Source organism: Bombus affinis, chromosome 2 (genome assembly GCF_024516045.1).
Source record: "Bombus affinis isolate iyBomAffi1 chromosome 2, iyBomAffi1.2, whole genome shotgun sequence".
Taxonomy (NCBI): Eukaryota; Metazoa; Arthropoda; class Insecta; order Hymenoptera; family Apidae; genus Bombus; species Bombus affinis.
In genome coordinates, this window is record NC_066345.1 from 7,576,944 (window position 1) to 7,649,032 (window position 72,089).

Below are 72,089 nucleotides of genomic sequence, written 5' to 3' on the forward strand. Positions count from 1 at the left end.
ACTATAACGTTATAACGTATGACGTTATATATTGTAGCGTTACAACGTATATCGTTATATACTATTAGGTAGTAGCGTGGAACGTTATATAGTGTTACGTTATAACGTATAACGTTATATACTATTACGTTATAACGTATAACGTTATATACTAGTAGGTAGTAGCGTAGAACGTTATATAGTGTTACGTTATAGCGTATAACGTTATATACTATTAGGTAGTAGCGTATAACGTTATATAGTGTTACGTTATAACGTAACACGTTATATACTATAACGTTATAACATATGACGTTATATACTGTAACGTTGTTACGTATAACGTTATATACTATTAGGTAGTAGCGTAGAACGTTATATAGTGTTACGTTATAACGTATAACGTTATATACTATTACGTTATAACGTATAACGTTATATACTATTACGTTATAACGTATAGCGTTATATACTATTACGTTATAACGTATAACGTTATATACTATTAGGTAGTAGCGTATAACGTTATATAGTGTTACGTTATAACGTATAACCTTATATACTGTAACGTTATAACGTATAACGTTATATACTATTAGGTAGTAGCGTATAAGGTTATATAGTGTTACGTTATAACGCAAAACGTTATATACAATAACTTTATAACGTATGACGTTATATACTATAACGTTATAACGTATGACGTTAGATGCTACAACGTTATAACGTATAGCGTTATATACTATTACGTTATAACGTATAACGTTATATACTATTACGTTATAACGTATAACGTTATATGCTATTACGTTATAACGTATAACGTTATATACTATTACGTTATAACGTATAACGTTATATACTATTAGGTAGTAGCGTATAACGTAATATAGTGATACATTACAACGTATAACGTTGTATACTAATATGTTATAACGAATAACGGTATATACTATGACGCTATAACGTATAACGTTATATAGTGTTGCGTTATAACGTATAACGTTATATACAATAACGATTTAACGTATGACGTTATATGCTATAACGTTATAACGTATAACGTTGTATATTATTACGTTATAACGTATAACGTTATATACTATTAGGTAGTAGCGTATAAGGTTATATAGTGTTACGTTATAACGTATAACGTTATATACAATAACGTTATAACGCATGACGTTATATGCTATAACGTTATAACGTATAACGTTGTATATTATTACGTTATAACGTATAACGTTATATACTATTAGGTAGTAGCGTATAACCTTATATAGTGATACGTTATAACTATAACGTTATATACTATTAGGTAGTAGCGTAGAACGTTATATAGTGTTACGTTATAACGTATAACGTTATATACTAATATGATATAACCTATAACGTTATATAGTGTTACGTTATAACGTATAACGTTATATACTATTAGGTAGTAGCGTATAACGTTATATAGTGTTACGTTATAACGTATAACGTTACATGATATTACGTTATAACGTATAACGTTCAATATTGTTACATTATAACGTATAACGTCATGTACTATTATGTTATAACGCAGGACGTTATATACTTTAACGTTATAACGTATGACGTTATATACTGTAACGATATAACGTATAACATTATATACTATTAGGTAGTAGCGTATAACGTTATATAGTGTTACGTTATAACGTATAACGTTATATACTATAACGTTATAACGTATGACGTTATATACTGTAACGTTATAACGTATAAAGTTATATACTATTAGGTAGTAGCGTAGAACGTTATATAGTGTTACGTTATAACGTATAACGTTATATACTAATACGTTATAACGTATAACGTTATATACTATTAGGTAGTAGCGTATAACGTTATATAGTGTTACGTTATAACGTATAACGTTACATGATATTGCGTTATAACGTATAACGTTAAATAGTGTTACATTATAACGTATAACGTTATGTACTATTATGTTATAACGCAGGACGTGATATACTTTAACGTTATAACGTATGACGTTATATACTGTAACGATATAACGTATAACGTTATATACTATTAGGTAGTAGCGTAGAACGTTATATAGTGTTACGTTATAACGTATAACGTTATATACTAATATGATATAACGTATAACGTTATATACTAATATGTTGTAACGTATAACGTTATATACTATAACGCTATAACGTATAACGTTATATAGTGTTACGTTATGACGTATAACGTTATATACTATTACGTTATAACGTATAACGTTATATACTATTAGGTAGTAGCGTATAACGTTATATAGTGTTACGTTATAACGTACAACGTTACATGATATTACGTTATAACGTATAACGTTAAATAGTGTTACATTATAACGTATAACGTTATGTGCTATTATGTTATAACGCAGGACGTTATATACTTTAACGTTATAACGTATGACGTTATGTACTGTAACGATATAACGTATAACGTTATATACTATTAGGTAGTAGCGTATAACGTTATATAGTGTTACGTTATAATGTATAACGTTATATACTATAACGTTATAACGTATGACGTTATATACTGTAACGTTATAACGTATAACGTTATATACTATTAGGTAGTAGCGGAGAACGTTATATAGTGTTACGTTATAACGTATAACGTTATATACTATTACGTTATAACGTATAACGTTATATACTATTAGGTAGTAGCGTATAACGTTATATAGTGTTACGTTATAACGTATAACGTTATATACTATTACGTTATAACGTATAACGTTTTATACTGTTAGGTACTAATCTATAACTTTAAATAGTGTTACATTACAACGTATAACGTTATAAACTATTACGTTATAACGTATAACGATATATACTATAACGTTATAACGTATGACGTTATATATTGTTGCGTTATAACGTATAACGTTATATACTGTAACGTTATAACGTATAACGTTATATACTATTAGGTAGTAGCGTATAAGGTTATATAGTGTTAAGTTATAACGCATAACGTTATATAGTATTACGTTATAACGCATGCCGTTATATACAAAAACTTTATAACGTATGACGTTATATACTATAACGTTATAACGTATGACGTTAGATGCTACAACGTTATAACGTATAGCGTTATATACTATTACGTTATAACGTATAACGTTATATACAATAACGTTTTAACGTATGACGTTATATACTGTAACGTTATAACGTATAACGTTATATACTATTAGGTAGTAGCGTAGAACGTTATATAGTGTTACGTTATAACGTATAACGTTATATATAATTACGTTATAACGTATAACGTTATATACTATTACGTTATAACGTATAACGATATATACTATTAAGTAGTAGCGTATAACGTTATATAGGGATACGTTATAACGCATAACGATATATACTATAACGTTATAACGTATAACGATATATACTATTAGGTAGTAGCGTAGAACGTTATATAGTGTTACGTTATAACGTATAACGTTATATACTATTACGTTATAACGTAAAACGTTATATACTATTAGGTAGTAGCGTATAACGTTATATAGTGTTACGTTATAACGTATAACGTTATATACTATTACGTTATAACGTATAACGTTTTATACTGTTAGGTACTAATCTATAACGTTAAATAGTGTTACATTACAACGTATAACGTTATATACTATTACGTTATAACGTATAACGTTATATACTATAACGTTATAACGTATGACGTTATTTATTGTAGCGTTATAACGTATAACGTTATATACTCTTAGGTAGTAGCGTAGAACGTTATATAGTGATACGTTATAACGTATAACGTTATATACTATTAGGTAGTAGCGTAGAACGTTATATAGTGTTACGTTATAACGTAAAACGTTATATACTTATATGATATAACGTATAACGTTATATACTAATATGTTGTAACGTATAACGTTATATACTATAACGCTATAACGTATAACGTTATATAGTGTTACGTTATAACGTATAACGTTATATACTATTACGTTATAACGTATAACGTTATATACTATTAGGTAGTAGCGTATAACGTTATATAGTGTTACGTTATAACGTATAACGTTACATGATATTACGTTATAACGTATAACGTTAAATAGTGTTACATTATAACGTATAACGTTATGTACTATTATGTTATAACGCAGGACGTTATATACTTTAACGTTATAACGTATGACGTTATATACTGTAACGATATAACGTATAACGTTATATACTATTAGGTAGTAGCGTATAACGTTATATAGTGTTACGTTATAACGTATAACGTTATATACTATAACGTTATAACGTATAACGTTATGTACTGTTAGGTACTAACGTATAACGTTAAATAGTGTTACATTATAACGTATAACGTTATGTACTATTACGTTATAACGCATGACGGTATATACTTTAACGTTATAACGTATGACGTTATATACTATAACGTTATAACGTATGACGTTATATGCCATAACGTTATAAAGTATAACGTTACATACTATTACGTTATAACGTATAACGTTATATACTATTAGGTAGTAGCGTATAACCTTATATAGTGATACGTTATAACGTATAACGTTATATACTATTAGGTAGTAGCGTAGAACGTTATATAGTGTTACGTTATAACGTATAACGTTATATACTAATATGATATAACGTATAACGTTATATACTAATATGTTGTAACGTATAACGTTATATACTATAACGCTATAACGTATAACGTTATATAGTGTTACGTTATAACGTATAACGTTATATACTATTACGTTATAACGTATAACGTTATATACTATTAGGTAGTAGCGTATAACGTTATATAGTGTTACGTTATAACGTATAACGTTACATGATATTACGTTATAACGTATAACGTTACATGATATTATGTTATAACGTATAACGTTAAATAGTGTTACATTATAACGTATAACGTTATGTACTATTATGTTATAACGCAGGACGTTATATACTTTATCGTTATAACGTATGACGTTATATACTGTAACGTTATAACGTATAACGTTATATACTATTAGGTAGTAGCGTAGAACGTTATATAGTGTTACGTTATAACGTATAACGTTATATACCATTACGTTATAACGTATAACGTTATATACTATTAGGTAGTAGCGTATAACGTTATATAGTGTTACGTTATAACGTATAACGTTATATACTATTACGTTATAACGTATAACGTTTTATACTGTTAGGTACTAATCTATAACGTTAAATAGTGTTACATTACAACATATAACGTTATATACTATTCCGTTATAACGTATAACGTTATATACTATAACGTTATAACGTATGACGTTATATATTGTAGCGTTACAACGTATATCGTTATATACTATTAGGTAGTGGCGTGGAACGTTATATAGTGTTACGTTATAACGTATAACGTTATATACTATTACGTTATAACGTATAACGTTATATACTAGTAGGTAGTAGCGTAGAACGTTATATAGTGTTACGTTATAACGTAACACGTTATATACTATAACGTTATAACATATGACGTTATATACTGTAACGTTGTTACGTATAACGTTATATACTATTAGGTAGTAGCGTAGAACGTTATATAGTGTTACGTTATAACGTATAACGTTATATACTATTACGTTATAACGTATAACGTTATATACTATTACGTTATAACGTATAGCGTTATATACTATTACGTTATAACGTATAACGTTATATACTATTAGGTAGTAGCGTATAACGTTATATAGTGTTACGTTATAACGTATAACCTTATATACTGTAACGTTATAACGTATAACGTTATATACTATTAGGTAGTAGCGTATAAGGTTATATAGTGTTACGTTATAACGCAAAACGTTATATACAATAACTTTATAACGTATGACGTTATATACTATAACGTTATAACGTATGACGTTAGATGCTACAACGTTATAACGTATAGCGTTATATACTATTACGTTATAACGTATAACGTTATATACTATTACGTTATAACGTATAACGTTATATACTATTACGTTATAACGTATAACGTTATATACTATTAGGTAGTAGCGTATAACGTAATATAGTGATACATTACAACGTATAACGTTGTATACTAATATGTTATAACGAATAACGGTATATACTATGACGCTATAACGTATAACGTTATATAGTGTTGCGTTATAACGTATAACGTTATATACAATAACGATTTAACGTATGACGTTATATGCTATAACGTTATAACGTATAACGTTGTATATTATTACGTTATAACGTATAACGTTATATACTATTAGGTAGTAGCGTATAAGGTTATATAGTGTTACGTTATAACGTATAACGTTATATACAATAACGTTATAACGCATGACGTTATATGCTATAACGTTATAACGTATAACGTTGTATATTATTACGTTATAACGTATAACGTTATATACTATTAGGTAGTAGCGTATAACCTTATATAGTGATACGTTATAACTATAACGTTATATACTATTAGGTAGTAGCGTAGAACGTTATATAGTGTTACGTTATAACGTATAACGTTATATACTAATATGATATAACCTATAACGTTATATAGTGTTACGTTATAACGTATAACGTTATATACTATTAGGTAGTAGCGTATAACGTTATATAGTGTTACGTTATAACGTATAACGTTACATGATATTACGTTATAACGTATAACGTTCAATATTGTTACATTATAACGTATAACGTCATGTACTATTATGTTATAACGCAGGACGTTATATACTTTAACGTTATAACGTATGACGTTATATACTGTAACGATATAACGTATAACATTATATACTATTAGGTAGTAGCGTATAACGTTATATAGTGTTACGTTATAACGTATAACGTTATATACTATAACGTTATAACGTATGACGTTATATACTGTAACGTTATAACGTATAAAGTTATATACTATTAGGTAGTAGCGTAGAACGTTATATAGTGTTACGTTATAACGTATAACGTTATATACTAATACGTTATAACGTATAACGTTATATACTATTAGGTAGTAGCGTATAACGTTATATAGTGTTACGTTATAACGTATAACGTTACATGATATTGCGTTATAACGTATAACGTTAAATAGTGTTACATTATAACGTATAACGTTATGTACTATTATGTTATAACGCAGGACGTGATATACTTTAACGTTATAACGTATGACGTTATATACTGTAACGATATAACGTATAACGTTATATACTATTAGGTAGTAGCGTATAACGTTATATAGTGTTACGTTATAACGTATAACGTTATATACTATAACGTTATAACGTATAACGTTATATACTGTTATGTACTAACGTATAACGTTAAATAGTGTTACATTATAACGTATAACGTTATGTACTATTACGTTATAACGCATGACGGTATATACTATTAGGTAGTAGCGTATAACGTTATACACTATTACGTTATAACGCATGACGGTATATACTTTAACGTTATAACGTATGACGTTATATACTATAACGTTATAACGTATGACGTTATATGCCATAACGTTATAAAGTATAACGTTACATACTATTACGTTATAACGTATAACGTTATATACTATTAGGTAGTAGCGTATAACCTTATATAGTGATACGTTATAACGTATAACGTTATATACTATTAGGTAGTAGCGTAGAACGTTATATAGTGTTACGTTATAACGTATAACGTTATATACTAATATGATATAACGTATAACGTTATATACTAATATGTTGTAACGTATAACGTTATATACTATAACGCTATAACGTATAACGTTATATAGTGTTACGTTATAACGTATAACGTTATATACTATTACGTTATAACGTATAACGTTATATACTATTAGGTAGTAGCGTATAACGTTATATAGTGTTACGTTATAACGTATAACGTTACATGATATTACGTTATAACGTATAACGTTACATGATATTATGTTATAACGTATAACGTTAAATAGTGTTACATTATAACGTATAACGTTATGTACTATTATGTTATAACGCAGGACGTTATATACTTTAACGTTATAACGTATGACGTTATATACTGTAACGATATAACGTATAACGTTATATACTATTAGGTAGTAGCGTATAACGTTATATAGTGTTACGTTATAACGTATAACGTTATATACTATAACGTTATAACGTATGACGTTATATACTGTAACGTTATAACGTATAACGTTATATACTATTAGGTAGTAGCGTAGAACGTTATATAGTGTTACGTTATAACGTATAACGTTATATACCATTACGTTATAACGTATAACGTTATATACTATTAGGTAGTAGCGTATAAGGTTATATAGTGTTACGTTATAACGCAAAACGTTATATAGTATTACGTTATAACGCATGACGTTATATACAATAACTTTATAACGTATGACGTTATATACTATAACGTTATAACGTATGACGTTAGATGCTACAACGTTATAACGTATAGCGTTATATACTATTACGTTATAACGTATAACGTTATATACTATTACGTTATAACGTATACGTTATATACTATTACGTTATAACGTATAACGTTATATACTATTAGGTAGTAGCGTATAACGTTATATAGTGTTACGTTATAACGTATAACGTTATATACTATTACGTTATAACGTATAACGTTTTATACTGTTAGGTACTAACGTATAACGTTAAATAGTGTTACATTATAACGTATAACGTTATGTACTATTATGTTATAACGCAGGACGTGATATACTTTAACGTTATAACGTATGACGTTATATACTGTAACGATATAACGTATAACGTTATATACTATTAGGTAGTAGCGTATAACGTTATATAGTGTTACGTTATAACGTATAACGTTATATACTATAACGTTATAACGTATAACGTTATATACTGTTATGTACTAACGTATAACGTTAAATAGTGTTACATTATAACGTATAACGTTATGTACTATTACGTTATAACGCATGACGGTATATACTATTAGGTAGTAGCGTATAACGTTATACACTATTACGTTATAACGCATGACGGTATATACTTTAACGTTATAACGTATGACGTTATATACTATAACGTTATAACGTATGACGTTATATGCCATAACGTTATAAAGTATAACGTTACATACTATTACGTTATAACGTATAACGTTATATACTATTAGGTAGTAGCGTATAACCTTATATAGTGATACGTTATAACGTATAACGTTATATACTATTAGGTAGTAGCGTAGAACGTTATATAGTGTTACGTTATAACGTATAACGTTATATACTAATATGATATAACGTATAACGTTATATACTAATATGTTGTAACGTATAACGTTATATACTATAACGCTATAACGTATAACGTTATATAGTGTTACGTTATAACGTATAACGTTATATACTATTACGTTATAACGTATAACGTTATATACTATTAGGTAGTAGCGTATAACGTTATATAGTGTTACGTTATAACGTATAACGTTACATGATATTACGTTATAACGTATAACGTTACATGATATTATGTTATAACGTATAACGTTAAATAGTGTTACATTATAACGTATAACGTTATGTACTATTATGTTATAACGCAGGACGTTATATACTTTAACGTTATAACGTATGACGTTATATACTGTAACGATATAACGTATAACGTTATATACTATTAGGTAGTAGCGTATAACGTTATATAGTGTTACGTTATAACGTATAACGTTATATACTATAACGTTATAACGTATGACGTTATATACTGTAACGTTATAACGTATAACGTTATATACTATTAGGTAGTAGCGTAGAACGTTATATAGTGTTACGTTATAACGTATAACGTTATATACCATTACGTTATAACGTATAACGTTATATACTATTAGGTAGTAGCGTATAACGTTATATAGTGTTACGTTATAACGTATAACGTTATATACTATTACGTTATAACGTATAACGTTTTATACAGTTAGGTACTAATCTATAACGTTAAATAGTGTTACATTACAACATATAACGTTATATACTATTCCGTTATAACGTATAACGTTATATACTATTACGTTATAACGTATAACGTTATATACTATTACGTTATAACGTATAACGTTATATACTATTACGTTATAACGTATACGTTATATACTATTACGTTATAACGTATAACGTTATATACTATTAGGTAGTAGCGTATAACCTTATATAGTGATACGTTATAACGTATAACGTTATATACTATTAGGTAGTAGCGTATAACGTTATATAGTGTTACGTTATAACGTATAACGTTATATACCATTACGTTATAACGTATAACGTTATATACTCTTAGGTAGTAGCGTAGAACGTTATATAGTGTTACGTTATAACGTATAACGTTATATACTGTAACGTTATAACGTATAACGTTATATACTATTAGGTAGTAGCGTATAAGGTTATATAGTGTTACGTTATAACGCAAAACGTTATATAGTATTACGTTATAACGCATGACGTTATATACAATAACTTTATAACGTATGACGTTATATACTATAACGTTATAACGTATGACGTTAGATGCTACAACGTTATAACGTATAGCGTTATATACTATTACGTTATAACGTATAACGTTATATACTATTACGTTATAACGTATAACGTTATATACTATTACGTTATAACGTATAACGTTATATACTATTAGGTAGTAGCGTATAACGTTATATAGTGATACATTACAACGTATAACGTTGTATACTAATATGTTATAACGAATAACGGTATATACTATGACGCTATAACGTATAACGTTATATAGTGTTGCGTTATAACGTATAACGTTATATACAATAACGTTTTAACGTATGACGTTATATGCTATAACGTTATAACGTATAACGTTGTATATTATTACGTTATAACGTATAACGTTATATACTATTAGGTAGTAGCGTATAAGGTTATATAGTGTTACGTTATAACGTATAACGTTATATACAACAACGTTATAACGCATGACGTTATATGCTATAACGTTATAACGTATAACGTTATATACTATTAGGTAGTAGCGTATAACCTTATATAGTGATACGTTATAACGTATAACGTTATATACTATTAGGTAGTAGCGTAGAACGTTATATAGTGTTACGTTATAACGTATAACGTTATATACTAATATGATATAACGTATAACGTTATATAGTGTTACGTTATAACGTATAACGTTATATACTATTAGGTAGTAGCGTATAACGTTATATAGTGTTACGTTATAACGTATAACGTTACTTGATATTACGTTATAACGTATAACGTTCAATATTGTTACATTATAACGTATAACGTTATGTACTATTATGTTATAACGCAGGACGTGATATACTTTAACGTTATAACGTATGACGTTATATACTGTAACGATATAACGTATAACGTTATATACTATTAGGTAGTAGCGTATAACGTTATATAGTGTTACGTTATAACGTATAACGTTATATACTATAACGTTATAACGTATAACGTTATATACTGTTATGTACTAACGTATAACGTTAAATAGTGTTACATTATAACGTATAACGTTATGTACTATTACGTTATAACGCATGACGGTATATACTATTAGGTAGTAGCGTATAACGTTATACACTATTACGTTATAACGCATGACGGTATATACTTTAACGTTATAACGTATGACGTTATATACTATAACGTTATAACGTATGACGTTATATGCCATAACGTTATAAAGTATAACGTTACATACTATTACGTTATAACGTATAACGTTATATACTATTAGGTAGTAGCGTATAACCTTATATAATGATACGTTATAACGTATAACGTTATATACTATTAGGTAGTAGCGTAGAACGTTATATAGTGTTACGTTATAACGTATAACGTTATATACTAATATGATATAACGTATAACGTTATATACTAATATGTTGTAACGTATAACGTTATATACTATAACGCTATAACGTATAACGTTATATAGTGTTACGTTATAACGTATAACGTTATATACTATTACGTTATAACGTATAACGTTATATACTATTAGGTAGTAGCGTATAACGTTATATAGTGTTACGTTATAACGTATAACGTTACATGATATTACGTTATAACGTATAACGTTACATGATATTATGTTATAACGTATAACGTTAAATAGTGTTACATTATAACGTATAACGTTATGTACTATTATGTTATAACGCAGGACGTTATATACTTTAGCGTTATAACGTATGACGTTATATACTGTAACGATATAACGTATAACGTTATATACTATTAGGTAGTAGCGTATAACGTTATATAGTGTTACGTTATAACGTATAACGTTATATACTATAACGTTATAACGTATGACGTTATATACTGTAACGTTATAACGTATAACGTTATATACTATTAGGTAGTAGCGTAGAACGTTATATAGTGTTACGTTATAACGTATAACGTTATATACCATTACGTTATAACGTATAACGTTATATACTATTAGGTAGTAGCGTATAACGTTATATAGTGTTACGTTATAACGTATGACGTTATATACTATTACGTTATAACGTATAACGTTTTATACAGTTAGGTACTAATCTATAACGTTAAATAGTGTTACATTACAACATATAACGTTATATACTATTCCGTTATAACGTATAACGTTATATACTATTACGTTATAACGTATAACGTTATATACTATTACGTTATAACGTATAACGTTATATACTATTAGGTAGTAGCGCATAACGTTATATTGTGTTACGTTATAACGTAACACGTTATATACTATAACGTTATAACGTATGACGTTATATACTGTAACGTTGTTACGTATAACGTTATATACTATTAGGTAGTAGCGTAGAACGTTATATAGTGTTACGTTATAACGTATAACGTTATATACTATTACGTTATAACGTATAACGTTATATACTATTACGTTATAACGTATAACGTTATATACTATTACGTTATAACGTATAACGTTATATACTATTACGTTATAACGTATAACGTTATATACTATTACGTTATAACGTATAACGTTATATACTATTAGGTAGTAGCGTATAACGTTATATAGTGTTACGTTATAACGTATAACGTTATATACTATTACGTTATAACGTATAACGTTTTATACTGTTAGGTACTAATCTATAACGTTAAATAGTGTTACAATACAACGTATAACGTTATATACTATTACGTTATAACGTATAACGTTATCTTCTATAACGTTATAACGTATGACGTTATATATTGTAGCGTTATTACGTATAACGTTAGATACTCTTAGGTAGTAGCGTAGAACGTTATATAGTGTTACGTTATAACGTATAACGTTATATACTGTAACGTTATAACGTATAACGTTATATACTATTAGGTAGTAGCGTATAAGGTTATATAGTGTTACGTTATAACGCAAAACGTTATATAGTATTACGTTATAACGCATGACGTTATATACAATAACTTTATAACGTATGACGTTATATACTATAATGTTATAACGTATGACGTTAGATGCTACAACGTTATAACGTATAGCGTTATATACTATTACGTTATAACGTATAACGTTATATACTATTACGTTATAACGTATAACGTTATATACTATTACGTTATAACGTATAACGTTATATACTATTAGGTAGTAGCGTATAACGTTATATAGTGATACATTACAACGTATAACGTTGTATACTAATATGTTATAACGAATAACGGTATATACTATGACGCTATAACGTATAACGTTATATAGTGTTGCGTTATAACGTATAACGTTATATACAATAACGTTTTAACGTATGACGTTATATGCTATAACGTTATAACGTATAACGTTGTATATTATTACGTTATAACGTATATCGTTATATACTATTAGGTAGTAGCGTATAAGGTTATATAGTGTTACGTTATAACGTATAACGTTATATACAACAACGTTATAACGCATGACGTTATATGCTATAACGTTATAACGTATAACGTTATATACTATTAGGTAGTAGCGTATAACCTTATATAGTGATACGTTATAACGTATAACGTTATATACTATTAGGTAGTAGCGTAGAACGTTATATAGTGTTACGTTATAACGTATAACGTTATATACTAATATGATATAACGTATAACGTTATATAGTGTTACGTTATAACGTATAACGTTATATACTATTAGGTAGTAGCGTATAACGTTATATAGTGTTACGTTATAACGTATAACGTTACATGATATTACGTTATAACGTATAACGTTCAATATTGTTACATTATAACGTATGACGTTATGTACTATTATGTTATAACGCAGGACGTTATATACTTTAACGTTATAACGTATGACGTTATATACTGTAACGATATAACGTATAACATTATATACTATTAGGTAGTAGCGTATAACGTTATATAGTGTTACGTTATAACGTATAACGTTATATACTATAACGTTATAACGTATGACGTTATATACTGTAACGTTATAACGTATAAAGTTATATACTATTAGGTAGTAGCGTAGAACGTTATATAGTGTTACGTTATAACGTATAACGTTATATACTGTTACGTTATAACGTATAACGTTATATACTATTAGGTAGTAGCGTATAACGTTATATAGTGTTACGTTATAACGTATAACGTTACATGATATTACGTTATAACGTATAACGTTCAATATTGTTACATTATAACGTATAACGTTATGTACTATTATGTTATAACGCAGGACGTTATATACTTTAACGTTATAACGTATGACGTTATATACTGTAACGATATAACGTATAACATTATATACTATTAGGTAGTAGCGTATAACGTTATATAGTGTTACGTTATAACGTATAACGTTATATACTATAACGTTATAACGTATGACGTTATATACTGTAACGTTATAACGTATAAAGTTATATACTATTAGGTAGTAGCGTAGAACGTTATATAGTGTTACGTTATAACGTATAACGTTATATACTATTACGTTATAACGTATAACGTTATATACTATTAGGTAGTAGCGTAGAACGTTATATAGTGTTACGTTATAACGTATAACGTTATATACTAATATGATATAACGTATAACGTTATATACTAATATGTTGTAACGTATAACGTTATATACTATAACGCTATAACGTATAACGTTATATAGTGTTACGTTATAACGTATAACGTTATATACTATTACGTTATAACGTATAACGTTATATACTATTAGGTAGTAGCGTATAACGTTATATAGTGTTACGTTATAACGTATAACGTTACATGATATTACGTTATAACGTATAACGTTACATGATATTATGTTATAACGTATAACGTTAAATAGTGTTACATTATAACGTATAACGTTATGTACTATTATGTTATAACGCAGGACGTTATATACTTTAACGTTATAACGTATGACGTTATATACTGTAACGATATAACGTATAACGTTATATACTATTAGGTAGTAGCGTATAACGTTATATAGTGTTACGTTATAACGTATAACGTTATATACTATAACGTTATAACGTATGACGTTATATACTGTAACGTTATAACGTATAACGTTATATACTATTAGGTAGTAGCGTAGAACGTTATATAGTGTTACGTTATAACGTATAACGTTATATACCATTACGTTATAACGTATAACGTTATATACTATTAGGTAGTAGCGTATAACGTTATATTGTGTTACGTTATAACGTATAACGTTATATACTATTACGTTATAACGTATAACGTTTTATACAGTTAGGTACTAATCTATAACGTTAAATAGTGTTACATTACAACATATAACGTTATATACTATTCCGTTATAACGTATAACGTTATATACTATTACGTTATAACGTATAACGTTATATACTATTACGTTATAACGTATAACGTTATATACTATTACGTTATAACGTATACGTTATATACTATTACGTTATAACGTATAACGTTATATACTATTAGGTAGTAGCGTATAACCTTATATAGTGATACGTTATAACGTATAACGTTATATACTATTAGGTAGTAGCGTATAACGTTATATAGTGTTACGTTATAACGTATAACGTTATATACCATTACGTTATAACGTATAACGTTATATACTCTTAGGTAGTAGCGTAGAACGTTATATAGTGTTACGTTATAACGTATAACGTTATATACTGTAACGTTATAACGTATAACGTTATATACTATTAGGTAGTAGCGTATAAGGTTATATAGTGTTACGTTATAACGCAAAACGTTATATAGTATTACGTTATAACGCATGACGTTATATACAATAACTTTATAACGTATGACGTTATATACTATAACGTTATAACGTATGACGTTAGATGCTACAACGTTATAACGTATAGCGTTATATACTATTACGTTATAACGTATAACGTTATATACTATTACGTTATAACGTATAACGTTATATACTATTACGTTATAACGTATAACGTTATATACTATTAGGTAGTAGCGTATAACGTTATATAGTGATACATTACAACGTATAACGTTGTATACTAATATGTTATAACGAATAACGGTATATACTATGACGCTATAACGTATAACGTTATATAGTGTTGCGTTATAACGTATAACGTTATATACAATAACGTTTTAACGTATGACGTTATATGCTATAACGTTATAACGTATAACGTTGTATATTATTACGTTATAACGTATAACGTTATATACTATTAGGTAGTAGCGTATAAGGTTATATAGTGTTACGTTATAACGTATAACGTTATATACAACAACGTTATAACGCATGACGTTATATGCTATAACGTTATAACGTATAACGTTATATACTATTAGGTAGTAGCGTATAACCTTATATAGTGATACGTTATAACGTATAACGTTATATACTATTAGGTAGTAGCGTAGAACGTTATATAGTGTTACGTTATAACGTATAACGTTATATACTAATATGATATAACGTATAACGTTATATAGTGTTACGTTATAACGTATAACGTTATATACTATTAGGTAGTAGCGTATAACGTTATATAGTGTTACGTTATAACGTATAACGTTACTTGATATTACGTTATAACGTATAACGTTCAATATTGTTACATTATAACGTATAACGTTATGTACTATTATGTTATAACGCAGGACGTGATATACTTTAACGTTATAACGTATGACGTTATATACTGTAACGATATAACGTATAACGTTATATACTATTAGGTAGTAGCGTATAACGTTATATAGTGTTACGTTATAACGTATAACGTTATATACTATAACGTTATAACGTATAACGTTATATACTGTTATGTACTAACGTATAACGTTAAATAGTGTTACATTATAACGTATAACGTTATGTACTATTACGTTATAACGCATGACGGTATATACTATTAGGTAGTAGCGTATAACGTTATACACTATTACGTTATAACGCATGACGGTATATACTTTAACGTTATAACGTATGACGTTATATACTATAACGTTATAACGTATGACGTTATATGCCATAACGTTATAAAGTATAACGTTACATACTATTACGTTATAACGTATAACGTTATATACTATTAGGTAGTAGCGTATAACCTTATATAATGATACGTTATAACGTATAACGTTATATACTATTAGGTAGTAGCGTAGAACGTTATATAGTGTTACGTTATAACGTATAACGTTATATACTAATATGATATAACGTATAACGTTATATACTAATATGTTGTAACGTATAACGTTATATACTATAACGCTATAACGTATAACGTTATATAGTGTTACGTTATAACGTATAACGTTATATACTATTACGTTATAACGTATAACGTTATATACTATTAGGTAGTAGCGTATAACGTTATATAGTGTTACGTTATAACGTATAACGTTACATGATATTACGTTATAACGTATAACGTTACATGATATTATGTTATAACGTATAACGTTAAATAGTGTTACATTATAACGTATAACGTTATGTACTATTATGTTATAACGCAGGACGTTATATACTTTAGCGTTATAACGTATGACGTTATATACTGTAACGATATAACGTATAACGTTATATACTATTAGGTAGTAGCGTATAACGTTATATAGTGTTACGTTATAACGTATAACGTTATATACTATAACGTTATAACGTATGACGTTATATACTGTAACGTTATAACGTATAACGTTATATACTATTAGGTAGTAGCGTAGAACGTTATATAGTGTTACGTTATAACGTATAACGTTATATACCATTACGTTATAACGTATAACGTTATATACTATTAGGTAGTAGCGTATAACGTTATATAGTGTTACGTTATAACGTATAACGTTATATACTATTACGTTATAACGTATAACGTTTTATACAGTTAGGTACTAATCTATAACGTTAAATAGTGTTACATTACAACATATAACGTTATATACTATTCCGTTATAACGTATAACGTTATATACTATTACGTTATAACGTATAACGTTATATACTATTACGTTATAACGTATAACGTTATATACTATTAGGTAGTAGCGCATAACGTTATATTGTGTTACGTTATAACGTAACACGTTATATACTATAACGTTATAACGTATGACGTTATATACTGTAACGTTGTTACGTATAACGTTATATACTATTAGGTAGTAGCGTAGAACGTTATATAGTGTTACGTTATAACGTATAACGTTATATACTATTACGTTATAACGTATAACGTTATATACTATTACGTTATAACGTATAACGTTATATACTATTACGTTATAACGTATAACGTTATATACTATTACGTTATAACGTATAACGTTATATACTATTACGTTATAACGTATAACGTTATATACTATTAGGTAGTAGCGTATAACGTTATATAGTGTTACGTTATAACGTATAACGTTATATACTATTACGTTATAACGTATAACGTTTTATACTGTTAGGTACTAATCTATAACGTTAAATAGTGTTACAATACAACGTATAACGTTATATACTATTACGTTATAACGTATAACGTTATCTTCTATAACGTTATAACGTATGACGTTATATATTGTAGCGTTATTACGTATAACGTTAGATACTCTTAGGTAGTAGCGTAGAACGTTATATAGTGTTACGTTATAACGTATAACGTTATATACTGTAACGTTATAACGTATAACGTTATATACTATTAGGTAGTAGCGTATAAGGTTATATAGTGTTACGTTATAACGCAAAACGTTATATAGTATTACGTTATAACGCATGACGTTATATACAATAACTTTATAACGTATGACGTTATATACTATAATGTTATAACGTATGACGTTAGATGCTACAACGTTATAACGTATAGCGTTATATACTATTACGTTATAACGTATAACGTTATATACTATTACGTTATAACGTATAACGTTATATACTATTACGTTATAACGTATAACGTTATATACTATTAGGTAGTAGCGTATAACGTTATATAGTGATACATTACAACGTATAACGTTGTATACTAATATGTTATAACGAATAACGGTATATACTATGACGCTATAACGTATAACGTTATATAGTGTTGCGTTATAACGTATAACGTTATATACAATAACGTTTTAACGTATGACGTTATATGCTATAACGTTATAACGTATAACGTTGTATATTATTACGTTATAACGTATATCGTTATATACTATTAGGTAGTAGCGTATAAGGTTATATAGTGTTACGTTATAACGTATAACGTTATATACAACAACGTTATAACGCATGACGTTATATGCTATAACGTTATAACGTATAACGTTATATACTATTAGGTAGTAGCGTATAACCTTATATAGTGATACGTTATAACGTATAACGTTATATACTATTAGGTAGTAGCGTAGAACGTTATATAGTGTTACGTTATAACGTATAACGTTATATACTAATATGATATAACGTATAACGTTATATAGTGTTACGTTATAACGTATAACGTTATATACTATTAGGTAGTAGCGTATAACGTTATATAGTGTTACGTTATAACGTATAACGTTACATGATATTACGTTATAACGTATAACGTTCAATATTGTTACATTATAACGTATGACGTTATGTACTATTATGTTATAACGCAGGACGTTATATACTTTAACGTTATAACGTATGACGTTATATACTGTAACGATATAACGTATAACATTATATACTATTAGGTAGTAGCGTATAACGTTATATAGTGTTACGTTATAACGTATAACGTTATATACTATAACGTTATAACGTATGACGTTATATACTGTAACGTTATAACGTATAAAGTTATATACTATTAGGTAGTAGCGTAGAACGTTATATAGTGTTACGTTATAACGTATAACGTTATATACTGTTACGTTATAACGTATAACGTTATATACTATTAGGTAGTAGCGTATAACGTTATATAGTGTTACGTTATAACGTATAACGTTACATGATATTACGTTATAACGTATAACGTTCAATATTGTTACATTATAACGTATAACGTTATGTACTATTATGTTATAACGCAGGACGTTATATACTTTAACGTTATAACGTATGACGTTATATACTGTAACGATATAACGTATAACATTATATACTATTAGGTAGTAGCGTATAACGTTATATAGTGTTACGTTATAACGTATAACGTTATATACTATAACGTTATAACGTATGACGTTATATACTGTAACGTTATAACGTATAAAGTTATATACTATTAGGTAGTAGCGTAGAACGTTATATAGTGTTACGTTATAACGTATAACGTTATATACTATTACGTTATAACGTATAACGTTATATACTATTAGGTAGTAGCGTATAACGTTATATAGTGTTACGTTATAACGTATAACGTTACATGATATTGCGTTATAACGTATAACGTTAAATAGTGTTACATTATAACGTATAACGTTATGTACTATTATGTTATAACGCAGGACGTGATATACTTTAACGTTATAACGTATGACGTTATATACTGTAACGATATAACGTATAACGTTATATACTATTAGGTAGTAGCGTATAACGTTATATAGTGTTACGTTATAACGTATAACGTTATATACTATATCGTTATAACGTATAACGTTATATACTCTTAGGTACTAACGTATAACGTTAAATAGTGTTACATTATAACGTATAACGTTATGTACTATTACGTTATAACGCATGACGGTATATACTATTAGGTAGTAGCGTATAACGTTATATGTGTTACGTTATAACGTATAACGTTATATACTATTAGGTAGTAGCGTGGAACGTTATATAGTGTTACGTTATAACGTATAACGTTATATACTAATATGATATAACGTATAACGTTATATACTAGTATGTTGTAACGTATAACGTTATATACTATAACGCTATAACGTATAACGTTATATAGTGTTACGTTATAACGTATAACGTTATATACTATTACGTTATAACGTATAACGTTAAATAATGTTACATTATAACGTATAACGTTATGTACTATTATGTTATAACGCAGGACGTTATATACTTTAACGTCATAACGTATGACGTTATATACTGTAACGATATAACGTATAAAGTTATATACTATTAGGTAGTAGCGTATAACGTTATATAGTGTTATGTTATAACGTATAACGTCATATACAATAACGCTATAACGTATGACGTTATATACTGTAACGTTATAACGTATAACGTTATATACTATTAGGTAGTAGCGTAGAACGTTATATAGTGTTACGTTATAACGTATAACGTTATATACTATTACGTTATAACGTATAACGTTATATAGTGTTACGTTATAACGTATAACGTTATATACTATTACGTTATAACGTATAACGTTGTGCCACTCCTGGGCCCGTGGATCTTGTTCCTCTCGTAGGTCTCTCCGAGCATCTTTATCTTTATGTAAATCGGGATATTCCCGGTCAACACGCAAAGAGCCGCGTGGGAGACGGTACGATATGCCGTCGTTGTTATGCACAGGGCCGTTCGTTGTGCACGTTTCAGCTTTTTCCTGTTCTTATCGGTATTCGCTGCTCTAGCCCACACCGGTGCTCCGTAAGTTACGATGGACTCCCACACATTGTAGTAGAGCCTCCGAGCCAAGCTGGGCGGCCCGTTGATGTTGGGTAGAATTCCCCTAAGTGCTCCTATTAACTTGTCGGCTCTGTTACACGCCATCTCGATGTGCGCACCGAACCTCCGACTGGAGTCAATGACGACTCCGAGATACCTGATGCGATCGACCGTTTCGATGTCCGAGGAGCCCAACCTGAGTTTCACCACTCTCGGCACTCGCAAGCTTGTGATGAACATGACCTCCGTCTTTTCTCTCGCCAGGGTGAGCCCGACACTCGTGCACCAGTCGTTGGCGATCCTTAGCATCGTGTTGACCTTGGCGAAGGCCTCTTCGTTCCTCCCGACGGAGCATGTGATGGCCAGATCATCCGCGAAGGCGGTTGCTCTGACCATTGGCATGTTGTCGAGTCTCTCGAGCAACCGGTCGTATACCAAGTTCCACAGGAATGGTCCGAGGATGGATCCCTGCGGGACTCCCGCCGCCACCTCGTGCTCCACCGTGCCGTGCTGGTTGCTCACGATGATCCTCCTTCCGGATAGGTAACTGCCGATTAGCCTTTTGACCTTCCATGGCAGCTTCCTCTTGTCAAATTCCTCGTATATGCTCTTCCAGCTGAGCGAGTTGAAGGCATTGCTAATATCTAGGGTGATCATCACGCATACTACCTTCTTCTGTCTGCAGATGTTGGCAAACTTCATCACCTGCGTGATGGCGTCTACCGTACTCCTCTTCTTTCTGAAACCATATTGCCTCCGATGGAACGGGTCCATTCCGATGCATCTCTCGATGATCTTCTTAAAGCATTTTTCCCAGATCTTGCTCATGGTTGGGAGTATGCTTATCGGCCGGTACGCGTTAGGGAGACTGGGATCCTTACCCGGTTTCCTTAGCAGTATTACTCTGGCCGTCTTCCAGCAGACTGGGATCCTTCCTGTTTCAGTGATGCCGTTGAACGCCCTTGTCACGAGTTCGCTCCTGCGACTCGCTACCAGCTTCGCGATCTCGCCCGGCACGCCATCGACTCCTGCAGCCTTCTTGGTGTTCATTCTTCCGGCGGCATCGACGACATCGCCTTCGCCGATGGCGACGCTGAGGCTAATATCTCCTTCTTCTTCGGTCTCTGCCTGTTCGCGGCCCTCATAATGGGGGGGTCCGTGTCCCAAGGTGAATAGCCTCTGTAAGACTGCCTTCACCATGTCGATCGGCATGTCGTTGGTTGGTCCCTTGCTTTTACACATCTTCATGACCGTGCGATAGGGTTTGCCCCAAGGGTCGCTCTCCAGTATCTTGCAGTATTCTGCCCAGGCTGTTTTTTTGCTGCGGGCGATCTCCTTTTTTAATTGCCTTCGGATCTCCTTGTAGGCGTTGACGAGGGGCTCGGTGTTGCCGGCGTTCTTCTTCCTTTCTCTCGTCACCCTCCTGAGCGCTTTGTGCGCCTGCGCTCTCAGTTCCGCGATCATCGGGTTCCACCAGTAGTTCGCGTACTTGCGGGTCGCCGCACTGTTCTACTTCCTTAGCATCCCTTCGCACGTACCTTCGATGCTCTTTTGCAGGGGCTCGGCCCCATCCTCTCCGATAGCCGCGTTGAGGTCTTCCTTCTTCAGAGTGTCGTCGAATCTGCTCAGGAACTCCTCCGGCGATATGTCCTTGGTCACGTACCTGAAGAACTTCGATACGGTTCGGGTCTTCCTCGCCTTAAACCTGTGGAGCACGTACAGATGGTCCGAGGCCGAGTATTTGTCCAAGACCGCGCTTCCGGCGTGTATCTCACTGACCTTATTGGATACGCTTATTATGTCAGGGAAGCTCGTCTTCCCGTTCATGAAGAAGGTATACTTTTCCTTGAGCCTCAGTGGAAACACCCGGTGGCTGCTTAGTGCCTCCATTAAGACTCTCCCTCTCTTGTCTGTGGTCGATCCTCCCCAACAGGTTGACTTTGCGTTGAAGTCTCCGGCCACGACGACCTTGTCGTGTCTTCTAGCAGCGCTCTTCGTCATAGTCGACAGCGTGTCTATGTACTCGGAGTATGCTAGCCTATTTATGTTGGGCGAGCAGTATCCGCTGAAGCAGAAGACGTCGCCGACGCGGACGCCCACTATCCCGTCGCTCTTGACCTCTGTTGTTTCATCGGGCAGTTTGCCGTTGAGGAGTGTGACCCATATCGAGGCGTCTCCTTTGGTGTCATTAAACCAGTGCGGTAGCTGCCTGTTCGGCTCGGAAATTATTATTATATCCGGCCTAAGTTCGATCGCGCATTGGTGCATCATGTCCTGCGCCAGCTTGCATCTGTTGAGGTTTATCTGCAGTATCCTCATTTATTCGCTTTCAACCGCCTTCTATACCCTGGACAAGCCAGGGATCCGGTTACGTGGTCAAATTTCACACCTTTCTCCTTGCTGCAGATGGAGCAGCAGGGTGCGTTGGCGCAGGCAGCTATCGTGTGGTCTTTGGCTCCGCACTTCCTGCAAATCTCCTTTCCAGGGCTTATCGCCGTGCATTTGTTCGCGATATGACCGAACATGTGACATCTGTAGCACTTTACTACATTGGGTAGTGCCTTTATCGAGGCTATCGTCAAGCCGGTTCTGATCTTCCGGCTCGCCCCCTCTTTGGCCAGGTAGGCTTTCGGCATCGTCACTATTGCCGATTGGGTGCCCCACGGCGCCATTTTTAGGGTCTTTACTTCGACCTCAGTGATATTGCTTATGCCCAGATGCATTCCTATCACCCTGGCTAGTTCTTCCTTGCCTACGAGCGGGTCTATATCCCTGATCTCTACGGAGGTCTTGTCGCGCATTGGTAGCGCTCTCACCTTGCCTCTTAGCGCCGTGTTCATATCCGCCGCGGTCTTTTTGGCGTTGCTACCTGCTTTCAGCTCGATTAGAATGTCACCTGTTCTGGTCCTCCTAATTCCACAGCTCTCTTTTAGGGTCTCCTTTGCCCCCATCAGGTCTTTGTAGGCCTGGATCCACTCCTTGTCTTGCCCTACTTTGACGAGGATGGCTTCGGGTCTGTTACGAATCCTCTTCGGTCCCTCCGGCCTCTTTGGCTTGTCCAATGCCGCCCTTCCTGCGTTCGCCTTACTGACCACCGTCGGGGTGCCCGTTCTTTTTCCTCTCCTTCCGCGGACAGGGATCCAGTCATCCTTTACATCGCTGTCCGTGTAGTCAGTAGTCGCTTTTGCCGAGCTGTTGCCGGCACAGGCTCCTGCGTAGGAGGCCTCCATGGTCGTTGGTCTCTTTCTCTTGGTGTCGCCCTTCCCCTCGACGGGCGATCTCTCCTTCCTTTTTCCTTCCTTCTCCTCACTCCTCCCCGGAGGGGTGGTCATCCTGGTGGCCGTGGCTGTCCTAGCGTTCCTCTTGAGCCTCATCTCGTCCAACATCGAGTGGAGCTTGGACGCTTTTTTACTGATAGCGTCCCTCCTTTCCTTGATGTCGGTATCCTTTTTGCTCATGAGGTAGAGTCTGCTACCTATGTATTGGATTTCGCGGAAGACTTCTGTGATGATTTCCGTCATCGTCTTCCATTCGCTCATTTTGATGACGATACTGTCCTCGTCATTGCTTTCGGTCTCGGCCGTTGCTCTGTTCGCCATGGCCTTCCTCCTGAGACTTTCCCTTGGCGCCGCCGCTTCGCTGCCGCTGTCCGACATTTCCGCCGGTGTGTCCAGCTCCGAGGTGCTGGCCGCTTCGTCCTTCGGTGCCATCGGCTGGCTTCTGGCCAGGCTTCTCGTTGTCTTGCCCGCCCTCCCCTCCACTGGGGACTTTCTCAAATATCTGGTGATCTTGTCACCTTTCGGGATTTTTTCCTTTGCGAATCGGGTCGCCTTTACGGTGGGAGGTGTCTTATCCTTGAGTGCCTGCATTGGCATCTCGACATCCTCGATGAATCCCGCGATATCTTCATCAAATTCGAGGTATCTTCTTGTGCTTTTTTTGCACATCCTTCCCTCTGTGACATCTGCGGGTGTTTCTTGGTCCCCGGTCGTGTTTACCGAACGAGGGGAGGCCCTGGGATCGACCTTCCCCTCGCCGTTCGTCCAGTCGTTGGGTGACCGTCGGGTCGAGCCTGGGACGCTACTCGAATCCCCGACGGGGCCTGGAAGCTCCGAAACCCCCTGAGCCGTAAGTTTACTTACCTTGTAGTACTTGTCCATATTGTGTTTATGATTTTAATATACATATATATATATGTATTTTTGAGGTGTATCCTTCCGCGTGTATGCGATTCGTGTCCTAAATACTTGCCCATGTCGTCGTAAGGTCGCCAGTCGTCTGTCTGATGACCGGATACTTAAACTCGCAGTGTCCCTATCACTGTTCGACGCGGGGAGTTTTGACTGGCCCTCCACGGGGGCGCTCTCCCACTCTTTGGTTACCCAGGTAGCCCGCCCGGTGGCGCTTCGGTCTCGCGACCCAAGATGGCCTTCGCGCTGCCCCTAACCTCACTTTCCACACGCACTTTCAATCGATTCTCTCGCTTTTATACAAGCGAGCTCCCTTATTTCTTGTATTCCCACTCATTCCGGAGCACTAGAAACTTCACTTTCGTGCACTTTCCGCCCGAGTTCTTTAATTTACCCAGGTATTTCGGTTATGCCTACGGAGCGTCGTGCACGTGTCCGTTCTGCTTGCCGCCATCATCGAGACTCATAACGTTATATACTATAACGTCATAACGTATGACGTTATATACTGTAGCGTTATAACGTATAACGTTATATACTATTAGGTAGTAGCGTAGAACGTTATATAGTGTTACGTTATATACTATAACCTTATAACGTATGACGTTATATACTGTAGCGTTATAACGTATAACGTTATACACTATTAGGTAGCAGCGTAGAACGTTATATAGTGTTACGTTATAACGTATAACGTTATATACTATTAGGTAGTAGCGTATAAGGTTATATAGTGTTACGTTATAACGTATAACGTTATGTACTATTACGATATAACGCATGACGTTATATACAATAACGTTATAACGTATGACGTTATATACTATAACGTTATAACGTATGACGTTAGATGCTACAACGTTATAACGTATAACGTTATATACTATTACGTTATAACGCATGACGGTATATACTATTAGGTAGTAGCGTATAACGTTATATGTGTTACGTTATAACGTATAACGTTATATACTATTAGGTAGCAGCGTGGAACGTTATATAGTGTTACGTTATAACGTATAACGTTATATACTAATATGATATAACGTATAACGTTATATACTAATATGTAGTAACGTATAACGTTATATACTATAACGCTATAACGTATAACGTTATATAGTGTTACGTTATAACGTATAACGTTATATACTATTACGTTATAACGTATAACGTTAAATAATGTTACATTATAACGTATAACGTTATGTACTATTATGTTATAACGCAGGACGTTATATACTTTAACGTTATAACGTATGACGTTATATATTGTAGCGTTACAACGTATAACGTTATATACTATTAGGTAGTAGCGTATAACGTTATATAGTGTTACGTTATAACGTATAACGTTATATACTATTACGTTATAACGTATAACGTTATATACTATTACGTTATAACGTATAACGTTATATACTATTACGTTATAACGTATAACGTTATATACTATTAGGTAGTAGCGTATAAGGTTATATAGTGTTACGTTATAACGCATAACGTTATATAGTATCACGTTATAACGCATGACGTTATATACAATAACTTTATAACGTATGACGTTATATACTATAACGTTATAACGTATGACGTTAGATGCTACAACGTTATAACGTATAGCGTTATATACTATTACGTTATAACGTATAACGTTATATACAATAACGTTTTAACGTATGACGTTATATACTGTAACGTTATAACGTATAACGTTATATACTATTAGGTAGTAGCGTAGAACGTTATATAGTGTTACGTTATAACGTATAACGTTATATATAATTACGTTATAACGTATAACGTTATATACTATTACGTTATAACGTATAACGTTATATACTATTAAGTAGTAGCGTATAACGTTATATAGGGATACGTTATAACGCATAACGATATATACTATAACGTTATAACGTATAACGATATATACTATTAGGTAGTAGCGTAGAACGTTATATAGTGTTACGTTATAACGTATAACGTTATATACTATTACTTTATAACGTATAACGTTTTATACTGTTAGGTACTAATCTATAACTTTAAATAGTGTTACATTACAACGTATAACGTTATAAACTATTACGTTATAACGTATAACGTTATATACAAAAACGTTTTAACTTATGACGTTATATACTGTAACGTTATAACGTATAACGTTATATACTATTAGGTAGTAGCGTAGAACGTTATATAGTGTTACGCTATAACGTATAACGTTATATATAATTACGTTATAACGTATAACGTTATATACTATTACGTTATAACGTATAACGTTATATACTATTAAGTAGTAGCGTATAACGTTATATAGGGATACGTTATAATGCATAACGATATATACTATAACGTTATAACGTATAACGATATATACTATTAGGTAGTAGCGTAGAACGTTATATAGTGTTACGTTATAACGTATAACGTTATATACTATTACGTTATAACGTAAAACGTTATATACTATTAGGTAGTAGCGTATAACGTTATATAGTGTTACGTTATATCTTATAACGTTATATACTATTACGTTATAACGTATAACGTTTTATACTGTTAGGTACTAATCTATAACGTTAAATAGTGTTACATTACAACGTATAACGTTATATACTATTACGTTATAACGTATAACGTTATATACTATAACGTTATAACGTATGACGTTATATATTGTAGCGTTATAACGTATAACGTTATATACTCTTAGGTAGTAGCGTAGAACGTTATATAGTGATTCGTTATAACGTATAACGTTATATACTATTAGGTAGTAGCGTAGAACGTTATATAGTGTTACGTTATAACGTATAACGTTATATACTATTACGTTATAACGTATAACGTTATATACTATTAGGTAGTAGCGTATAACGTTATATAGTGTTACGTTATAACGTATAACGTTATATACTATTACGTTATAACGTATAACGTTTTATACTGTTAGGTACTAATCTATAACTTTAAATAGTGTTACATTACAACGTATAACGTTATAAACTATTACGTTATAACGTATAACGTTATATACTATAACGTCATAACGTATGACGTTATATACTGTAGCGTTATAACGTATAACGTTATATACTAGTAGGTAGTAGCGTAGAACGTTATATAGTGTTACGTTATAACGTATAACGTTATATGCTATTAGGTAGTAGCATATAACGTTATATAGTGTTACGTTATAACGCATGACGTTATATACAATAACGTTATTACGTATGACGTTATATACTATAACGTTATAACGTATAACGTTATATACTATAACGTTATAACGTATGACGTTATATATTGTAGCGTTATAACGTATAACGTTATATACTCTTAGGTAGTAGCGTAGAACGTTATATAGTGTTACGTTATAACGTATAACGTTATATACTGTAACGTTATAACGTATGACGTTATATACTATTAGGTAGTAGCGTATAACGTTATATAGTGTTACGTTATAACGTATAACATTACATGATATTACGTTATAACGTATAACGTTAAATAGTGTTACATTATAACGTATAACGTTATGTGCTATTATGTTATAACGCAGGACGTTATATACTTTAACGTTATAACGTATGACGTTATGTACTGTAACGATATAACGTATAATGTTATATACTATTAGGTAGTAGCGTATAACGTTATATAGTGTTACGTTATAACGTATAACGTTATATACTATTACGTTATAACGTATAACGTTTTATACTGTTAGGTACTAATCTATAACGTTAAATAGTGTTACATTACAACGTATAACGTTATATACTATTCCATTATAACGTATAACGTTATATACTATAACGTTATAACGTATGACGTTATATATTGTAGCGTTACAACGTATAACGTTATATACTATTAGGTAGTAGCGTAGAACGTTATATAGTGTTACGTTATAACGTATAACGTTATATACTATTACGTTATAACGTATAACGTTATATACTATTAGGTAGTAGCGTATAACGTTATATAGTGTTACGTTATAACGTATAACGTTATATACTATTACGTTATAACGTATAACGTTTTATACTGTTAGGTACTAATCTATAACTTTAAATAGTGTTACATTACAACGTATAACGTTATAAACTATTACGTTATAACGTATAACGATATATACTATAACGTTATAACGTATGACGTTATATATTGTAGCGTTATAACGTATAACGTTATATACTCTTAGGTAGTAGCGCAGAACGTTATATAGTGTTACGTTATAACGTATAACGTTATATACTGTAACGTTATAACGTATAACGTTATATACTATTAGGTAGTAGCGAATAAGGTTACATAGTGTTACGTTATAACGCATAACGTTATATAGTATTACGTTATAACGCATGACGTTATATACAATAACTTTATAACGTATGACGTTATATACTATAACGTTATAACGTATGACGTTAGATGCTACAACGTTATAACGTATAGCGTTATATACTATTACGTTATAACGTATAACGTTATATACAATAACGTTTTAACGTATGACGTTATATACTGTAACGTTATAACGTATAACGTTATATACTATTAGGTAGTAGCGTAGAACGTTATATAGTGTTACGTTATAACGTATAACGTTATATATAATTACGTTATAACGTATAACGTTATATACTATTACGTTATAACGTATAACGTTATATACTATTAAGTAGTAGCGTATAACGTTATATAGGGATACGTTATAACGCATAACGATATATACTACAACGTTATAACGTATAACGATATATACTATTAGGTAGTGGCGTAGAACGTTATATAGTGTTACGTTATAACGTATAACGTTATATACTATTAGGTAGTAGCGTAGAACGTTATATAGTGTTACGTTATAACGTATAACGTTATATACTAATATGATATAACGTATAACGTTTTATACTGTTAGGTACTAATCTATAACGTTAAATAGTGTTACATTACAACGTATAACGTTATATACTATTCCATTATAACGTATAACGTTATATACTATAACGTTATAACGTATGACGTTATATATTGTAGCGTTACAACGTATAACGTTATATACTATTAGGTAGTAGCGTATAACGTTATATAGTGTTACGTTATAACGTATAACGTTATATACTATTACGTTATAACGTATAACGTTATATACTATTACGTTATAACGTATAACGTTATATACAATAACGTTTTAACGTATGACGTTATATACTGTAACGTTATAACGTATAACGTTATATACTATTAGGTAGTAGCGTAGAACGTTATATAGTGTTACGTTATAACGTATAACGTTATATATAATTACGTTATAACGTATAACGTTATATACTATTACGTTATAACGTATAACGTTATATACTATTAAGTAGTAGCGTATAACGTTATATAGGGATACGTTATAACGCATAACGATATATACTACAACGTTATAACGTATAACGATATATACTATTAGGTAGTGGCGTAGAACGTTATATAGTGTTACGTTATAACGTATAACGTTATATACTATTAGGTAGTAGCGTAGAACGTTATATAGTGTTACGTTATAACGTATAACGTTATATACTAATATGATATAACGTATAACGTTTTATACTGTTAGGTACTAATCTATAACGTTAAATAGTGTTACATTACAACGTATAACGTTATATACTATTCCATTATAACGTATAACGTTATATACTATAACGTTATAACGTATGACGTTATATATTGTAGCGTTACAACGTATAACGTTATATACTATTAGGTAGTAGCGTATAACGTTATATAGTGTTACGTTATAACGTATAACGTTATATACTATTACGTTATAACGTATAACGTTATATACTATTACGTTATAACGTATAACGTTATATACTATTAGGTAGTAGCGTATAAGGTTATATAGTGTTACGTTATAACGCATAACGTTATATAGTATTACGTTATAACGCATGACGTTATATACAATAACTTTATAACGTATGACGTTATATACTATAACGTTATAACGTATGACGTTAGATGCTACAACGTTATAACGTATAGCGTTATATACTATTACGTTATAACGTATAACGTTATATACAATAACGTTTTAACGTATGACGTTATATACTGTAACGTTATAACGTATAACGTTATATACTATTAGGTAGTAGCGTAGAACGTTATATAGTGTTACGTTATAACGTATAACGTTATATATAATTACGTTATAACGTATAACGTTATATACTATTACGTTATAACGTATAACGTTATATACTATTAAGTAGTAGCGTATAACGTTATATAGGGATACGTTATAACGCATAACGATATATACTATAACGTTATAACGTATAACGATATATACTATTAGGTAGTAGCGTAGAACGTTATATAGTGTTACGTTATAACGTATAACGTTATATACTATTACTTTATAACGTATAACGTTTTATACTGTTAGGTACTAATCTATAACTTTAAATAGTGTTACATTACAACGTATAACGTTATAAACTATTACGTTATAACGTATAACGTTATATACAAAAACGTTTTAACTTATGACGTTATATACTGTAACGTTATAACGTATAACGTTATATACTATTAGGTAGTAGCGTAGAACGTTATATAGTGTTACGCTATAACGTATAACGTTATATATAATTACGTTATAACGTATAACGTTATATACTATTACGTTATAACGTATAACGTTATATACTATTAAGTAGTAGCGTATAACGTTATATAGGGATACGTTATAATGCATAACGATATATACTATAACGTTATAACGTATAACGATATATACTATTAGGTAGTAGCGTAGAACGTTATATAGTGTTACGTTATAACGTATAACGTTATATACTATTACGTTATAACGTAAAACGTTATATACTATTAGGTAGTAGCGTATAACGTTATATAGTGTTACGTTATATCTTATAACGTTATATACTATTACGTTATAACGTATAACGTTTTATACTGTTAGGTACTAATCTATAACGTTAAATAGTGTTACATTACAACGTATAACGTTATATACTATTACGTTATAACGTATAACGTTATATACTATAACGTTATAACGTATGACGTTATATATTGTAGCGTTATAACGTATAACGTTATATACTCTTAGGTAGTAGCGTAGAACGTTATATAGTGATTCGTTATAACGTATAACGTTATATACTATTAGGTAGTAGCGTAGAACGTTATATAGTGTTACGTTATAACGTATAACGTTATATACTATTACGTTATAACGTATAACGTTATATACTATTAGGTAGTAGCGTATAACGTTATATAGTGTTACGTTATAACGTATAACGTTATATACTATTACGTTATAACGTATAACGTTTTATACTGTTAGGTACTAATCTATAACTTTAAATAGTGTTACATTACAACGTATAACGTTATAAACTATTACGTTATAACGTATAACGTTATATACTATAACGTCATAACGTATGACGTTATATACTGTAGCGTTATAACGTATAACGTTATATACTAGTAGGTAGTAGCGTAGAACGTTATATAGTGTTACGTTATAACGTATAACGTTATATGCTATTAGGTAGTAGCATATAACGTTATATAGTGTTACGTTATAACGCATGACGTTATATACAATAACGTTATTACGTATGACGTTATATACTATAACGTTATAACGTATAACGTTATATACTATAACGTTATAACGTATGACGTTATATATTGTAGCGTTATAACGTATAACGTTATATACTCTTAGGTAGTAGCGTAGAACGTTATATAGTGTTACGTTATAACGTATAACGTTATATACTGTAACGTTATAACGTATGACGTTATATACTATTAGGTAGTAGCGTATAACGTTATATAGTGTTACGTTATAACGTATAACATTACATGATATTACGTTATAACGTATAACGTTAAATAGTGTTACATTATAACGTATAACGTTATGTGCTATTATGTTATAACGCAGGACGTTATATACTTTAACGTTATAACGTATGACGTTATGTACTGTAACGATATAACGTATAATGTTATATACTATTAGGTAGTAGCGTATAACGTTATATAGTGTTACGTTATAACGTATAACGTTATATACTATTACGTTATAACGTATAACGTTTTATACTGTTAGGTACTAATCTTTAACGTTAAATAGTGTTACATTACAACGTATAACGTTATATACTATTCCATTATAACGTATAACGTTATATACTATAACGTTATAACGTATGACGTTATATATTGTAGCGTTACAACGTATAACGTTATATACTATTAGGTAGTAGCGTAGAACGTTATATAGTGTTACGTTATAACGTATAACGTTATATACTATTACGTTATAACGTATAACGTTATATACTATTAGGTAGTAGCGTATAACGTTATATAGTGTTACGTTATAACGTATAACGTTATATACTATTACGTTATAACGTATAACGTTTTATACTGTTAGGTACTAATCTATAACTTTAAATAGTGTTACATTACAACGTATAACGTTATAAACTATTACGTTATAACGTATAACGATATATACTATAACGTTATAACGTATGACGTTATATATTGTAGCGTTATAACGTATAACGTTATATACTCTTAGGTAGTAGCGCAGAACGTTATATAGTGTTACGTTATAACGTATAACGTTATATACTGTAACGTTATAACGTATAACGTTATATACTATTAGGTAGTAGCGAATAAGGTTACATAGTGTTACGTTATAACGCATAACGTTATATAGTATTACGTTATAACGCATGACGTTATATACAATAACTTTATAACGTATGACGTTATATACTATAACGTTATAACGTATGACGTTAGATGCTACAACGTTATAACGTATAGCGTTATATACTATTACGTTATAACGTATAACGTTATATACAATAACGTTTTAACGTATGACGTTATATACTGTAACGTTATAACGTATAACGTTATATACTATTAGGTAGTAGCGTAGAACGTTATATAGTGTTACGTTATAACGTATAACGTTATATATAATTACGTTATAACGTATAACGTTATATACTATTACGTTATAACGTATAACGTTATATACTATTAAGTAGTAGCGTATAACGTTATATAGGGATACGTTATAACGCATAACGATATATACTACAACGTTATAACGTATAACGATATATACTATTAGGTAGTGGCGTAGAACGTTATATAGTGTTACGTTATAACGTATAACGTTATATACTATTAGGTAGTAGCGTAGAACGTTATATAGTGTTACGTTATAACGTATAACGTTATATACTAATATGATATAACGTATAACGTTTTATACTGTTAGGTACTAATCTATAACGTTAAATAGTGTTACATTACAACGTATAACGTTATATACTATTCCATTATAACGTATAACGTTATATACTATAACGTTATAACGTATGACGTTATATATTGTAGCGTTACAACGTATAACGTTATATACTATTAGGTAGTAGCGTATAACGTTATATAGTGTTACGTTATAACGTATAACGTTATATACTATTACGTTATAACGTATAACGTTATATACTATTACGTTATAACGTATAACGTTATATACTATTAGGTAGTAGCGTATAAGGTTATATAGTGTTACGTTATAACGCATAACGTTATATAGTATTACGTTATAACGCATGACGTTATATACAATAACTTTATAACGTATGACGTTATATACTATAACGTTATAACGTATGACGTTAGATGCTACAACGTTATAACGTATAGCGTTATATACTATTACGTTATAACGTATAACGTTATATACAATAACGTTTTAACGTATGACGTTATATACTGTAACGTTATAACGTATAACGTTATATACTATTAGGTAGTAGCGTAGAACGTTATATAGTGTTACGTTATAACGTATAACGTTATATATAATTACGTTATAACGTATAACGTTATATACTATTACGTTATAACGTATAACGTTATATACTATTAAGTAGTAGCGTATAACGTTATATAGGGATACGTTATAACGCATAACGATATATACTATAACGTTATAACGTATAACGATATATACTATTAGGTAGTAGCGTAGAACGTTATATAGTGTTACGTTATAACGTATAACGTTATATACTATTACTTTATAACGTATAACGTTTTATACTGTTAGGTACTAATCTATAACTTTAAATAGTGTTACATTACAACGTATAACGTTATAAACTATTACGTTATAACGTATAACGTTATATACAAAAACGTTTTAACTTATGACGTTATATACTGTAACGTTATAACGTATAACGTTATATACTATTAGGTAGTAGCGTAGAACGTTATATAGTGTTACGCTATAACGTATAACGTTATATATAATTACGTTATAACGTATAACGTTATATACTATTACGTTATAACATATAACGTTATATACTATTAAGTAGTAGCGTATAACGTTATATAGGGATACGTTATAATGCATAACGATATATACTATAACGTTATAACGTATAACGATATATACTATTAGGTAGTAGCGTAGAACGTTATATAGTGTTACGTTATAACGTATAACGTTATATACTATTACGTTATAACGTAAAACGTTATATACTATTAGGTAGTAGCGTATAACGTTATATAGTGTTACGTTATATCTTATAACGTTATATACTATTACGTTATAACGTATAACGTTTTATACTGTTAGGTACTAATCTATAACGTTAAATAGTGTTACATTACAACGTATAACGTTATATACTATTACGTTATAACGTATAACGTTATATACTATAACGTTATAACGTATGACGTTATATATTGTAGCGTTATAACGTATAACGTTATATACTCTTAGGTAGTAGCGTAGAACGTTATATAGTGATTCGTTATAACGTATAACGTTATATACTATTAGGTAGTAGCGTAGAACGTTATATAGTGTTACGTTATAACGTATAACGTTATATACTATTACGTTATAACGTATAACGTTATATACTATTAGGTAGTAGCGTATAACGTTATATAGTGTTACGTTATAACGTATAACGTTATATACTATTACGTTATAACGTATAACGTTTTATACTGTTAGGTACTAATCTATAACTTTAAATAGTGTTACATTACAACGTATAACGTTATAAACTATTACGTTATAACGTATAACGATATATACTATAACGTTATAACGTATGACGTTATATATTGTAGCATTATAACGTATAACGTTATATACTCTTAGGTAGTAGCGCAGAACGTTATATAGTGTTACGTTATAACGTATAACGTTATATGCTATTAGGTAGTAGCATATAACGTTATATAGTGTTACGTTATAACGCATGACGTTATATACAATAACGTTATAACGTATAGCGTTATATACTATTACGTTATAACGTATAACGTTATATACAATAACGTTTTAACGTATGACGTTATATACTGTAACGTTATAACGTATAACGTTATATACTATTAGGTAGTAGCGTAGAACGTTATATAGTGTTACGTTATAACGTATAACGTTATATATAATTACGTTATAACGTATAACGTTATATACTATTACGTTATAACGTATAACGTTATATACTATTAAGTAGTAGCGTATAACGTTATATAGGGATACGTTATAACGCATAACGATATATACTACAACGTTATAACGTATAACGATATATACTATTAGGTAGTGGCGTAGAACGTTATATAGTGTTACGTTATAACGTATAACGTTATATACTATTAGGTAGTAGCGTAGAACGTTATATAGTGTTACGTTATAACGTATAACGTTATATACTAATATGATATAACGTATAACGTTTTATACTGTTAGGTACTAATCTATAACGTTAAATAGTGTTACATTACAACGTATAACGTTATATACTATTCCATTATAACGTATAACGTTATATACTATAACGTTATAACGTATGACGTTATATATTGTAGCGTTACAACGTATAACGTTATATACTATTAGGTAGTAGCGTATAACGTTATATAGTGTTACGTTATAACGTATAACGTTATATACTATTACGTTATAACGTATAACGTTATATACTATTACGTTATAACGTATAACGTTATATACTATTAGGTAGTAGCGTATAAGGTTATATAGTGTTACGTTATAACGCATAACGTTATATAGTATTACGTTATAACGCATGACGTTATATACAATAACTTTATAACGTATGACGTTATATACTATAACGTTATAACGTATGACGTTAGATGCTACAACGTTATAACGTATAGCGTTATATACTATTACGTTATAACGTATAACGTTATATACAATAACGTTTTAACGTATGACGTTATATACTGTAACGTTATAACGTATAACGTTATATACTATTAGGTAGTAGCGTAGAACGTTATATAGTGTTACGTTATAACGTATAACGTTATATATAATTACGTTATAACGTATAACGTTATATACTATTACTTTATAACGTATAACGTTTTATACTGTTAGGTACTAATCTATAACTTTAAATAGTGTTACATTACAACGTATAACGTTATAAACTATTACGTTATAACGTATAACGTTATATACAAAAACGTTTTAACTTATGACGTTATATACTGTAACGTTATAACGTATAACGTTATATACTATTAGGTAGTAGCGTAGAACGTTATATAGTGTTACGCTATAACGTATAACGTTATATATAATTACGTTATAACGTATAACGTTATATACTATTACGTTATAACATATAACGTTATATACTATTAAGTAGTAGCGTATAACGTTATATAGGGATACGTTATAATGCATAACGATATATACTATAACGTTATAACGTATAACGATATATACTATTAGGTAGTAGCGTAGAACGTTATATAGTGTTACGTTATAACGTATAACGTTATATACTATTACGTTATAACGTAAAACGTTATATACTATTAGGTAGTAGCGTATAACGTTATATAGTGTTACGTTATATCTTATAACGTTATATACTATTACGTTATAACGTATAACGTTTTATACTGTTAGGTACTAATCTATAACGTTAAATAGTGTTACATTACAACGTATAACGTTATATACTATTACGTTATAACGTATAACGTTATATACTATAACGTTATAACGTATGACGTTATATATTGTAGCGTTATAACGTATAACGTTATATACTCTTAGGTAGTAGCGTAGAACGTTATATAGTGATTCGTTATAACGTATAACGTTATATACTATTAGGTAGTAGCGTAGAACGTTATATAGTGTTACGTTATAACGTATAACGTTATATACTATTACGTTATAACGTATAACGTTATATACTATTAGGTAGTAGCGTATAACGTTATATAGTGTTACGTTATAACGTATAACGTTATATACTATTACGTTATAACGTATAACGTTTTATACTGTTAGGTACTAATCTATAACTTTAAATAGTGTTACATTACAACGTATAACGTTATAAACTATTACGTTATAACGTATAACGATATATACTATAACGTTATAACGTATGACGTTATATATTGTAGCATTATAACGTATAACGTTATATACTCTTAGGTAGTAGCGCAGAACGTTATATAGTGTTACGTTATAACGTATAACGTTATATGCTATTAGGTAGTAGCATATAACGTTATATAGTGTTACGTTATAACGCATGACGTTATATACAATAACGTTATTACGTATGACGTTATATACTATAACGTTATAACGTATAACGTTATATACTATAACGTTATAACGTATGACGTTATATATTGTAGCGTTATAACGTATAACGTTATATACTCTTAGGTAGTAGCGTAGAACGTTATATAGTGTTACGTTATAACGTATAACGTTATATACTGTAACGTTATAACGTATGACGTTATATACTATTAGGTAGTAGCGTATAACGTTATATAGTGTTACGTTATAACGTATAACGTTATATACTATTACGTTATAACGTATAACGTTTTATACTGTTAGGTACTAATCTATAACGTTAAATAGTGTTACATTACAACGTATAACGTTATATACTATTCCATTATAACGTATAACGTTATATACTATAACGTTATAACGTATGACGTTATATATTGTAGCGTTACAACGTATAACGTTATATACTATTAGGTAGTAGCGTAGAACGTTATATAGTGTTACGTTATAACGTATAACGTTATATACTATTACGTTATAACGTATAACGTTATATACTATTAGGTAGTAGCGTATAACGTTATATAGTGTTACGTTATAACGTATAACGTTATATACTATTACGTTATAACGTATAACGTTTTATACTGTTAGGTACTAATCTATTACTTTAAATAGTGTTACATTACAACGTATAACGTTATAAACTATTACGTTATAACGTATAACGATATATACTATAACGTTATAACGTATGACGTTATATATTGTAGCGTTATAACGTATAACGTTATATACTCTTAGGTAGTAGCGCAGAACGTTATATAGTGTTACGTTATAACGTATAACGTTATATACTGTAACGTTATAACGTATAACGTTATATACTATTAGGTAGTAGCGAATAAGGTTACATAGTGTTACGTTATAACGCATAACGTTATATAGTATTACGTTATAACGCATGACGTTATATACAATAACTTTATAACGTATGACGTTATATACTATAACGTTATAACGTATGACGTTAGATGCTACAACGTTATAACGTATAGCGTTATATACTATTACGTTATAACGTATAACGTTATATACAATAACGTTTTAACGTATGACGTTATATACTGTAACGTTATAACGTATAACGTTATATACTATTAGGTAGTAGCGTAGAACGTTATATAGTGTTACGTTATAACGTATAACGTTATATATAATTACGTTATAACGTATAACGTTATATACTATTACGTTATAACGTATAACGTTATATACTATTAAGTAGTAGCGTATAACGTTATATAGGGATACGTTATAACGCATAACGATATATACTACAACGTTATAACGTATAACGATATATACTATTAGGTAGTGGCGTAGAACGTTATATAGTGTTACGTTATAACGTATAACGTTATATACTATTAGGTAGTAGCGTAGAACGTTATATAGTGTTACGTTATAACGTATAACGTTATATACTAATATGATATAACGTATAACGTTTTATACTGTTAGGTACTAATCTATAACGTTAAATAGTGTTACATTACAACGTATAACGTTATATACTATTCCATTATAACGTATAACGTTATATACTATAACGTTATAACGTATGACGTTATATATTGTAGCGTTACAACGTATAACGTTATATACTATTAGGTAGTAGCGTATAACGTTATATAGTGTTACGTTATAACGTATAACGTTATATACTATTACGTTATAACGTATAACGTTATATACTATTACGTTATAACGTATAACGTTATATACTATTAGGTAGTAGCGTATAAGGTTATATAGTGTTACGTTATAACGCATAACGTTATATAGTATTACGTTATAACGCATGACGTTATATACAATAACTTTATAACGTATGACGTTATATACTATAACGTTATAACGTATGACGTTAGATGCTACAACGTTATAACGTATAGCGTTATATACTATTACGTTATAACGTATAACGTTATATACAATAACGTTTTAACGTATGACGTTATATACTGTAACGTTATAACGTATAACGTTATATACTATTAGGTAGTAGCGTAGAACGTTATATAGTGTTACGTTATAACGTATAACGTTATATATAATTACGTTATAACGTATAACGTTATATACTATTACGTTATAACGTATAACGTTATATACTATTAAGTAGTAGCGTATAACGTTATATAGGGATACGTTATAACGCATAACGATATATACTATAACGTTATAACGTATAACGATATATACTATTAGGTAGTAGCGTAGAACGTTATATAGTGTTACGTTATAACGTATAACGTTATATACTATTACTTTATAACGTATAACGTTTTATACTGTTAGGTACTAATCTATAACTTTAAATAGTGTTACATTACAACGTATAACGTTATAAACTATTACGTTATAACGTATAACGTTATATACAAAAACGTTTTAACTTATGACGTTATATACTGTAACGTTATAACGTATAACGTTATATACTATTAGGTAGTAGCGTAGAACGTTATATAGTGTTACGCTATAACGTATAACGTTATATATAATTACGTTATAACGTATAACGTTATATACTATTACGTTATAACGTATAACGTTATATACTATTAAGTAGTAGCGTATAACGTTATATAGGGATACGTTATAATGCATAACGATATATACTATAACGTTATAACGTATAACGATATATACTATTAGGTAGTAGCGTAGAACGTTATATAGTGTTACGTTATAACGTATAACGTTATATACTATTACGTTATAACGTAAAACGTTATATACTATTAGGTAGTAGCGTATAACGTTATATAGTGTTACGTTATATCTTATAACGTTATATACTATTACGTTATAACGTATAACGTTTTATACTGTTAGGTACTAATCTATAACGTTAAATAGTGTTACATTACAACGTATAACGTTATATACTATTACGTTATAACGTATAACGTTATATACTATAACGTTATAACGTATGACGTTATATATTGTAGCGTTATAACGTATAACGTTATATACTCTTAGGTAGTAGCGTAGAACGTTATATAGTGATTCGTTATAACGTATAACGTTATATACTATTAGGTAGTAGCGTAGAACGTTATATAGTGTTACGTTATAACGTATAACGTTATATACTATTACGTTATAACGTATAACGTTATATACTATTAGGTAGTAGCGTATAACGTTATATAGTGTTACGTTATAACGTATAACGTTATATACTATTACGTTATAACGTATAACGTTTTATACTGTTAGGTACTAATCTATAACTTTAAATAGTGTTACATTACAACGTATAACGTTATAAACTATTACGTTATAACGTATAACGATATATACTATAACGTTATAACGTATGACGTTATATATTGTAGCGTTATAACGTATAACGTTATATACTCTTAGGTAGTAGCGCAGAACGTTATATAGTGTTACGTTATAACGTATAACGTTATATACTGTAACGTTATAACGTATAACGTTATACACTATTAGGTAGTAGCGTATAAGGTTATATAGTGTTACGTTATAACGCATAACGTTATATAGTATTACGTTATAACGCATGACGTTATATACAATAACTGTATAACGTATGACGTTATATAGTATAACGTTATAACGTACGACGTTAGATGCTACAACGTTATAACGTATACCGTTATATACTATTACGTTATAACGTATAACGTTATATACAATAACGTTTTAACGTATGACGTTATATACTGTAACGTTCTAACGTATAACGTTATATACTATTAGGTAGTAGCGTAGAACGTTATATAGTGTTACGTTATAACGTATAACGTTATATATAATTACGTTATAACGTATAACGTTATATACTATTACGTTATAACGTATAACGTTATATACTATTAAGTAGTAGCGTATAACGTTATATAGGGATACGTTATAACGCATAACGATATATACTATAACGTTATAACGTATAACGATATATACTATTAGGTAGTAGCGTAGAACGTTATATAGTGTTACGTTATAACGTATAACGTTATATACTATTAGGTAGTAGCGTAGAACGTTATATAGTGTTACGTTATAACGTATAACGTTATATACTAATATGATATAACGTATAACGTTTTATACTGTTAGGTACTAATCTATAACGTTAAATAGTGTTACATTACAACGTATAACGTTATATACTATTCCATTATAACGTATAACGTTATATACTATAACGTTATAACGTATGACGTTATATATTGTAGCGTTACAACGTATAACGTTATATACTATTAGGTAGTAGCGTATAACGTTATATAGTGTTACGTTATAACGTATAACGTTATATACTATTACGTTATAACGTATAACGTTATATACTATTAAGTAGTAGCGTATAACGTTATATAGGGATACGTTATAACGCATAACGATATATACTATAACGTTATAACGTATAACGATATATACTATTAGGTAGTAGCGTAGAACGTTGTATAGTGTTACGTTATAACGTATAACGTTATATACTATTACTTTATAACGTATAACGTTTTATACTGTTAGGTACTAATCTATAACTTTAAATAGTGTTACATTACAACGTATAACGTTATAAACTATTACGTTATAACGTATAACGATATATACTATAACGTTATAACGTATGACGTTATATATTGTAGCGTTATAACGTATAACGTTATATACTCTTAGGTAGTAGCGCAGAACGTTATATAGTGTTACGTTATAACGTATAACGTTATATACTGTAACGTTATAACGTATAACGTTATATACTATTAGGTAGTAGCGTATAAGGTTATATAGTGTTACGTTATAACGCATAACGTTATATAGTATTACGTTATAACGCATGACGTTATATACAATAACTTTATAACGTATGACGTTATATACTATAACGTTATAACGTATGACGTTAGATGCTACAACGTTATAACGTATAGCGTTATATACTATTACGTTATAACGTATAACGTTATATACAAAAACGGTTTAACTTATGACGTTATATACTGTAACGTTATAACGTATAACGTTATATACTATTAGGTAGTAGCGTAGAACGTTATATAGTGTTACGCTATAACGTATAACGTTATATATAATTACGTTATAACGTATAACGTTATATACTATTACGTTATAACGTATAACGTTATATACTATTAAGTAGTAGCGTATAACGTTATATAGGGATACGTTATAACGCATAACGATATATACTATAACGTTATAACGTATAACGATATATACTATTAGGTAGTAGCGTAGAACGTTATATAGTGTTACGTTATAACGTATAACGTTATATACTATTACGTTATAACGTAAAACGTTATATACTATTAGGTAGTAGCGTATAACGTTATATAGTGTTACGTTATATCTTATAACGTTATATACTATTACTTTATAACGTATAACGTTTTATACTGTTAGGTACTAATCTATAACGTTAAATAGTGTTACATTACAACGTATAACGTTATATACTATTACGTTATAACGTATAACGTTATATACTATAACGTTATAACGTATGACGTTATATATTGTAGCGTTATAACGTATAACGTTATATACTCTTAGGTAGTAGCGTAGAACGTTATATAGTGATTCGTTATAACGTATAACGTTATATACTATTAGGTAGTAGCGTAGAACGTTATATAGTGTTACGTTATAACGTATAACGTTATATACTAATATGATATAACGTATAACGTTATATACTAATATGTTGTAACGTATAACGTTATATACTATAACGCTATAACGTATAACGTTATATAGTGTTACGTTATAACGTAGAACGTTATATAGTGTTACGTTATAACGTATAACGTTATATACTATTACGTTATAACGTAAAACGTTATATACTATTAGGTAGTAGCGTAGAACGTTATATAGTGTTACGTTATAACGTATAACGTTAAATACTCTTAGGTAGTAGCGTAGAACGTTATATAGTGTTACGTTATAACGTATAACGTTATATACTAATATGATATAACGTATAACGTTATATACTAATTTGTTGGAACGTATAACGTTATATACTATAACGCTATAACGTATAACGTTATATAGTGTTACGTTATAACGTATAACGTTATATACTATTACGTTATAACGTATAACGTTATATACTATTAGGTAGTAGCGTATAACGTTATATAGTGTTACGTTATAACGTATAACGTTACATGATATTACGTTATAACGTATAACGTTACATGATATTACGTTATAACGTATAACGTTAAATAGTGTTACATTATAACGTATAACGTTATGTACTATTATGTTATAACGCAGGACGTTATATACTTTAACGTTATAACGTATGACGTTATATACTGTAACGATATAACGTATAACGTTATATACTATTAGGTAGTAGCGTATAACGTTATATAGTGTTACGTTATAACGTATAACGTTATATACTATTACGTTATAACGTATAACGTTATATACTATTAGGTAGTAGCGTATAACGTTATATAGTGTTACGTTATAACGTATAACGTTATATACTATTACGTTATAACGTATAACGTTTTATACTGTTAGGTACTAATCTATAACGTTAAATAGTGTTACATTACAACGTATAACGTTATATACTATCCCGTTATAACGTATAACGTTATATACTATAACGTTATAACGTATGACGTTATATATTGTAGCGTTACAACGTATAACGTTATATACTATTAGGTAGTAGCGTAGAACGTTATATAGTGTTACGTTATAACGTATAACGTTATATACTATTACGTTATAACGTATAACGTTATATACTATTAGGTAGTAGCGTAGAACGTTATATAGTGTTACGTTATAACGTATAACGTTATATAGTATTACGTTATAACGTATAACGTTATATACTATTAGGTAGTAGCGTATAACGTTATATAGTGTTACGTTATAACGTAAAACGTTATATACTATAACGTTATAACGTATGACGTTATATACTGTAACGTTATTACGTATAACGTTATATACTATTAGGTAGTAGCGTAGAACGTTATATAGTGTTACGTTATAACGTATAACGTTATATACTATTACGTTATAACGTATAACGTTATAGACTATTACGTTATAACGTATAACGTTATATACTATTAGGTAGTAGCGTATAACGTTATATAGTGTTACGTTATAACGTATAACGTTATATACTATTACGTTATAACGTATAACGTTTTATACTGTTAGGTGCTAATCTATAACGTTAAATAGTGTTACATTACAACGTATAACGTTATATACTATTACGTTATAACGTATAACGTTATATACTATAACGTTATAACGTATGACGTTATATATTGTAGCGTTATAACGTATAACGTTATATACTCTTAGGTAGTAGCGTAGAACGTTATATAGTGTTACGTTATAACGTATAACGTTATATACTGTAACGTTATAACGTATAACGTTATATACTATTAGGTAGTAGCGTATAAGGTTATATAGTGTTACGTTATAACGCATAACTTTATATAGTATTACGTTATAACGCATGACGTTATATACAATAACTTTATAACGTATGACGTTATATACTATAACGTTATAACGTATGACGTTAGATGCTACAACGTTATAACGTATAGCGTTATATACTATTACGTTATAACGTATAACGTTATATACTATTACGTTATAACGTATAACGTTATATACTATTACGTTATAACGTATAACGTTATATACTATTAGGTAGTAGCGTATAACGTTATATAGTGTTACGTTATAACATATAACGTTATATACTATAACGTTATAACGTATGACGTTATATAATGTAACGTTATAACGTATAACGTTATATACTATTAGGTAGTAGCGTAGAACGGTATATAGTGTTACGTTATAACGTATAACGTTATATACTATTACGTTATAACGTATAACGTTATATACTATTAGGTAGTAGCGTAGAACGGTATATAGTGTTACGTTATAACGTATGACGTTATATACTTAACGATATAACGTATAACGTTATATACTATTAGGTAGTAGCGTATAACGTTATATAGTGTTACGTTATAACGTATAACGTTATATACTATTACGTTATAACGTATAACGTTAAATAATGTTACATTATAACGTATAACGTTATGTACTATTATGTTATAACGCAGGACGTTATATACTTTAACGTTATAACGTATGACGTTATATACTGTAACGATATAACGTATAACGTTATATACTATTAGGTAGTAGCGTATAACGTTATATAGTGTTACGTTATAACGTATAACGTCATATACAATAACGTTATAACGTATGACGTTATATACTGTAACGTTATAACGTATAACGTTATATACTATTAGGTTGTAGCGTAGAACGTTATATAGTGTTACGTTATAACGTATAACGTTATATACTATTACGTTATAACGTATAACGTTATATACTATTACGTTATAACGTATAACGTTATATACTATTAGGTAGTAGCGTATAACGTTATATAGTGTTACGTTATAACGTATAACGTTATATACTATTACGTTATAACGTATAACGTTTTATACTGTTAGGTACTAATCTATAACGTTAAATAGTGTTACATTACAACGTATACCGTTATATACTATTCCGTTATAACGTATAACGTTATATACTATAACGTTATAACGTATGACGTTATATATTGTAGCGTTACAACGTATAACGTTATATACTATTAGGTAGTAGCGTATAACGTTATATAGTGATACGTTGTAACGTATAACGTTATGTACTATTACCTTATAACGTATGGCGTTATATACTGCAGCGTTATAACGTATAACGTTATATACTAGTAGGTAGTAGCGTAGAACGTTATATAGTGTTACGTTATAACGTATAACGTTATATGCTATTAGGTAGTAGCATATAACGTTATATAGTGTTACGTTATAACGCATGACGTTATATACAATAACGTTATTACGTATGACGTTATATACTATAACGTTATAACGTATAACGTTATATACTATAACGTTATAACGTATGACGTTATATATTGTAGCGTTATAACGTATAACGTTATATACTCTTAGGTAGTAGCGTAGAACGTTATATAGTGTTACGTTATAACGTATAACGTTATATACTGTTACGTTATAACGTATAACGTTTTATACTGTTAGGTACTAATCTATAACGTTAAATAGTGTTACATTACAACGTATAACGTTATATACTATTCCGTTATAACGTACAACGTTATATACTATAACGTTATAACGTGAGACGTTATATATTGTAGCGTTACAACGTATAACGTTATATACTATTAGGTAGAAGCGTAGAACGTTATATAGTGTTACGTTATAACGTATAACGTTATATACAATGACGTTATAACGTATGACGTTATATACTGTAACGTTATAACGTATAACGTTATATACTATTAGGTAGTAGCGTAGAACGTTATATAGTGTTACGTTATAACGTATAACGTTATATACTATTACGTTATAACGTATAACGTTATATACTATTACGTTATAACGTATAACGTTATATACTATTAGGTAGTAGCGTATAACGTTATATAGTGTTACGTTATAACGTATAACGTTATATAATATTACGTTATAACGTATAACGTTTTATACTGTTAGGTACTAATCTATAACGTTAAATAGTGTTACATTACAACGTATAACGTTATATACTATTCCGTTATAACGTATGACGTTATATATTGTAGCGTTACAACGTATAACGTTATATACTATTAGGTAGAAGCGTAGAACGTTATATAGTGTTACGTTATAACGTATAACGTTATATACAATAACGTTATAACGTATGACGCTATATACTGTAACGTTATAACGTATAACGTTATATACTATTAGGTAGTAGCGTATAACGTTATATAGTGTTACGTTATAACGTATAACGTTATATACTATTACGTTATAACGTATAACGTTATATACTATTAGGTAGTAGCGTATAACGTTATATAGTGTTACGTTATAACGTATAACGTTATATACTATTACGTTATAACGTATAACGTTTTATACTGTTAGGTACTAATCTATAACGTTAAATAGTGTTACATTACAACGTATAACGTTATATACTATTACGTTATAAGGTATAACGTTATATACTATAACGTTATAACGTATGACGTTATATATTGTAGCGTTATAACGTATAACGTTATATACTCTTAGGTAGTAGCGTAGAACGTTATATAGTGTTACGTTATAACGTATAACGTTATATACTGTAACGTTATAACGTATAACGTTATATACTATTAGGTAGTAGCGTATAAGGTTATATAGTGTTACGTTATAACGCATAACGTTATATAGTATTACGTTATAACGCATGACGTTATATACAATAACTTTATAACGTATGACGTTATATACTATAACGTTATAACGTATGACGTTAGATGCTACAACGTTATAACGTATAGCGTTATATACTATTACGTTATAACGTATAACGTTATATACTATTACGTTATAACGTATAACGTTATATACTATTACGTTATAACGTATAACGTTATATACTATTAGGTAGTAGCGTATAACGTTATATAGTGTTACGTTATAACGTATAACGTTATATACTATAACGTTATAACGTATGACGTTATATACTGTAACGTTATAACGTATAACGTTATATACTATTAGGTAGTAGCGTAGAACGTTATATAGTGTTACGTTATAACGTATAACGTTATATACTATTACGTTATAACGTATAACGTTATATACTATTAGGTAGTAGCGTATAACGTTATATAGTGTTACGTTATAACGTATAAAGTTACATGATATTACGTTATAACGTATAACGTTAAATAGTGTTACACTATAACGTATAACGTTATGTACTATTATGTTATAACGCAGGACGTGATATACTTTAACGTTATAACGTATGACGTTATATACTTAACGATATAACGTATAACGTTATATACTATTAGGTAGTAGCGTATAACGTTATATAGTGTTACGTTATAACGTATAACGTTATATACTATAACGTTATAACGTATAACGTTATATACTGTATCGCTATAACGTATAACGTTATATAGTGTTACGTTATAACGTATAACGTTATATACTATTACGTTATAACGTATAGCGTTATATACTATTAGGTAGTAGCGTATAACGTTATATAGTGTTACGTTATAACGTATAACATTACATGATATTACGTTATAACGTATAACGTTAAATAGTGTTACATTATAACGTATAACGTTATGTGCTATTATGTTATAACGCAGGACGTTATATACTTTAACGTTATAACGTATGACGTTATGTACTGTAACGATATAACGTATAATGTTATATACTATTAGGTAGTAGCGTATAACGTTATATAGTGTTACGTTATAACGTATAACGTTATATACTATTACGTTATAACGTATAACGTTTTATACTGTTAGGTACTAATCTATAACGTTAAATAGTGTTACATTACAACGTATAACGTTATATACTATTACGTTATAACGTATAACGTTATATACTATAACGTTATAACGTATGACGTTATATATTGTAGCGTTATAACGTATAACGTTATATACTCTTAGGTAGTAGCGTAGAACGTTATATAGTGTTACGTTATAACGTATAACGTTATATACTGTAACGTTATAACGTATAACGTTATATACTATTAGGTAGTAGCGTATAAGGTTATATAGTGTTACGTTATAACGCATAACGTTATATAGTATTACGTTATAACGCATGACGTTATATACAATAACTTTATAACGTATGACGTTATATACTATAACGTTATAACGTATGACGTTAGATGCTACAACGTTATAACGTATAGCGTTATATACTATTACGTTATAACGTATAACGTTATATAGTATTACGTTATAACGTATAACGTTATATACTATTAGGTAGTAGCGTATAACGTTATATAGTGTTACGTTATAACGTATAACGTTACATGATATTACGTTATAACGTATAACGTTAAATAGTGTTACACTATAACGTATAACGTTATGTACTATTATGTTATAACGCAGGACGTGATATACTTTAACGTTATAACGTATGACGTTATATATTGTAGCGTTATAACGTATAACGTTATATACTCTTAGGTAGTAGCGCAGAACGTTATATAGTGTTACGTTATAACGTATAACGTTATATACTGTAACGTTATAACGTATAACGTTATATACTATTAGGTAGTAGCGTATAAGGTTATATAGTGTTACGTTATAACGCATAACGTTATATAGTATTACGTTATAACGCATGACGTTATATACAATAACTTTATAACGTATGACGTTATATACTATAACGTTATAACGTATGACGTTAGATGCTACAACGTTATAACGTATAGCGTTATATACTATTACGTTATAACGTATAACGTTATATACAATAACGTTTTAACGTATGACGTTATATACTGTAACGTTATAACGTATAACGTTATATACTATTAGGTAGTAGCGTAGAACGTTATATAGTGTTACGTTATAACGTATAACGTTATATATAATTACGTTATAACGTATAACGTTATATACTATTACGTTATAACGTATAACGTTATATACTATTAAGTAGTAGCGTATAACGTTATATAGGGATACGTTATAACGCATAACGATATATACTATAACGTTACAACGTATAACGTTATATACTATTAGGTAGTAGCGTAGAACGTTATATAGTGTTACGTTATAACGTATAACGTTATATACTATTACGTTATAACGTATAACGTTATATACTCTTAGGTAGTAGCGCAGAACGTTATATAGTGTTACGTTATAACGTATAACGTTATATACTGTAACGTTATAACGTATAACGTTATATACTATTAGGTAGTAGCGTATAAGGTTATATAGTGTTACGTTATAACGCATAACGTTATGTAGTATTACGTTATAACGCATGACGTTATATACAATAACTTTATAACGTATGACGTTATATACTATAACGTTATAACGTATGACGTTAGATGCTACAACGTTATAACGTATAGCGTTATATACTATTACGTTATAACGTATAACGTTATATACAATAACGTTTTAACTTATGACGTTATATACTGTAACGTTATAACGTAAAACGTTATATACCATTAGGTAGTAGCGTATAACGTTATATAGTGTTACGTTATAACTTATAACGTTATATACTATTATGTTATAACGTATAACGTTTTATACTGTTAGGTACTAATCTATAACGTTAAATAGTGTTACATTACAACGTATAACGTTATATACTATAACGTTATAACGTATGACGTTATATATTGTAGCGTTATAACGTATAACGTTATATACTCTTAGGTAGTAGCGTAGAACGTTATATAGTGGTTCGTTATAACGTATATCGTTATATACTATTACGTTATAACGCATAACGTTATATACTATTAGGTAGTAGCGTATAACGTTATATAGTGTTACGTTATAACGTATAACGTTACATGATATTACGTTATAACGTATAACGTTACATGATATTACGTTATAACGTATAACGTTAAATAGTGTTACATTATAACGTATAACGTTATGTACTATTATGTTATAACGCAGGACGTTATATACTTTAACGTTATAACGTATGACGTTATATACTGTAACGATATAACGTATAACGCTATATACTATTAGGTAGTAGCGTATAACGTTATATAGTGTTACGTTATAACGTATGACGTTATATACTGTAACGTTATAACGTATAACGTTAGATGCTACAACGTTATAACGTATAGCGTTATATACTATTACGTTATAACGTATAACGTTATATACTATTACGTTATAACGTATAACGTTATATACTATTACGTTATAACGTATAACGTTATATACTATTAGGTAGTAGCGTATAACGTTATATAGTGTTACGTTATAACGTATAACGTTATATACTATAACGTTATAACGTATGACGTTATATACTGTAACGTTATAACGTATAACGTTATATACTATTAGGTAGTAGCGTAGAACGTTATATAGTGTTACGTTATAACGTATAACGTTATATACTATTACGTTATAACGTATAACGTTATATACTATTAGGTAGTAGCGTATAACGTTATATAGTGTTACGTTATAACGTATAACGTTACATGATATTACGTTATAACGTATAACGTTAAATAGTGTTACACTATAACGTATAACGTTATGTACTATTATGTTATAACGCAGGACGTGATATACTTTAACGTTATAACGTATGACGTTATATACTTAACGATATAACGTATAACGTTATATACTATTAGGTAGTAGCGTATAACGTTATATAGTGTTACGTTATAACGTATAACGTTATATACTATTACGTTATAACGTATAACGTTTCATACTGTTAGGTACTAATCTATAACGTTAAATAGTGTTACATTACAACGTATAACGTTATATACTATTACGTTATAACGTATAACGTTATATACTATAACGTTATAACGTATGACGTTATATATTGTAGCGTTATAACGTATAACGTTATATACTCTTAGGTAGTAGCGTAGAACGTTATATAGTGTTACGTTATAACGTATAACGTTATATACTGTAACGTTATAACGTATAACGTTATATACTATTAGGTAGTAGCGTATAAGGTTATATAGTGTTACGTTATAACGCATAACGTTATATACTATTAGGTAGTAGCGTATAACGTTATATAGTGTTACGTTATAACGTATAACGTTATATACTATAACGTTATAACGTATGACGTTATATACTGTAACGTTATAACGTATAACGTTAGATGCTACAACGTTATAACGTATAGCGTTATATACTATTACGTTATAACGTATAACGTTATATACTATTACGTTATAACGTATAACGTTATATACTATTACGTTATAACGTATAACGTTATATACTATTAGGTAGTAGCGTATAACGTTATATAGTGTTACGTTATAACGTATAACGTTATATACTATAACGTTATAACGTATGACGTTATATACTGTAACGTTATAACGTATAACGTTATATACTATTAGGTAGTAGCGTAGAACGTTATATAGTGTTACGTTATAACGTATAACGTTATATACTATTACGTTATAACGTATAACGTTATATACTATTAGGTAGTAGCGTATAACGTTATATAGTGTTACGTTATAACGTATAACGTTACATGATATTACGTTATAACGTATAACGTTAAATAGTGTTACACTATAACGTATAACGTTATGTACTATTATGTTATAACGCAGGACGTGATATACTTTAACGTTATAACGTATGACGTTATATACTTAACGATATAACGTATAACGTTATATACTATTAGGTAGTAGCGTATAACGTTATATAGTGTTACGTTATAACGTATAACGTTATATACTATAACGTTATAACGTATAACGTTATATACTGTTAGGTACTAAGGTATAACGTTAAATAGTGTTACATTATAACGTATAACGTTATGTACTATTACGTTATAACGCATGACGTTATATACTATTAGGTAGTAGCGTATAACGTTATATGTGTTACGTTATAACGTATAACGTTATATACTATTAGGTAGTAGCGTAGAACGTTATATAGTGTTACGTTATAACGTATAACGTTATATACTAATATGATATAACGTATAACGTTATATACTAATATGTTGTAACGTATAACGTTATATACTATAACACTATAACGTATAACGTTATATAGTGTTACGTTATAACGTATAACGTTATATACTATTACGTTATAACGTATAACGTTAAATAATGTTACATTATAACGTATAACGTTATGTACTATTATGTTATAACGCAGGACGTTATATACTTTAACGTTATAACGTATGACGTTATATACTGTAACGATATAACGTATAACGTTATATACTATTAGGTAGTAGCGTATAACGTTATATAGTGTTACGTTATAACGTATAACGTCATATACAATAACGTTATAACGTATGACATTATATACTGTAACGTTATAACGTATAACGTTATATACTATTAGGTTGTAGCGTAGAACGTTATATAGTGTTACGTTATAACGTATAACGTTATATACTATTACGTTATAACGTATAACGTTATATACTATTAGGTAGTAGCGTATAACGTTATATAGTGTTACGTTATAACGTATAACGTTATATACTATTACGTTATAACGTATAACGTTTTATACTGTTAGGTACTAATCTATAACGTTAAATAGTGTTACATTACAACGTATACCGTTATATGCTATTCCGTTATAACGTATAACGTTATATACTATAACGTTATAACGTATGACGTTATATATTGTAGCGTTACAACGTATAACGTTATATACTATTAGGTAGTAGCGTAGAACGTTATATAGTGTTACGTTATAACGTATAACGTTATATACTATTACGTTATAACGTATAACGTTATATACTATTAGGTAGTAGCGTAGAACGTTATATAGTGTTACGTTATAACGTATAACGTTATAGACTATTACGTTATAACGTATAACGTTATATACTATTAGGTAGTAGCGTATAACGTTATATAGTGTTACGTTATAACGTAAAACGTTATATACTATAACGTTATAACGTATGACGTTATATACTGTAACGTTATTACGTATAACGTTATATACTATTAGGTAGTAGCGTAGAACGTTATATAGTGTTACGTTATAACGTATAACGTTATATACTATTACGTTATAACGTATAACGTTATAGACTATTACGTTATAACGTATAACGTTATATACTATTAGGTAGTAGCGTATAACGTTATATAGTGTTACGTTATAACGTATAACGTTATATACTATTACGTTATAACGTATAACGTTTCATACTGTTAGGTACTAATCTATAACGTTAAATAGTGTTACATTACAACGTATAACGTTATATACTATTACGTTATAACGTATAACGTTATATACTATAACGTTATAACGTATGACGTTATATATTGTAGCGTTATAACGTATAACGTTATATACTCTTAGGTAGTAGCGTAGAACGTTATATAGTGTTACGTTATAACGTATAACGTTATATACTGTAACGTTATAACGTATAACGTTATATACTATTAGGTAGTAGCGTATAAGGTTATATAGTGTTACGTTATAACGCATAACGTTATATACTATTAGGTAGTAGCGTATAACGTTATATAGTGTTACGTTATAACGTATAACGTTATATACTATAACGTTATAACGTATGACGTTATATACTGTAACGTTATAACGTATAACGTTAGATGCTACAACGTTATAACGTATAGCGTTATATACTATTACGTTATAACGTATAACGTTATATACTATTACGTTATAACGTATAACGTTATATACTATTACGTTATAACGTATAACGTTATATACTATTAGGTAGTAGCGTATAACGTTATATAGTGTTACGTTATAACGTATAACGTTATATACTATAACGTTATAACGTATGACGTTATATACTGTAACGTTATAACGTATAACGTTATATACTATTAGGTAGTAGCGTAGAACGTTATATAGTGTTACGTTATAACGTATAACGTTATATACTATTACGTTATAACGTATAACGTTATATACTATTAGGTAGTAGCGTATAACGTTATATAGTGTTACGTTATAACGTATAACGTTACATGATATTACGTTATAACGTATAACGTTAAATAGTGTTACACTATAACGTATAACGTTATGTACTATTATGTTATAACGCAGGACGTGATATACTTTAACGTTATAAGGTATGACGTTATATACTTAACGATATAACGTATAACGTTATATACTATTAGGTAGTAGCGTATAACGTTATTTAGTGTTACGTTATAACGTATAACGTTATATACTATAACGTTATAACTTATAACGTTATATACTGTTAGGTACTAACGTATAACGTTAAATAGTGTTACATTATAACGTATAACGTTATGTACTATTACGTTATAACGCATGACGTTATATACTATTAGGTAGTAGCGTATAACGTTATATGTGTTACGTTATAACGTATAACGTTATATACTATTAGGTAGTAGCGTAGAACGTTATATAGTGTTACGTTATAACGTATAACGTTATATACTAATATGATATAACGTATAACGTTATATACTAATATGTTGTAACGTATAACGTTATATACTATAACACTATAACGTATAACGTTATATAGTGTTACGTTATAACGTATAACGTTATATACTATTACGTTATAACGTATAACGTTAAATAATGTTACATTATAACGTATAACGTTATGTACTATTATGTTATAACGCAGGACGTTATATACTTTAACGTTATAACGTATGACGTTATATACTGTAACGATATAACGTATAACGTTATATACTATTAGATAGTAGCGTATAACGTTATATAGTGTTACGTTATAACGTATAACGTCATATACAATAACGTTATAACGTATGACATTATATACTGTAACGTTATAACGTATAACGTTATATACTATTAGGTTGTAGCGTAGAAAGTTATATAGTGTTACGTTATAACGTATAACGTTATATACTATTACGTTATAACGTATAACGTTATATACTATTAGGTAGTAGCGTATAACGTTATATAGTGTTACGTTATAACGTATAACGTTATATACTATTACGTTATAACGTATAACGTTTTATACTGTTAGGTACTAATCTATAACGTTAAATAGTGTTACATTACAACGTATACCGTTATATACTATTCCGTTATAACGTATAACGTTATATACTATAACGTTATAACGTATGACGTTATATATTGTAGCGTTACAACGTATAACGTTATATACTATTAGGTAGTAGCGTAGAATGTTATATAGTGTTACGTTATAACGTATAACGTTATATACTATTACGTTATAACGTATAACGTTATATACTATTAGGTAGTAGCGTATAAGGTTATATAGTGTTACGTTATGACGTATAACGTTATGTACTATTACGTTATAACGCATGACGTTATATACAATAACGTTATAACGTATGACGTTATATACTATAACGTTATAACGTATGACGTTAGATGCTGCAACGTTATAACGTATAACGTTATATACTATTACGTTATAACGTATAACGTTATATACTATTAGGTAGTAGCGTATAACGTTATATAGTGATACGTTGTAACGTATAACGTTATGTACTATTACCTTATAACGTATGGCGTTATATACTGCAGCGTTATAACGTATAACGTTATATACTAGTAGGTAGTAGCGTAGAACGTTATATAGTGTTACGTTATAACGTATAACGTTATATGCTATTAGGTAGTAGCATATAACGTTATATAGTGTTACGTTATAACGCATGACGTTATATACAATAACGTTATTACGTATGACGTTATATACTATAACGTTATAACGTATAACGTTATATACTATAACGTTATAACGTATGACGTTATATATTGTAGCGTTATAACGTATAACGTTATATACTCTTAGGTAGTAGCGTAGAACGTTATATAGTGTTACGTTATAACGTATAACGTTATATACTGTAACGTTATAACGTATAACGTTTTATACTGTTAGGTACTAATCTATAACGTTAAATAGTGTTACATTACAACGTATAACGTTATATACTATTCCGTTATAACGTACATCGTTATATACTATAACGTTATAACGTGAGACGTTATATATTGTAGCGTTACAACGTATAACGTTATATACTATTAGGTAGAAGCGTAGAACGTTATATAGTGTTACGTTATAACGTATAACGTTATATACAATAACGTTATAACGTATGACGTTATATACTGTAACGTTATAACGTATAACGTTATATACTATTAGGTAGTAGCGTAGAACGTTATATAGTGTTACGTTATAACGTATAACGTTATATACTATTACGTTATAACGTATAACGTTATATACTATTAGGTAGTAGCGTATAACGTTATATAGTGTTACGTTATAACGTATAACGTTATATAATATTACGTTATAACGTATAACGTTTTATACTGTTAGGTACTAATCTATAACGTTAAATAGTGTTACATAACAACGTATAACGTTATATACTATTCCGTTATAACGTATGACGTTACATATTGTAGCGTTACAACGTATAACGTTATATACTATTAGGTAGAAGCGTAGAACGTTATATAGTGTTACGTTATAACGTATAACGTTATATACAATAACGTTATAACGTATGACGTTATATACTGTAACGTTATAACGTATAACGTTATATACTATTAGGTAGTAGCGTAGAACGTTATATAGTGTTACGTTATAACGTATAACGTTATATACTATTACGTTATAACGTATAACGTTATATACTATTAGGTAGTAGCGTAGAACGTTATATAGTGTTACGTTATTACGTATAACGTTATATACTAATATGATATAACGTATAACGTTATATACTAATATGTTGTAACGTATAACGTTATATACTATAACGCTATAACGTATAACGTTATATAGTGTTACGTTATAACGTATAACGTTATATAGTGTTACGTTATAACGTATAACGTTATATACTATTACGTTATAACGTATAACGTTATATACTATTAGGTAGTAGCGTATAACGTTATATAGTGTTACGTTATAACGTATAACGTTACATGATATTACGTTATAACGTATAACATTCAATATTGTTACATTATAACGTATAACGTTATGTACTATTATGTTATAACGCAGGACGTTATATACTTTAACGTTATAACGTATTACGTTATATACTCTAACGATATAACGTATAACATTATATACTATTAGGTAGTAGCGTATAACGTTATATAGTGTTACGTTATAACGTATAACGTTATATACTATAACGTTATAACGTATGACGTTATATACTGTAACGTTATAACGTATAACGTTATATACTATTAGGTAGTAGCGTAGAACGTTATATAGTGTTACGTTATAACGTATAACGTTATATACTATTACGTTATAACGTATAACGTTATATACTATTAGGTAGTAGCGTATAACGTTATATAGTGTTACGTTATAACGTATAACGTTATATCCTATAACGTCATAACGTATGACGTTATATACTGTAGCGTTATAACGTATAACGTTATATACTATTAGGTAGTAGCGTAGAACGTTACATAGTGTTACGTTATAACGTATAACGTTATATACTATAACCTTATAACGTATGACGTTAGATACTGTAGCGTTATAACGTATAACGTTATATACTATTAGGTAGTAGCGTAGAACGTTATATAGTGTTACGTTATAACGTATAACGTTATATACTATAACCTTATAACGTATGACGTTATATACTGTAGCGTTATAACGTATAACGTTATATACTATTAGGTAGCAGCGTATAAGGTTATATAGTGTTACGTTATAACGTATAACGTTATGTACTATTACGTTATAACGCATGACGTTATATACAATAACGTTATAACGTATGACGTTAGATGCTGCAACGTTATAACGTATAACATTATATACTATTAGGTAGTAGCGTTTAACGTTATATAGTGATACGTTTTAACGTATAACGTTATATACTATTACGTTATAACGTATGGCGTTATATACTATTAGGTAGTAGCGTATAACGTTATATAGTGTTACGTTATAACGTATAACGTTATATACTATAACGTCATAACGTATGACGTTATATACTGTAGCGTTATAACGTATAACGTTATATACTATTAGGTAGTAGCGTAGAACGTTATATAGTGTTACGTTATAACGTATAACGTTATATAGTATAACCTTATAACGTATGACGTTATATACTGTAGCGTTATAACGTATAACGTTATATACTATTAGGTAGCAGCGTAGAACGTTATATAGTGTTACGTTATAACGTATAACGTTATATACTATTAGGTAGTAGCGTATAAGGTTATATAGTGTTACGTTATAACGTATAACGTTATGTACTAGTACGTTATAACGCATGACGTTATATACAATAACGTTATAACGTATGACGTTATATACTATAACGTTATAACGTATGACGTTAGATGCTGCAACGTTATAACGTATAACGTTATATACTATTAGGTAGTAGCGTATAACGTTATATAGTGATACGTTGTAACGTATAACGTTATATACTATTACGTTATAACGTATGGCGTTATATACTATTAGGTAGTAGCGTATAACGTTATATAGTGTTACGTTATAACGTATAACGTTATATACTATAACGTCATAACGTATGACGTTATATACTATAGCGTTATAACGTATAACATTATATACTATTAGGTAGTAGCGTAGAACGTTATATAGTGTTACGTTATAACGTATAACGTTATATACTATTACGTTATAACGTATAACGTTATATACTATTAGGTAGTAGCGTATAACGTTATATAGTGTTACGTTATAACGTATAACGTTATATACTATTACGTTATAACGTATAACGTTTTATACTGTTAGGTACTAATCTATAACGTTAAATAGTGTTACATTACAACGTATACCGTTATATACTATTCCGTTATAACGTATAACGTTATATACTATAACGTTATAACGTATGACGTTATATATTGTAGCGTTACAACGTATAACGTTATATACTATTAGGTAGTAGCGTAGAACGTTATATAGTGTTACGTTATAACGTATAACGTTATATACTATTACGTTATAACGTATAACGTTATATACTATTAGGTAGTAGCGTATAAGGTTATATAGTGTTACGTTATGACGTATAACGTTATGTACTATTACGTTATAACGCATGACGTTATATACAATAACGTTATAACGTATGACGTTATATACTATAACGTTATAACGTATGACGTTAGATGCTGCAACGTTATAACGTATAACGTTATATACTATTACGTTATAACGTATAACGTTATATACTATTAGGTAGTAGCGTATAACGTTATATAGTGATACGTTGTAACGTATAACGTTATGTACTATTACCTTATAACGTATGGCGTTATATACTGCAGCGTTATAACGTATAACGTTATATACTAGTAGGTAGTAGCGTAGAACGTTATATAGTGTTACGTTATAACGTATAACGTTATATGCTATTAGGTAGTAGCATATAACGTTATATAGTGTTACGTTATAACGCATGACGTTATATACAATAACGTTATTACGTATGACGTTATATACTATAACGTTATAACGTATAACGTTATATACTATAACGTTATAACGTATGACGTTATATATTGTAGCGTTATAACGTATAACGTTATATACTCTTAGGTAGTAGCGTAGATAGTTATATAGTGTTACGTTATAACGTATAACGTTATATACTGTAACGTTATAACGTATAACGTTTTATACTGTTAGGTACTAATCTATAACGTTAAATAGTGTTACATTACAACGTATAACGTTATATACTATTCCGTTATAACGTACATCGTTATATACTATAACGTTATAACGTGAGACGTTATATATTGTAGCGTTACAACGTATAACGTTATATACTATTAGGTAGAAGCGTAGAACGTTATATAGTGTTACGTTATAACGTATAACGTTATATACAATAACGTTATAACGTATGACGTTATATACTGTAACGTTATAACGTATAACGTTATATACTATTAGGTAGTAGCGTAGAACGTTATATAGTGTTACGTTATAACGTATAACGTTATATACTATTACGTTATAACGTATAACGTTATATACTATTAGGTAGTAGCGTATAACGTTATATAGTGTTACGTTATAACGTATAACGTTATATAATATTACGTTATAACGTATAACGTTTTATACTGTTAGGTACTAATCTATAACGTTAAATAGTGTTACATAACAACGTATAACGTTATATACTATTCCGTTATAACGTATGACGTTACATATTGTAGCGTTACAACGTATAACGTTATATACTATTAGGTAGAAGCGTAGAACGTTATATAGTGTTACGTTATAACGTATAACGTTATATACAATAACGTTATAACGTATGACGTTATATACTGTAACGTTATAACGTATAACGTTATATACTATTAGGTAGTAGCGTAGAACGTTATATAGTGTTACGTTATAACGTATAACGTTATATACTATTACGTTATAACGTATAACGTTATATACTATTAGGTAGTAGCGTAGAACGTTATATAGTGTTACGTTATTACGTATAACGTTATATACTAATATGATATAACGTATAACGTTATATACTAATATGTTGTAACGTATAACGTTATATACTATAACGCTATAACGTATAACGTTATATAGTGTTACGTTATAACGTATAACGTTATATAGTGTTACGTTATAACGTATAACGTTATATACTATTACGTTATAACGTATAACGTTATATACTATTAGGTAGTAGCGTATAACGTTATATAGTGTTACGTTATAACGTATAACGTTACATGATATTACGTTATAACGTATAACATTCAATATTGTTACATTATAACGTATAACGTTATGTACTATTATGTTATAACGCAGGACGTTATATACTTTAACGTTATAACGTATTACGTTATATACTCTAACGATATAACGTATAACATTATATACTATTAGGTAGTAGCGTATAACGTTATATAGTGTTACGTTATAACGTATAACGTTATATACTATAACGTTATAACGTATGACGTTATATACTGTAACGTTATAACGTATAACGTTATATACTATTAGGTAGTAGCGTAGAACGTTATATAGTGTTACGTTATAACGTATAACGTTATATACTATTACGTTATAACGTATAACGTTATATACTATTAGGTAGTAGCGTATAACGTTATATAGTGTTACGTTATAACGTATAACGTTATATCCTATAACGTCATAACGTATGACGTTATATACTGTAGCGTTATAACGTATAACGTTATATACTATTAGGTAGTAGCGTAGAACGTTACATAGTGTTACGTTATAACGTATAACGTTATATACTATAACCTTATAACGTATGACGTTAGATACTGTAGCGTTATAACGTATAACGTTATATACTATTAGGTAGTAGCGTAGAACGTTATATAGTGTTACGTTATAACGTATAACGTTATATACTATAACCTTATAACGTATGACGTTATATACTGTAGCGTTATAACGTATAACGTTATATACTATTAGGTAGCAGCGTATAAGGTTATATAGTGTTACGTTATAACGTATAACGTTATGTACTATTACGTTATAACGCATGACGTTATATACAATAACGTTATAACGTATGACGTTAGATGCTGCAACGTTATAACGTATAACATTATATACTATTAGGTAGTAGCGTTTAACGTTATATAGTGATACGTTTTAACGTATAACGTTATATACTATTACGTTATAACGTATCGCGTTATATACTATTAGGTAGTAGCGTATAACGTTATATAGTGTTACGTTATAACGTATAACGTTATATACTATAACGTCATAACGTATGACGTTATATACTGTAGCGTTATAACGTATAACGTTATATACTATTAGGTAGTAGCGTAGAACGTTATATAGTGTTACGTTATAACGTATAACGTTATATAGTATAACCTTATAACGTATGACGTTATATACTGTAGCGTTATAACGTATAACGTTATATACTATTAGGTAGCAGCGTAGAAAGTTATATAGTGTTACGTTATAACGTATAACGTTATATACTATTAGGTAGTAGCGTATAAGGTTATATAGTGTTACGTTATAACGTATAACGTTATGTACTAGTACGTTATAACGCATGACGTTATATACAATAACGTTATAACGTATGACGTTATATACTATAACGTTATAACGTATGACGTTAGATGCTGCAACGTTATAACGTATAACGTTATATACTATTAGGTAGTAGCGTATAACGTTATATAGTGATACGTTGTAACGTATAACGTTATATACTATTACGTTATAACGTATGGCGTTATATACTATTAGGTAGTAGCGTATAACGTTATATAGTGTTACGTTATAACGTATAACGTTATATACTATAACGTCATAACGTATGACGTTATATACTATAGCGTTATAACGTATAACATTATATACTATTAGGTAGTAGCGTAGAACGTTATATAGTGTTACGTTATAACGTATAACGTTATATACTAATATGATATAACGTATAACGTTATATACTAATATGTTGTAACGTATAACGTTATATACTATAACGCTATAACGTATAACGTTATATAGTGTTACGTTATAACGTATAACGTTATATACTATTAGGTAGCAGCGTAGAACGTTATATAGTGTTACGTTATAACGTATAACGTTATATACTATTAGGTAGTAGCGTATAAGGTTATATAGTGTTACGTTATAACGTATAACGTTATGTACTATTATGTTATAACGCAGGACGTTATATACTTTAACGTTATAACGTATAACGTTATATACTATTACGTTATAACGTATAACGTTATATACTATTAGGTAGTAGCGTATAACGTTTTATACTGTTAGGTACTAATCTATAACGTTAAATAGTGTTACATTACAACGTATAACGTTATATACTATTCCGTTATAACGTATGACGTTATATATTGTAGCGTTACAACGTATAACGTTATATACTATTAGGTAGAAGCGTAGAACGTTATATAGTGTTACGTTATAACGTATAACGTTATATACAATAACGTTATAACGTATGACGTTATATACTGTAACGTTATAACGTATAACGTTATATACTATTAGGTAGTAGCGTAGAACGTTATATAGTGTTACGTTATAACGTATAACGTTATATACTATTACGTTATAACGTATAACGTTATATACTATTAGGTAGTAGCGTAGAACGTTATATAGTGTTACGTTATAACGTATAACGTTATATACTAATATGATATAACGTATAACGTTATATACTAATATGTTGTAACGTATAACGCTATATACTATAACGCTATAACGTATAACGTTATATAGTGTTACGTTATAACGTATAACGTTATATAGTGTTACGTTATAACGTATAACGTTATATACTATTACGTTATAACGTATAACGTTATATACTATTAGGTAGTAGCGTATAACGTTATATAGTGTTACGTTATAACGTATAACGTTACATGATATTACGTTATAACGTATAACATTCAATATTGTTACATTATAACGTATAACGTTATGTACTATTATGTTATAACGCAGGACGTTATATACTTTAACGTTATAACGTATTACGTTATATACTCTAACGATATAACGTATAACATTATATACTATTAGGTAGTAGCGTATAACGTTATATAGTGTTACGTTATAACGTATAACGTTATATACTATAACGTTATAACGTATGACGTTATATACTGTAACGTTATAACGTATAACGTTATATACTATTAGGTAGTAGCGTAGAACGTTATATAGTGTTACGTTATAACGTATAACGTTATATACTATTACGTTATAACGTATAACGTTATATACTATTAGGTAGTAGCGTATAACGTTATATAGTGTTACGTTATAACGTATAACGTTATATCCTATAACGTCATAACGTATGACGTTATATACTGTAGCGTTATAACGTATAACGTTATATACTATTAGGTAGTAGCGTAGAACGTTACATAGTGTTACGTTATAACGTATAACGTTATATACTATAACCTTATAACGTATGACGTTAGATACTGTAGCGTTATAACGTATAACGTTATATACTATTAGGTAGTAGCGTAGAACGTTATATAGTGTTACGTTATAACGTATAACGTTATATACTATAACCTTATAACGTATGACGTTATATACTGTAGCGTTATAACGTATAACGTTATATACTATTAGGTAGCAGCGTATAAGGTTATATAGTGTTACGTTATAACGTATAACGTTATGTACTATTACGTTATAACGCATGACGTTATATACAATAACGTTATAACGTATGACGTTAGATGCTGCAACGTTATAACGTATAACATTATATACTATTAGGTAGTAGCGTTTAACGTTATATAGTGATACGTTTTAACGTATAACGTTATATACTATTACGTTATAACGTATGGCGTTATATACTATTAGGTAGTAGCGTATAACGTTATATAGTGTTACGTTATAACGTATAACGTTATATACTATAACGTCATAACGTATGACGTTATATACTGTAGCGTTATAACGTATAACGTTATATACTATTAGGTAGTAGCGTAGAACGTTATATAGTGTTACGTTATAACGTATAACGTTATATACTATAACCTTATAACGTATGACGTTATATACTGTAGCGTTATAACGTATAACGTTATATACTATTAGGTAGCAGCGTAGAACGTTATATAGTGTTACGTTATAACGTATAACGTTATATACTATTAGGTAGTAGCGTATAAGGTTATATAGTGTTACGTTATAACGTATAACGTTATGTACTATTACGTTATAACGCATGACGTTATATACAATAACGTTATAACGTATGACGTTATATACTATAACGTTATAACGTATGACGTTAGATGCTGCAACGTTATAACGTATAACGTTATATACTATTAGGTAGTAGCGTATAACGTTATATAGTGATACGTTGTAACGTATAACGTTATATACTATTACGTTATAACGTATGGCGTTATATACTATTAGGTAGTAGCGTATAACGTTATATAGTGTTACGTTATAACGTATAACGTTATATACTATAACGTCATAACGTATGACGTTATATACTGTAGCGTTTTAACGTATAACATTATATACTATTAGGTAGTAGCGTAGAACGTTATATAGTGTTACGTTATAACGTATAACGTTATATACTAATATGATATAACGTATAACGTTATATACTAATATGTTGTAACGTATAACGTTATATACTATAACGCTATAACGTATAACGTTATATAGTGTTACGTTATAACGTATAACGTTATATACTATTAGGTAGCAGCGTAGAACGTTATATAGTGTTACGTTATAACGTATAACGTTATATACTATTAGGTAGTAGCGTATAAGGTTATATAGTGTTACGTTATAACGTATAACGTTATGTACTATTATGTTATAACGCAGGACGTTATATACTTTAACGTTATAACGTATAACGTTATATACTATTACGTTATAACGTATAACGTTATATACTATTAGGTAGTAGCGTATATCGTTATATAGTGATACGTTGTAACGTATAACGTTATATACTATTACCTTATAACGTATGGCGTTATATACTGCAGCGTTATAACGTATAACGTTATATACTAGTAGGTAGTAGCGTAGAACGTTATATAGTGTTACGTTATAACGTATAACGTTATATGCTATTAGGTAGTAGCATATAACGTTATATAGTGTTACGTTATAACGCATGACGTTATATACTATAACGTTATAACGTATAACGTTATATACTATAACGTTATAACGTATGACGTTATATATTGTAGCGTTATAACGTATAACGTTATATACTCTTAGGTAGTAGCGTATAGCGTTATATAGTGTTACGTTATAACGTATAACGTTATGTACTATTATGTTATAACGCAGGACGTGATATACTTTAACGTTATAACGTATGACGTTATATACTTAACGATATAACGTATAACGTTATATACTATTAGGTAGTAGCGTATAACGTTATATAGTGTTACGTTATAACGTATAACGTTATATACTATAACGCTATAACGTATAACGTTATATACTGTTAGGTACTAACGTATAACGTTAAATAGTGTTACATTATAACGTATAACGTTATGTACTATTATGTTATAACGCATGACGGTATATACTATTAGGTAGTAGCGTATAACGTTATATGTGTTACGTTATAACGTATAACGTTATATACTATTAGGTAGTAGCGTAGAACGTTATATAGTGTTACGTTATAACGTATAACGTTATATACTAATATGATATAACGTATAACGTTATATACTAATATGTTGTAACGTATAACGTTATATACTATAACGCTATAACGTATAACGTTATATAGTGTTACGTTATAACGTATAACGTTATATACTGTAACGTTATAACGTATAACGTTATATACTATTAGGTAGTAGCGTATAAGGTTATATAGTGTTACGTTATAACGTATAACGTTATGTACTATTACGTTATAACGCATGACGTTATATACAATAACGTTATAACGTATGACGTTAGATGCTGCAACGTTATAACGTATAACATTATATACTATTAGGTAGTAGCGTTTAACGTTATATAGTGATACGTTTTAACGTATAACGTTATATACTATTACGTTATAACGTATGGCGTTATATACTATTAGGTAGTAGCGTATAACGTTATATAGTGTTACGTTATAACGTATAACGTTATATACTATAACGTCATAACGTATGACGTTATATACTGTAGCGTTATAACGTATAACGTTATATACTATTAGGTAGTAGCGTAGAACGTTATATAGTGTTACGTTATAACGTATAACGTTATATACTATAACCTTATAACGTATGACGTTATATACTGTAGCGTTATAACGTATAACGTTATATACTATTAGGTAGCAGCGTAGAACGTTATATAGTGTTACGTTATAACGTATAACGTTATATACTATTAGGTAGTAGCGTATAAGGTTATATAGTGTTACGTTATAACGTATAACGTTATGTACTATTACGTTATAACGCATGACGTTATATACAATAACGTTATAACGTATGACGTTATATACTATAACGTTATAACGTATGACGTTAGATGCTGCAACGTTATAACGTATAACGTTATATACTATTAGGTAGTAGCGTATAACGTTATATAGTGATACGTTGTAACGTATAACGTTATATACTATTACGTTATAACGTATGGCGTTATATACTATTAGGTAGTAGCGTATAACGTTATATAGTGTTACGTTATAACGTATAACGTTATATACTATAACGTCATAACGTATGACGTTATATACTGCAGCGTTATAACGTATAACGTTATATACTATAACGTCATAACGTATGACGTTATATACTGTAGCGTTATAACGTATAACGTTATATACTATTAGGTAGTAGCGTAGAACGTTATATAGTGTTACGTTATAACGTATAACGTTATATACTATAACCTTATAACGTATGACGTTATATACTGTAGCGTTATAACGTATAACGTTATATACTATTAGGTAGCAGCGTAGAACGTTATATAGTGTTACGTTATAACGTATAACGTTATATACTATTAGGTAGTAGCGTAGAACGTTATATACTGTTACGTTATAACGTATAACGTTATATACTAATATGATATAACGTATAACGTTATATACTAATATGTTGTAACGTATAACGTTATATACTATAACGCTATAACGTATAACGTTATATAGTGTTACGTTATAACGTATAACGTTATATACTATTAGGTAGCAGCGTAGAACGTTATATAGTGTTACGTTATAACGTATAACGTTATATACTATTAGGTAGTAGCGTATAAGGTTATATAGTGTTACGTTATAACGTATAACGTTATGTACTATTATGTTATAACGCAGGACGTTATATACTTTAACGTTATAACGTATAACGTTATATACTATTACGTTATAACGTATAACGTTATATACTATTAGGTAGTAGCGTATAACGTTTTATACTGTTAGGTACTAATCTATAACGTTAAATAGTGTTACATTACAACGTATA